We start from the raw sequence: 72,089 nt of genomic DNA, 5'->3' as shown, positions 1-72,089 counted from the left end.
TTTTTTAGAGGAAGAGGGAGAGAACGAAATTCTTTGAAAAAAATTAAAACTGATACAACAATATCCTAACCCCCTATTAACATATCAATCTCAACTATCTCAGAATTCCAATTCCAATGAAACTTTTTCAATTAACCGAGCAAAAATAAACTCCCTTAATCGCTTGGGGATTCGAACACATGACGTCTATCACACCAACTCCTTTACCACTCAAACCAGTAGGCTCATTCTGATATAAATTTACAGATAATTAAATATAAGCCCACTGAACAGAGATATGGCTTAATTCCAAAAATAACAAAATTTGTCCAAGCTAGGGCTTGAACTTAGGACCTCACACACACACACCCAGAACACTTAACCACTAAAGCAGATACACAGTAGTGTAAAAAATTTATAGAAACAAAAATAGATTATTTGGGGCGTTACAAAAATGTTAGGGGCCAAAATGTTCCAAAAAAATATAAAGGGTCAAAGTGACCTAACAACCAAATGTTAGGGGCTATTTTTGGTATTATGCCTATATATAAGCATTTCCATACCTGTAACCATCTTACCCACATATTCATACCCTGTATTTGGTCACATATGCATTTTCATACCATGTACATCGTTCTATCATATAAGAATTATTTTGAAATTTAGTACATATATTGTTTCTCGATCAAATTCACAACCGCAACCCCATTCATCATCAAACACACATATTTCATGTTATAAGACATATTTTCATTTTAGTCGTTTATCTCGGTGTTACATATCAAATTCAATCAAAACATTTCATATTATCAAAATAGCCTCACTTTAATAATTCAACAATCAATAAATATGCATATAAAATCAAATGTTTCTATCCTGAATCATACAATTATAAAACGAGGTTTTGCGCGTCATTTGTCGATGATTTTTGCTTTTCCTTTCCCTCTCGGTTGTTCAATGTTGTCATTAGCTAAAAATAATCGTAAAACATATCACATTATCAATTTCCAACCAAATCAAAATCAAATACCAAATTTCACATGCTTTGCAATTTATTCAATTTAATCCCTTAAAACCGAGACAAGCATAATTTTCAATTTAGGGATTCAGATTAAAATCTGATTTCACCAAAACTCATTAGTCACCCTCTATTTTCTATTCTTACCAACAATTTATGACAATTTTTTATTTTTTTTATTTTGGTCTCTAATGTACAAAACTAACAATTAAGCTTTACAATTTTGTTCATTTTATATACTAAGCTCAATTTCTAACAATTTCGCACCAATTTTATTTATTTCTCAACAATATAAACTTTTAAAAACTTTAAAAGTTTTACAAATTGGTACATGGGCTAGCTAAATCAAACTCTGATGATTAAATTTCCATAAAAATCAAAGAAAAATGGCTAGGGACTTACTTGAAATTGAAAAATCGAATGCATGAAAACCTAAATCTCTCTCCTTTCTTTTATTCTTTGGTTGCTATGATTTGATGAAAAAGGTGACACCAGTTTATCTTTATTTCCACTTTGTTCTTATATTTATACTTAAATTAGCATGTTTAATCATAATTAATTAATGTAAACTTTAATTAATTATTCATTAATCACCATTAGTTAATTCTAATGACATTCCACCATCATCATCCACTAAAATTTAATTTAAATTGGTTTATTAACCATTTAGTCCCTTGGATAATTACTATTTAAGTCCCCAATCATTTTCCTAATTAAAATTTATAGCGATTAAGCTTTTACAATTTAATTATTGAGACTTAATTAACCATATTTTTGGCTAAATTGCTTAACCAAATTTTTATTCATAAATATAATAACTCTATAAATATTTGTAATTATTATTTATGGACTCGGTTTACGAAAACTATGTCCCAAAATTGTATTTTTTGACACTATTAGAAACTGAGTCGTTACAAGATGTATGTCTAATCCTTTGGTGGTTAACTTGCTCACCTATGATCAAGGTAAGTGCTGTAAATTCTGTTTGAACTTAATAAGCATTAAATGCTTATGTAGCACCCCTTTCTTAACTTGACCATCGAGTCCGAGCTACAGCGTGCTACACTCATCGTCGGAGCAACCTCAGATAATTATACATCATACAGTTGTACACATATGCAAATAAGTATATTATTGCATTCATACTATGCAAAATATTCATTTCTGGGTCCCAAGCGAGCTTACGAAAGCTCTTATGCTAACCCAAGATTGAATTAGGATCAATTTGTGAAGTTTTAAAAATTTTGGGTGACGTCATGACTTCATAATTTTCTCGTTATGAAATTGTCAACTAAGTTATGTCACAATAACATGTATATCTACGTCGTGACATCACTCACTGTCAGACGATGTTGCGATGTCAGGGGCTCATAGTCGGACGTTGCCCCTATTTTTGGCAAAATTCATATTTGGTACCTAATTCAAGTGTTTCCAATCACAACATATCATCACAACCATTCATATGTCAATTCTTCCTATGCCAAAATAATACAATTTAAGCTAAAACAAGTCTATATCTCATGGAACCAACCATTGAAAATATTACATTAAAAATATCTTTCATTTAAGCATATTCAATTTCCATTTCAACTATTCATATCTAAATATTTCATTTACTGAATCAAACATGTTTCATTATGCAAACTAAAAACTAAACAATTTAATGAATTAGCTTGACATGAACTAACCAAAGTATTTTGTAACATTTAGATTTTTGATAATTCGAAAACCTGAAATAATAGGAGGACTAAATTGAAAAAACTGCAAGTTAACGGCCTCTATTAGAAGGAACGGGAAAGTTGGAAACTGAATTGGACATGGTTGAGAACCAAACTTGGTTCAGTTAGAATAGAACCAGATGATTCCTTTGTGGGAGACATAATAATTAGTAATGGATAGTTCTCAAAAAGTTAGTAATAGTACGAGAAAGACAATAAATAATTGAGAAATGGCTTCTCAATGATGATTTCCTTCCCGAATTTTTGTTTTATTTTCTTCCGTTCTTCATCTTCTTCGGTAGTTTGAAGAAGGAATGGTCATAGAAGTTCTACATGGAGCGAACTTCATGAGGATTGAGATGCAAAAGTAAGGAAATCAATAAGATGGTAAGGTTTTTAACCTTTCTGTGTACATAAAAGTTAATAAATGAAGTTATGGACTTCGGAACCATTTTAAGGGTTCTACATATTTCTGAAAAATGGGTTTAAGCTAAGAATTTTGAGTATAACCCGTGATTTTGGTTGGAATGTTTAGCTTTCAGAAGAATGGAAGCTCTAGCGTTCAAGAAGGCTATTCTGAGGAGACGATAAAGTATCAGGTGAGTTCCTAAAACTCCAACCTTGGACGTTACAATCTATGTTGTTAGAGTATGCCATGTTTGTATAAGCATGAAATGGTCATAGTATAGCGTACATCGCATAGCCATGAAATATGATGATAATATGTACATGATTGCATGATAAATGTAGGAAAAACCTCTATGGGATAAATAAAGTTAAGAAGGGAAATAAGAGGCGACCTTGTTAGCTACTGCAATGGACGAAGCTTTGGGTTTTACTGAGGGAACACTACGGTGTTCGAACATCAAAGTTAGGTGGTGTAAATGATATAATTGAAGGATGATTCAGGAAATGAAAATCATGGAAAGGTATTTACCGTGATGGCGGTATCGACTGGTCCTTTAGGGCGACATCGTGACGACAGTATATGGCGTAAGACCATAGATGAAAGATGCTATGGCAATCTAGTATGAGGTACGTAGCGTAAGACTATGGATGAAAGATTTCATGACAGCATGTTACAAGGTATAAGGTATATAGTATAAGACCATAGATGAAAAATGCTATAAAGACCAAGTATAATGAGTAAGACCATGGATGAAAAACTCTATGACATCCAAAGAAATAGTCCGCTAGGACAGTAAACACAAAAGAGATAATCTATTGAGACAATAAACACATAATAAAGATAGTTCGTTGGGACAATAAACGCAGAATAGATAGTCTACTAGGACAGTAAACACAGAACAGAGATAGTCTGTTAGGACAGTTAACATATAATAGAGATAGTCCGTTGGGACAGTAAACACAGATAAAGTCCACCAGGACAGTAAACCCCGGTAAGTCTATCAAGACAAGGGAAATAAGGTGAGAAGGGTATAAGACCATAGCTCGGCTATGGTAACCCATAGAATCTGCCAGAAAGCAAACGCGAAAAGTTCCCTAGGACTTCAAGTCAGGGGTACATGTTTAGTGTGCCAAGTATGAGAAACCATGCAGGTGGAAAAGGAGTTAAAATTAGGGGTGAGCAAAATTCGATTCGATTCAAAAAAATCTAAAAAAATTTTGAATTTCGAATTATTCGAATCAAGTTAATCGAATCAACTCGATTTTTTTTCGAATTTTGAGTTCGAGTTGAGTTAAATTTTTGAATTCGAATAACTCGAATAATTCAATAAACCGAATATAAACTATATATATTTTTTTATTTTTTTAAATTTTAGGCTTTTACTTAAACCCAATTTCCCCCAAGCCCAAACATTTTATATTTTCCATTTCCCCAAGCCAGTCTACCCAAGCCCCAAAGATTTATTTTCCCAAATCTCAATTCCTCCCCTAAACCAAATCCCCAGCAAATTCCAAACCCCAAAGTATTTTTCTTCTTTTCTCTATTTCCATTCAATTTAAACTTTAAAACCTTTTTTTCTCAAAAAAACCCTAAAATAAACCCTCTTTCCTTCTTCTTCTTCTTAATTATTTTTAGTTATTTACTCACTTATTTATTCACTTATTTACTTCAATTTTTGTTGTATGAAAAATATTTTTTGAAAAATTACATAAAATAAACAACACTAAAGTCATTTTTTAAAATTTAACTCGAACAAATATATTCGATTTGATTCGAATTCCATCTCACTCAACTCGATTCAAGAAAACTTCAAATTAAGTTAGGATGATAAAATAAGATTCAAAAATTCAATTAACTCAAAAATTTTCGATTCGATTTGATTCGATTTGATCGAATGCTCACCCCTAGTTAAAATAAAGTGGTAAAGACAAATGTGAAAGCCAACAAGGAATGGTTGAAGACCCAACAAGATTTAGAGGAAGATAGGTCATGCGAGAGATGGCCTAATTATGGGAATGAAAATAGGGAAATTATCCAATGATCGTAAGCAATAATTTATAATGAAGAGCCATCAGAGAGTGCTCAAAGAAATTGCACGTGAGAGGGGAAAAACTCATGAAAGGGATGGGAATTCCACCCGTAAGATAAGGATTCTGTCTAGGGGACAACATATTTGTCAAGGTTATTCCTCTTTAAGGAAAGTTTAGTGTGGATACACCGCCACAATGATAGCCTCATACGGAGGAAATAAGCAAGTAATATGGTAGGCTTGTATAGTCACATGGACGATAACATGTTGGTTCAAATACTCAGATTGACCTTCATTTATGGGATGGGCGAGTCCTTAGGAAAGGTCTAGGTTATTGGTGGTTTATTGGATTTAATCCCACCACTGCGAACAATAAGTGGAAGGAGAATGGGTACGTCAGGGTGGCGAGGCTTGTTGAAGGCAAGCACATTACAAAAATGTTAACAAGTTCTTCAAGACTAAGGTGTGGAAATAAATGAGTCTGCCAAGGATTGGTCCGACCATGGAAGTCTACCAAAAAGGGTATGTCCTAATAACACTTGGTCGAAAAGACGAGAAACCCACCATAAAGGTACATGATGTAAACAGGTGCATAACCAAGTTAGATAGAGGACAATGAACACCCCGAAAGAGAGGGAAGTGTAATGGAGGAAGGACAAGAATTAATGATAGGATTTGCTGATATGGTGAAGTATTTGGGGTATAGTTGAGTGGAAACTTAGACCGGAGAGAGGTCTGATAGGAAGCCAAGTAGCTTAGAGGATCAGATGGAGTCTGTCACCCTGATAAAGAATAATCGCCTCGAGTGAGCAATGAGTAAATTTATGTTTAGTTTATTTTACATTGTTACCCTCGTGCGATAAGGTTTAATTATGGTGAAGAGAAGGAACTCAAATGAGGGACCCAACTATACAATGATAAGATCGGGGATCACAATAATTTACAGTCATACACATAGGAAGAGAGTACCTTTGGAGGCTATACCTCAGGATAAATCATAGTGTAACCAGACAACATCCTTAAGGTTTGGATTCCGAATTAGTTAGCAATAAGTTAAAATTTTAAGTGTCTCTTTGTAAGTGAATAGACTAATTAGAGACTGCAATTGTGAAGGCATAAACATTTAGTGGCGTAAGGCCTTTGTAATTGTTATTGATATTATTTTTAGATTATTTTACTATAGTTTTCTTTATATCAGTTAAGTTAGCTTAAATTAATTATGGATAGGAGAACCCGGTCCATTTGTGACGCTCCATACCCAGATCCAACAAACGAGTCAGGTTAGGGTGTTACATGTCAGGCTGGGGTGTTATATATTCACTAAGCTATGTATTATGCTTAGTATTCGAACTTACCATTTCTAAACATCCATTAACCTGGCTATTTCTACTAATTCACTTGCAACCTTTAACATATTAAACCATACAAGACTTATGAGCTTCATTTACAAGGCATCATCCTTAGCCAAATCATGCAACTATAAGTTAAGTACCATGTTAAACATGCAAATTTACCCATTACCACATTTACCATATAACATCTAACTCAAAATGACCATTTACTCAACAAGGTACCCTTATATACACGCCACAATGTCTTAACTTAAAATGAACATATATCTACTGTCGTGTTAATAGTGTGTGCATCATGTTGATCCCGGTCGGCAAGTCTCATAAGGTGACAATCTACGAGGAAAGGAAACAACTAGAGTAAGCATTAAGAATGCTTAGCAAGTTCAAATAGAAATACTAGGCTTACTTTGATTATTTATAAGTGTAACAATTACCAATCATCTTGGCATACAATTTGGATATCCTTGGCGTATAATGTCATAACTAGGCACATGACAACATTAACATTCAAATAAGTTACTCACACAAGCTGGGATTACATCATGTTAACTGTCCGGGGTAAACCTCTATTACATATAACTCGAGAATTTACAACAAATGCTAGATCTCATTATAACCTATAACATCTCTAATCAAGCACGCATATAATGCCAGTCGTATCCTAACTTTTTACTAAGTTCACACGAGCATCATTTTTGTATATGTATAACATTACCAATCCCTATAATTATTCATAATTCATATCGTACCTTATACATGATCACATATTTCATTTATTTGCCCTGTAATCACTCAACTTTCACATTTGCACCCTATACTATTACATAATAACCAATGATCATATAACATTTCAATTCAGTCCATTACATGCCAAATTCACTAATGTTCTAATTATATATAAACATATTTATATATGATAACAAACACAAAATCACACATAACATAAAATAAGAGAGTAAGTTCCATATGAACTTACCTGTTCAAAATGTGAAATGAGTGGATACTTTAGGGACTAATTCGTAATTTTAGATTTTCCCTAATTAACTACACTTTAATCCAAATCTTGATTTAATCAATTATTTTATATAACCAATAAATATCAAACGCTTTCATACTATGCTATGATATGCATGATCCTATATAATTCCATTTTTCAATTTCTCCATATTTTACATTTTATTCAATTTAGTCCCTAAACTCGGTATAAATATAACTTTCGATTCATAGCTTTGGATTAAAATATGATTTTATATATTCTCATATGGACCTTATACTTTCTATTTATAACATAATTTCATAAAAAATTTTACATTTATTCAATTTAGCCCCTAATGTAACAAAGTTAACAATAAGCTAAATTAACTTTACAATCTAGCCCTTTTCACAGTCTAAGCTTAAAATCTATCAATTTCAAGCCTAATGCTTCAAGCATCTAATGTAACAAAGTTAACAATAAGCTAAATTAAACATGTAACGAGTCATAAAATTGATATCAAATAAGGATTGTAATATCAAACAATTGAAGCATTTTCTCATATTGTTTGAATTAGACTGGTCGAATAAAAAATTAATTGAGATATCAATTTGGAAGAGATTTTGGACCAATTGATTGAGTAACTGATACAAACTAATTGAATTGAATAAAAAATCAATTAAATCAATCACATTTATCATTAAAGTTGTCACTACCACGTGAAGAAAATAAGTTTATATCTGAAATGCCGACAAAGTCTAATTTTACATTGATTTTTCTGGTGTAAATTATATTGTTCAAGAGAGCGCAATCCGCCAAAATGGAAATAAAAGAACTCTTTTCTCAAAAATCTTGAACCGGCCTGTTTTAAAAATTTCAAAGTCAAAGCACTAAAAAAAGCACAATCTATGTCACATGTCGTAAAATTGAGTTCAGCCGTCGATGATAATCCTATCAACGGTGTATATGTAATTTACTAAACATAACAGGGATAGATTCTCAAGAGAAAAATGAGATACAAAATTCGAAACTCCTACAATCCCCGAACAAAGACATCGTATTTCTAGTAACCGTTGATTAATTAAGAATCAACAGTGTAGATGTAGCTCATTCTTTTCACGCAGATAGATACTTTGAACCGTCGATTAAAATTTGATCGTGCGACTCAGATTAGCCCCCGCCAAACTTTCAAAAAAGCAACAACACGCAAAACAACAATCATTCTCTCTATAAATACCGACAAAATCCCTATCCATTCCACAGTTGCGATTCAGTATTCTCTATTCTTCTTCGTCCTCTGAAAAATTTTCTTTGAAATTCCAGCTTTTCACTACAATGTCAGGAAGAGGAAAGGGAGGTAAGGGGCTCGGAAAGGGAGGAGCCAAGAGGCATAGGAAGGTCTTAAGGGACAACATTCAGGGCATTACCAAGCCTGCGATTCGCCGTTTGGCTCGTAGGGGAGGTGTGAAGAGAATTAGCGGTTTGATCTACGAAGAAACCCGAGGCGTATTGAAGATCTTCTTGGAGAACGTGATTCGTGATGCAGTGACATACACTGAGCACGCCAGAAGGAAGACTGTTACCGCCATGGATGTTGTTTATGCCTTGAAAAGGCAAGGCAGGACTCTCTATGGTTTTGGAGGTTAAGTTTAGTACCCTATTGTATTTTAGGCTTTGCAGTATTATGCTTATTATGGTAGAATCATGGATCTTGGCTATAGATCCATGGCCTTAATGTAATTGCTGTAGTTCGTTGCTGATGTTACTGTGATTCTTAATATATGAAATGCTCTCAAAGGATTTCAATCAACTATGCTTCTGCGTGTATCCCATTGAATTATTATATGGCTATTTAACGTAGTGTTTTACTTGGAAATTAGTACTTGTGGGTGCCTCTTATCTCAACGCGGGTGGCTTTAGGTTTCTGTTCTCTCTGTCCAAAGTATTGGTTGAATTGTGACACCTAAGCATGACAAAGACATTGGCACACAGCTTTGTACAGTAAGGACGTTATTCTATATGAAGATGTTGCATCGCACACATTGGTTAAGTTCAGAATTATTGCTTAGATTAGTTTGATTGGTGACATAAAATTATGAAAAAAAAAATGGATATTAAATCGAGAGGTAAATATGATAAAATTAATTTTTATGAATTTTAAATAATTATATTATTATTATTAAACAAGCAATAGAACTGTCAAAGTAGAAGTTGATAATTTGTTGAATCAATCATTAGATTATAAACGTTTAATTCGCGTATTATTGTTTTTAATTTTTTTAAATTCTGGTATTTAAAATGTGTTTTTATTATATGTTTTGTTTTTAAAAAATTATAGCCATTTATAAAGGGAAAATTAGGGAAAAAGTCGGAAAATAAAATTTGCAATGTTGGCAATTTTTCCTCCATATTTGAGGAAATAAATTAATTTTGAAGAAAGAAATAAAAATGTTTTGCTTTTAACATATTAGTTTTGAGTTTCGTTCTTCTTCTATTTAAATTTATTTATTTATTATTATATGTTGTTTTAATTTTTTATTTTAATTAATAAATATATTATTATAAAGTTTTTTAGAAAAAATGATATGGAAAGATTGAATTTGAATATGGTCACTAAAAGGGACATGTACAGGTTGAGGTGTTTAATCACAAAGAGTTACTTTAAAAACAAAAGTCAAGGTGTGATTGGCTCAAACAAGGAGACAAGAACACAATTTTTTTCCATAGTTGGACACTACGAAGGAAAGTTAATAGCACTGATGCCTTGTATAACGGTAATGGTGATTGGTTGTATGAACTAAATGAAATTCAATCAGGAGCGATGTCTTATTTTCAATAGCTGTATGGGGAAATGTCAAGTAGGATGGAAGAATTGCCTAGCTATTTTCCTTGATTGGAGCAATGAGAGATTGACTTTTTAGGAAAAGAGGTCTCAAATGAAGAAATTAAAACATCACTTTTTGATATGACCCTACTCAAAGCTCCCGAAAGTGATAGGTTTCATGCTTTACTTTTTCAAAACCAGTGAGATAGCATGGGTCGGGAGGGGGGCAATTTGTGAATGGCTGAAAGAAGTGTTTAAAGGACGGCGTGTTGACCAAGAACTAAATAATAAACTTATCGTTCTTATCCCAAAGAATAGTCGACCTGCTTTATAAATTGGTTATAAAAGTAATAGCTAATAGATTCAAAGTGATGTTCCTTAAAATTATTGCATAAGAATAGGTTGGGTTTATTGCTGGCTGGAATATCTCTGATAATATTCTAATTACCTATGAAGTTATTCATTCCATGTGAGGAAATAGTAACAAGTGGATGGCTATTAAAATTGACTTGGAGAAAGCCTATGATAGGGTTAGTTGGGAATTCATTGATAGATCGATACATGTAGTAGGAATATCGAACCTTTTACGTAAAGTAATTATGTATGCCATTTCGACATCTATTATGCATGTTATGTGGAATAAAGTACCTATAGGAAAACTTTGACCCACAAGAAGAGTACGTCAATGATGCCTTCTGTCACCTTCCTTATTTGTTTTATGTATGGAATGGTTAGGGGACAACATCAAAGCAGCAGAGACTGCTAGTGACTGGAGTCCTATCAAGCTTGCGCAGGCCGGATCAACTTTATCACACTTATTCTTTGCTGATGATTTAGTGATTTTTTCCAAAGCAGATACGAAACATTGCTCATTAATTAAAAGTATTCTTGATTGGTTTTGTAGCATCTCGTGGCACCGGATTAATGCAAAAAAAAAAATCGATATGTTCTTTTCTTGAGGAGTCGATGATAATCTAAGTAACCAACTAAGCAAGTTACTAAGTTTTCAAAAGGTCCAAGAGTTGGGATCATACTTAGGAATTCCGCTATTCCACAAAAGAGTCACTAACGCAACCTTGGCATTTGTGGTTGAGAAGGTCAGAACTAAGCTATGTAACTGGGATGCAAAACAACTTTCTCTGGCAGAAAGATTCACTTTGGCACAATCAGTCCTCTTTACTGTTCCAAATTACTTCATTCAGTCCATGCAAGTCCCGAAAGGGGTATGTGAGGAGATTGAAGCTTGGCAAGACAATTTATCTGGGGATCCAGTACAGGGCTACGAAAAATGGTACTAGTCAACTAGGGTTCAATGTATCAACCTCGAAAATGTGGTGGTTTAGGCATTCACCATTTAGAAGATCAAAATACCTCATTCTTGCTAAAATTAAGATTTGATTTTATCACCAAGGAGAAAGCTTTATAGGTAAGGGTGTTGCGCTCAAAGTATGGGACGAGCAAAAGGATTCCTGAAGACATTATAAGAGGAAGTTGCTCAGCTATTTGGCAAGGGATTGCAAATGTATGGCCTCTGCTAAGGGAGGACTTTGGATCTCAAAAGTAGAGCCTTTAAAAACATTGCCTTCTTCTATTGATATACCAATCACGGACTGTCCTCTCAAAGACATGGTTGCCAAAGATGGAGCTTGGAATCTCCAGGCCTTTAGGGAGAGATTACCAGAAGAAGTTGTTAAAAAAATTGTGAACATTCCTCCTCCACATCCTCTGGTAAGTCTTGATAAAATCTTTTGGATTCATACAGCTAATGAAGGTTTCTTGGCAACAAGCGTATATCGGAAGATTAAAAAAAACACATGGAATGCGCGAGAAGATAGGTAGAAGTTTGTTTGGAAGTATCAAGGACCACACCGGGTTTGCTTTTTCTTATGGCTTGTTTGCAAACAAAGATTGCTTACCAATAAGGAGCGTGTCCGAAGGGGCATTGGGCAAAACATGTCATGTCTAGTTTGTCACAATGAAATTGAAGATATTTTGCACGTTCTTAGGGATTGTTCGGGTGTTGAGAATATTTGGAAGTTTTTTGTGCCAAGAAATTGCTGGGTGCAATTTTTCTTCAAAAACCTTTTATATTGGATAAAAACAAACTTAGGAAATCCTAGATGGATGAAAGGGAGTGGGGCCTCTTGGGCTACTCTTTTTGGGTTGTTAGTATGGCGCATATGATATTTTGATCGTTTATTAGAGACATTTACATCTTGTTTTAGCTCGGCGAAAACAAAACATTTTTCCTAAGGATTTTCCCAAATAAAAATAGAGAACAAAGTAACTAGAAAATTTGTTCTCTTTTAATTCCACTTTTCTAGAAGGATCATTAAAGCGAATTGTTTTGAATGTTTTCGACAGAAAAGCTAACATAGATGTTACGGGCCGAATTCTTATTTCATTTCGTTCTTGCCTTATCTTTATCTTATTTATATTCTATTTTGTTTATTTATTTTTATTTATCCATATTCCATAAAAGAGCCGAATGAAACCAAAATTTCATGTTCGGTTTTGAATTAGAGACGCTAAAAATAATGAATCAATGTCGACTATAACCTCTAGCCCAAACTAATGATGCGGGTTCAATTCCCGCTACCCGCTCGATATTCAAATTCTATCTATTTAAATATTTATTAATTCAATTCAACGATGCATTAGCATCATTGAATTGAATTAATAAATACGCAATTCCTAAAATACAATATTTCACATGTTCTTTAGTTTTTCCAACCAAGAGAAAAGAAAAAACCGAATAAGAGAAAAAAAGTCAAAATGTCAAAAAAGTCGTAATGAAAAGTGTCCATTGTCTAATGGATAGGACAAAGGTCTTCTAAACCTTTGGTATAGGTTCAAATCCTTTTGGATGCAATTTAGAATCGATTTCTCTATATTCCATTAAGTTAGAATTTTCTATTTATAATTGTTTCTGAAGTAAAAAATGTTCCATTTGTTCTTGAAAAGTGTCTTTCAAAAGCATTTCTACTTCCTCAGTAAATGTCTTGGTAGAAGATATGATTTATTCGAATTGAGGTTTATTTGTTTTTAAGTAAGTATGTATCTCAACAAAAAATTTCCTTGTCCAATTTTTAATGAATCAAGGTAGCCATTCGTTCCGGTATAAATAGTACTTATATGTTCTGCCACTATAAGAGGATCTGATTTGGATTGTTTAAGCAACTCATGTAATCGTTTACCTCGTGCCAATTGATTGTGAGTAGCTTTATCGAGATTAGAAGCAAATTGTGCAAAGGCTTCTAATTCAGAAAATTGGGCTAATTCCAATTTTGATTTACCAGTGACTTTTTCATAGCTTTAATTTGAGCCGCGGATCCTACTTTAGAGATGGAAATCCCCACATTAATAGCAGGTTTGATTCCAGCATTGAATAGATCGACAGATAAGAATTTTTGGCCATCTGTAATGGAAATCATATTAGTAGGAATATACGTCGAAACGTCTCCTAACTAGGTCTCAACTAGAGGTGTACAGGGCCGGGTTACAATGGGAGGGTTTGGGTAAAAATATAGGCCTGAATTATGAGTTTGGGCAAAAAATGAGGCCCGTTTAGAAAACGAGCCAGGCCTCGGGTAAAACTTTTTGGCCGGGCCCTACCAATTATATACTAAATATATTTTTTATTTTTAATCATATTTACATTTTATTTTCAATTTTAATATCACCACTTTTTATTATATTTTCAATTTGTGTATTATTTTAATAATTGTTTTAGTCTAATTTTTTATTTGTTTCTTGTTTTAATATTTGTTTTTATGTTTTTCAATGTATTTGATTTATTATATTTTAAAATTTTTTATTTAATGAAATAAGCTAAAATTAATATGGGCAGGGTCGGGCCGGGCTCAGGCTTAACAAGTTTATTTCGGGCATGGCTTGTACAAATTTTTATACCCATATTTCGGGCTGAGCCGGGCTCGGGCCTAGAAACGGGCCTAAAATTTTGTCTGGACTAGGCCGGCCCGGCCTATCCACACTTTTAGTCTCAACTATTGGTAAAGCAGTCATACTTTCTTCACCTAACTAAAAACTTGATTTAGTGACTCTTTCTAAAAGGCGCGAATGCAAATAAAAAACATCTCCTGGATAAGCTTTACAACCCAGCAATCTTCATAATAGAAGAGATATTTGGCAATAAGCTTGTGCTTGCTTGGAAAGATCATGATAAATGATTAAGGTGTGTTGTTCATGACACAAAATATTCAACCAAAGTAGCTCCTGTATAAGGAGCGAGGTATTGTAATGTAGCTGGGGAATCCGCTGTTTCGGCTACCACAATGGTGTACTCCATCGCTCCCCTTTCTTGGAAAATGGTCACTACTTGTGCCACAGAAGATGGTTTTTGACCAATAGCTAAATAAACACATATTACATGTTGCCCTTACTGATTGAGAATCGTATCCGTGGCTACTGCTGTTTTACCGATTTGTCTATCCCCAATAATTAATTATCGTTGACCAAGTCCTATAGGGATCATCGAATCAATAGCAATAAGTCCTTTGTGTTTCAAGGCTTATCTTGGGATTTTGTGGAAACTATCAAGATATAAGTAAGTTGGGCAGAACAATATTGCCCTGCACATGGCTGGGAGTTGCTTAGGAGAAGTAATTTAGATCATGGCCTTTTTTTAGGGAATTATTGGAATGATAGTGTATCGAATTTTTAGGCTTAGGATATTTGTTGAGTTAGGTTTTTTTAACACAAAAAAAATATTAATTAAAAATTTTAAAAAATTAAAACAACATGAAATAAAAAATACAAATGTAAATAGGATATGAATCGAACGTAATACTCAAGGATAAAACCACTGATATGTCAAAAGAAAATGCATTTTGTAGAAAGCGTTTTTTGACATGTCGGCTGAAAACATTTTCTACAGGAAGCATTTTCTATTTCTCTCTCCAAAATCAATTTATTTCTTCAAATTAAAAAGGAAAGGCCTACTTTGCTAAATATGTTTTAAAACCAACATTTTTTTCTATTTTTCCCAATTATAAAGTGCCATATAGCATTTTTATGAAAAAATATATTTTCTTTTATTAAATATATACATATATTAAAAAAGTATATAAATATAAAAAATCAAAAAATATAAATTTTGAAAAAAATATAAATTATAAAATTAAAATTAAAAAATGCGATAATTGAAAAGAAATTAATTAAAATTAATAATTTATTACAAAAATGTAAGAAAATAAAAAGTATAAAAAATTATAAAAGTAAAATATTTTTATAAAATTCTAAAATTTTAAAAGGTATTTGAATTTCAAGTTAATTTCTCAATTACTTGAAATTTAAATACTTTTTTAATTTTTCTATATTATTTAGATTTTTCAATTATATATATATATATATATGATTCTTTTACATTTTATTCAATATAATATATATAATATTAAAAAAGGACGTGTGTTGTAATAGCGCCATTGGTTGACCGAACAACATTAATCAATGTTGATCAATAGTCGCTCAAAGTTAAAAATGTTTTTTGATATCTAAATATTTAATATTATAATTTTTTATTTTAAATAAATTTAATTATCATGTGACATTTTTTCATTGGTCAAAACATGTCATGTGGTGCTTTTTCGTTAGCTAAAGTTGCCAAATAATTTCTTTTTAACATCCGTTATAAAATGGACAAAAATAGAAGAAATTGTACTTTAAGTACCAAGCTAAGACAAAAAAATGTTGATACCAAAATAAAAAATGAGTATACTTCAAAAGGTAATGTGTGAATTAAGTCATTTTTAAACGCTGATCCTATACAATAGAGATTACTTTTCTCATCCCTTCTATATTCTACTAATCTTCGAGTCTAAGGGCCTTTTGGATGAGCGGTACGTTTACCTGCTGTTACTGTAGTAATACTATAGCGTGAGACAAAAAGAAAACTAAACTAATACAAATGATAGTTGCTAATCTATTAACTAAATTTTTAGTGAGTAATGTATGAAATTTTAAGTTGATATGACATTGCATATATGATAATATATTTATTGTATTAGTTTTTAGAAATAATAGAACTTAATAAATTTAACAATTTTTATTTGGTGAGGACCACAATTTTAGAATTTGAAAAATACAATGGTTAAAGAAGAACAAATTGAAATACAAGAACTGAATCCACAAATTTCATAAAGTTTAAGGACTAATAGTAAAATTTAACTTAGCATAACCCTGTGATTAGATGTAATAAGACCTTAGACCTTATGAATGAACGTGAATGATGTTGTTAAATGATTTATTTGTTATGCAATTGATAAATGTGAATTAAACTAAATAAGTTGAATTAGTCTGATTAGATATTGTTGGCAGTGAAGGTGATATTATGTCCTAGGATTGTAACATCCTCCTACCCGAGACCGTTGCCGGAGTCAAGCAGGAGACATTACAAAACTTATCTTAGCACTTAAACAGTTTTCGTAGTAAACTATCCATCTGCGTCACGGTTGTTAAAAAAATCATATCTCGAGTTACGAAACTCAAAATCCAATTCCGTAAATTTTCCCTGAAACTAGACTCATATATCTACTTACTAATTTTTTTCTAGAATTTTTGGTCAGGCCAATTAGTACAGTTTATTAGAAAAAGTCTCCCCTGTTTCAGGGTTCGGCTACTCTGACCCTTGTGCACTACGAATCAAATTTCTTCCTGTACAGAAATCCAATGACTATGCCATTTGTTTCAATTAAAAATAGACTCAATAAGGAATCCATACAAAAAAGTTTGAGTCCTAATTCTTAATACAAAATTTATGGTGAATTTCTAAAGTAAGAACAGGGAATCCAGAAATTGTTCTAACCCTATTTCACCAAAACATAAATATCTCATAAAATACAACTCTTTTACCTATTTTGTTTCTTCCATATAAAAATAGATTAATTAAGCTTCAATTACATATTTTATTCATCATCTAATTCACTTTATACTATTTTTGGTATATTTTCAAAGTTGGACTACTGTTACTGTCCAAATCTATTTTAGTATAAAATGTTAATAACTAAGTTTATAACATCTTCATTTCTTCTCTCTACAACATTTACCAACAATTCCTCTTATTACTCTTCACTAACATATCAAAACATACCATACTTAAGGTTTTGGTAACATTTACAAAATATACCAAAATATCACTTAACAACTTAGATACTTTCAAAATAACCAAAAGACATCCTAGGTACAATGTCATTTTCTAAAAGATAGAAACTTCACCAATTTGAGTTTGGGGATCGGCTTGTATCTTTGAGTCCTTATACTTTCAGACCTAGCCTCAAGACGAAATAAACCGTACGCTGAGAATACTCTCAGTGGTATTTCTATAAACAATAGCTTAATCAACTTTAAAACATGGTAATTCAAACACATTATTGCTATTATTCAATATCAATCAGTACTTTAATAACCTTTACTTTATTTACCCTTATTAACATAACTCGGATACTAACGGATACACGGATCCAACCCACACTCCGGGATAAGCACATAGTGCTTCATCGGAACAAATCCGAAACTTTAACATTGTAACGCCCCCTTTACCCGAGACCGTTGCCGGAGTCGAGCACGAGGCATTACTAAACTTATTTGAGCACTTAAACAAATTCAAACAATTTATATCACACTTTCCAGACAAGCTGTCCAACTGTGTCATAGTTGCTAAATAATTCATATCTTGAGTTATAAAACTCGAAATCCAAATCCGTAAATTTTCTCTGAATTTATACTCATATATCTACTTACCAATTTTTTTCTAGAATTTTTGGTCAAGCCAATTAGTACAGTTTATTATTTAAAATCTCCCCTGTTTCAGGGTTTGACTACTCTAACCTTTGTGTATTACGAATCAGATATCTCTCTGTACAGAGCTTCAATGACTATGCCGTTTGTCTCTAATAAAACTAGACTCAATAAGGAATCTGTACATATAAAGTATGGCTTCTAATTATCTTTGTAAAATTTATGGTGAATTTCCAAAGTCAGAACAGGGGATCCAGAAATCGCTCTGGCCCTGTTTCACAAAAATTTAAACATATCATAAAATATAGCTCATATACCTGTTTTGCTTCTTCCATATGAAAATAGACTCATCGAGATTCGATTCCATAATTTATTCATTATTTAATTCCATTTCTACTATTTTTAGTGATTTTTCAAAGTCAAACTACTGTTACTTACCGAAAACTGTTTTAGTACAAATATTGTTAACTAGTTTATAACATCTTTACTTCAATTCATTCAAACTCTATACATGCCATATAAATCTTCAAACTTAAAACAAAAGCTACCGGAATTGATCTGGATAGTGTGCTTTGTTGTGTTGATCCGATCTACCCACTTCACTTCAAGTCAATCTACATAAAAATATTAAACACACACAAGTAAGCTTATTGAAGCTTAGTAAGTTCATAGGTTAAAAGTAATGCTTACCAAACATAATATTTCCAAACAATACCAAAACACTTACTAAAGTTTCCTGCGATTCACAACCATTGTTATAATAATTCACATAGTTGAGCTCAACAGTAACAACTACTCAATCTCTTCCATTTGGATCACTTCTCTTTTATTTCTTATAATCAAATTAGGAAACGGCTTACGAAATTGAGTACGTCGTTGCTCAATGCCACGATTCACAACTCAGTATGGTTTTCCTCATTGAAATACCATACCTACATTTTTTAACTCGGTATGGGAAATGCCATACCTACATTTCTTAACTCCAGTATGGATTTGATAATACCATACCTACATTTCACACTCAAGATGGATAATACCATACCTACATTTCACAACTCAAGATGGATGATACCATACCTACGTTTCACACTTTGCCATGGAACAACCATGGTCTTATCCGTCAATTCATCACACGCCACGATACTTAACGTACTCAATCCTGCGTTTTTCCTAATTTGCATTTCCACATTTATTCTTTCATTAACAAAATCTACACAATCCCACAACAAATTCGTATATAATAACACATTATATACTTCAATCATTCACAAATAAACATCTAATTTCAACCATATGAACTTACCCGGCTAATTTGTAGAAGATATTGAAATTTTGGGACTATTCGCAACTTTTTCTTTTCCTCGTTCTTCTTTGGATTCTTGATCTATAATATAAAATATTTCTACTCATTAGCATTTATTTGATTTCTATTTCACTTCACAATTTATGCTGTTCAAATTTCGAAATTGCACTTTTACCCCAAAATTTACAATTTTCACAATTTAGTCCCTACTCAATTCACCCATCAATTGAACTAATTTTTCTCAATTAACACTTTATTTTATCATTATAAACTATTTCAAAACCTTTTATATTCTGAATTTCAACAGCAACCTTCAATTCACAACTTTTTCACAATTAGGTCCTAAATATCATTTCCTATCAAAATCACTTAATAAAACCACCTTAATATGAAATTAGAACTTAAATTTCATAATAATTCATCATAAAATTCCTTATCCATCCAGGGTAACTTCCAATTTCACCCATAAAATCAAAAACTAATGAATTCTACAAGTGGACCTAATTGTAAAAGTCATAAAAACATAAAAATTATCAAGAAAAAGCAAGAATTAGACTCACATGATGTAAAAATATGAAAACCAGCTTTCTCCAGACCTTCTATGGCGTTTTGGCTGAGAAATTATGAAGAAAATGTCTAGATTTTTCAATTACATCATTATTTAACTATTAACTTTTATCTATTTCCAATTTTGCCCTTATTCACATTGTTTTCTTGCTTATTTCATACCCAAACCGTCCAGCCATTAACCTTTGGGTCTAATTGCTCTTTAAATCCATCTTTTAAATACTTAAGCTATTTACTCACAATTTAACAAATTTTGTGCTATTTTCAATTTAATCCTTTTCAATTAATTAGCCATCCAAACGTTAAAATTTTCTAACTAAACTTTAATACTAACTCAATGACACTCCATAAATATTTACAAAAATATTTATAGCTCGATTTTCAACTTTGAGGTCTCGATACCCCATTTTTGACCCGTTTGACCTAATAAATTCTTTTAATTCACTAATTTCACCATTTCACAAATTCTTCTAAATTCTTACTTGACTCATAAATATTAAATTACTATCTTGTTCAATCTTATTTGTCAAATTTAGTGATCTCAAATCACCATTTCCGACACCACTGAAAATTAGGCCGTTACAAACATTATAGTACACAAAGTACTTCATCGGAACAAAAAGTACTTCATCGGAACAAATCCGGAACTTTAACAGTAGTCGACACATAGTGTCTCATCGACTCAATGTCGGAATATCCCAATACTTCCAATTCCTATGACATGTCAACTATATCCGACTAGCCCGATTAATCGTTAATAGGGTATTCAAAATCACATTCATTTCAATATGGTAAAATACTTACCTCATTCACATTTTCATACAATATAAATATCAAATATAGCAATAACGATTAAGCTCGGTTTATAGAAATACAAACCACTATTTATCGAATTTAATCGATATCTTCGTTCACTTTCTCTTTTCCCTTCTTTGATGACGTATCCGGTGCTACGTTTGCTACTAATAATCATACAATTAAAAATCATCAATATACTAATTCATAAAACACATTTTTCACTTTCTATCAAACTTTTACAAAAATTCCAATTTCGTCCTTTTTCCATTACTAATCTTTTTTCTTTATCTTAAGCTTCATATTCTCTTTTAATCAACTCATTAACAATTTCTAACTCATAAAATTCATTATAAAACATAAATTTTGAGCTCTATTCAACTTAATCCCTATTTAAACCTAACTTAGAATTCTTTTAATAAATCACTCAATTTTCACTTCTAACTTCAATTCCTATCAATTTAACCCATAAAACCTCAATTTATTCAACTAAATCAATATCTAAAATTTTCTATTTTCTTCATTTTAACCTCATACATGTAGAACTTTGAATTAGGCATCCATAAACATAAAAATCATAAAAAATGAGCTAAAACAACTTACCAATCAAGCTTTAGGGCCTTAATCCTCAAATTTCCTTTTCTATTTCTTTCTTTCTTTCTTTCTTTCTTTCTCACGTTTGCTCTCTGTAACTCTTTCTATGTTTCTTTACTCATTATTCTTTATTCATTATACTATATTATATTATTATTAACCTATAATAAATATAAAATTAACATGTGTAATAGCTATAACATAAAATATCTTATAGCTATTACACATATATACCAACTATTACACATGTTATATCATACATCCCACACATGGCACTTAGGGTCTAATTGCTAGATTAGTCCCTTTTACTTCTTTAATCTATAATTAAACTTTTATTCCTTATGCAATTTAATCCTTTAAACTAAATTCAAGCTACTTTACTTAATTAAACACTAAATAACCATTCAACTATAATTCATAAATATTTCTAATAAATATTCATGAATAAATTTCACGGAAACAGTACTCAAGACTCAATTTCCGATACCGTAACTTTCGATTCATTACAAGGATGAGACATTTTAGGGTGACTAGCGATCAATCGCCTTGGCCTCCATGTGATCCTTATATAGTCTTAATGGAGGTGTCTCTTACCAAAGTTCATTGAGTTGAGGTTCGTGAACTAACTCAGAGTTCGTAGTGTTATTGATTCCATTGGGAGACACATGTCTAGCTCTCTATGGGTACGCTGTCGGGTTCGTAAGGCATGTTGGGAGCTTCATGAGGTATAACGCTCGAATCTTGTTGTTGTGTTTAGCTTTTTGCAGAATTGCAGCACCACCAGAAACAACTCTTAGCCTCATCCAAAGGTTGCATGTTGGTTTTCACTTACAAAGTATTTGGCGTAATGATAAATTTTGCCTTCAACATTTACATTTTGTCAATTTGATTCTTATTGTTTTAATTAAATTTGGCCTTTAACCTTTAAAAAGAAAAAGTCAAGTTGCTTTGTTTTTTAATGAAAATGATGAGTAAAACATCAATTTTTAATGTTGTTGGTGTGACAACTTGCATGGTAATACATGTGCACATCATATTAATATAACATCATTTATCTTATATGTTATGTCAACAAATAATTCAAAATTATAAAAATAAAAATCAAAATCAAAATTAAAAATTATAAAAAATTCATGAAGATTAAAAAATAACATGTAATACATTTAGGTTATCGTAAGTTATCATATTTAAAAATTAACAATTAATATTCTTATGAAAAGAAATATCATTTCTACTTTTTTTTTTCAAAAGATTAATTAAATTTAACTTTTTTTTAAAAGAATGAAGGATAAATTTAGACTTTTGATAGCAATATTAACTCAGAGAGAAATCGGGGAGACTATTTTTTTCCAATACTCAGAGTTTTCTCTCTGAGTTTAGAAAACAATGAGATACTTTTCGTGGCTTCAAATTCGCAAACAAGCTTCAAGCTAAAATTCTCATCTTTTATGCTATCCTTTCCATGTTTAAATCTCATAACATTAACTGTTGTTGATTACAGGATGATAGCAAAAGATGGATTAGCATAATGCAAAGGTGTACTAAACTTATATGGAAGCTTTAACCAGCGTTTGATGATGTCAGAATTCTCCTTTAGACATCAACCATCAAACAATAGAATGCTTAATAAAGAGAACAGACAATGGACTTCCAATGCATCCAGAACCTTCATCAGTTTCTCTTGACCTTAAAAAGAAAAACAAAGGTCAAGATAGAAAGAAAAAAAAACATAAATTGAAAAAACCAGCCATGCTCTAAGCAAAAACGTGAAAAAATTCCAGAAAGTAGTAGGAGTTTAAGCCATCCACATCACAACAGCCGAAGGTAATAGAAAAAGATAGAGGGGATGGGGAGGCATAATCTCAAATGATGGAGGGAAAAAAAGATAAGATGACCAACGAAAGTTAACACAAAAGCTAACTGCGACGATAGTGAAAAGAGAAGTGTTAAAATTTGGAACCTACTGAACCTACTGGAATTTTGAAGATTCGCCGCTCCTCCTATCATATTGTTGTGCATGGGTAAGATGTCATCGTGACATCAATATTATAAAATGGAGTTGGTGAGACCAGCAAATTCTGACTTAATCATCGGACCGTTGATTCAACAATTATAAAATAAAATAAGTGAACAAATTTAAATTTTTTTATAAAAGATTAAATACAAATAAAAATTGAAACATAAACATTTATTTTATTTTAAAATTATTTTTATCGATTCAATTGATTTTTTTTAACTTCAACTCTTTTGATTATAATATCGGTTAACTTCTGGTTGACTTCTTCAATCCACAACCATCGCTGTCTCAATTCTTTATTTACTAAGAATATTTACTTAATTTCTTTTTAGAATTTTATTTAATTAATTTGATAAAAAAAGAGGATATTTACTTAGTTAATTAAATTTAACTATGAAATCAGATTTAATAAATAAAATTTGAATCAATTTCTAATAGCATCCAACATGGGTCCGAAGTCAACTTTTATACTAATTTCAAATTTCTGTCTGGCCTTTGATTTCGTGTCAAATTGGTCACCTTCGTGTTGCCTACTCGTGACTGTAACAAATTTACTGCAAGACGATAAAAGGCAGTGCATCCCAGTCCCACACATGTACAACAAACCATACCCGTCGCACCGTGTTTCATCGGACGGTCCCATTTAAAGCCAGAGTAAATCCGCCACGTGTCTCTAAAACCTCCCACACTATTCTCGACGCTGGGTTGGTCTGTCCCTAAATAGGAACCGTCACACTCACAGGGACCTTCCCCGTTGCCTCCTTACATTTATTTTATTATCCTTCAAAAAAAAAAAAAGAGCAAACAAAAAGGAAAATTGGAAAAGCCTAATAAAAAAAGCAAAGCTCTAACATCGGAGATCGATCTGGCATTGTCGCCGGTATGGGAGTGCCGAGCGACGACGCCGTTTTGATCCAGAAAGGAAACAAGCAAGGAGAGCCTCATGTAATCACCGTTAATTGTCCTGATAAGCACGGCCTAGGATGCGATATTTGCCATATAATTCTCGATTTCGGTCTTTACATCACCAAAGGAGGTGAGTTCTTTTAGATTTGGCGTTGTCTGAAATTATGAATGGTTTTTCACTGGTTTAGTTTTTGAAACTTTGATAAGAACTGAAACCTGATGTTTTCTGATTGAGGTATGTTTTTTAATAGTTAGAATTTTCTGGTCGCAGATGTTTCAACGGATGGAATTTGGTGCTATATGGTGTTTTGGGTGGTTCCTCATTCGAGCTCACCTGTTGTGAGGTGGCCAAGCTTGAAGAACCGCCTTCAATCCTTATGCCCTTCTTGTTCGGTGACATTTTACTTGAATGATCAACCTTCCAACTCCCCGGCTTCTCCGGTTTACTTGTTGAAGTTCTTTTGCCTTGACCGGAAAGGATTGCTACATGGTAAGCATGATTCCAAGTAAATGTTCCTTAATTTATGTTAGGTTGTGAATTAGGCATAGGATTTAGGAAATAAGTCTGAGAATGGATTTGGGTTCTATTACTTTATTAAGTTAAACAAATTATTGTGAGCAAAATTTTAGAAATGAATCAATGTCTAAGAAAGTGTTTTCAATTCGTTTATGTTCATGATCAAGTTTGTTTGTAAGATCGTTTATAGATTAACTAAAAGCTTATTCAACTTTGATTCCTTTACAACCCTGATAAATGTGGATGTGTGTGTTCTTCATGTGTGGTTAGGTGTGCAATGTGCATAGTTCAATCTACTGTGGCTGTTATTTTGCTTTAGTTGAATCTAATTCGGATTCTATTACTTTATTAAGTTAAACTATTAATTTTGAATAAAAATTAGAAATGAATCCATGTTAAAGAAAGTGTGTTTATGCTCACGAACAATTTCATTTATAAGATTGTTTATAGATTAGCTAAAAGCTCATTCTAGATTGATTCCTTTACAGCCCTAATTAATGTGTGGATGTGTGTTCTTTCACGTGTGGGTAGGTGTGTTACATGCATAGTTGAATCTAATGTGGTTGGTACCTTGCTTTAGATGTTACACAGGTTCTCTGTGAGCTTGAGCTCACAATTCAAAAGGTTAAAGTTACAACAACCCCAGATGGCAGAGTCCTCGACCTCTTCTTTATAACTGATAACATGTAAGATTCTTTTTTGATATGCTTGCACCGCTTTTGTCTTTTTCGCTTATAACTGATAACATATAAGGTATATTCACATGTTTAATAGCAGTTTTATGTAGTTCATGAGTTTTTATTGTTTTTTGAATTTTCTTTAAGAAATTTCAGTTCTTTGTTTCTGTTTGATACGTTGACGTATTTAGGGTCTAGCCTTTAAATGTTGTCCTGACGGTATAATTTTGGGGGACCACTTCTCAGTTATCAAGTTGTGCACTTGTAATGAAAATGAAATATTTGTCTTGAAATTCATGGTTTTCTTTGGCTTTAATCATCTTGTTTTACCTTTCTCTATGCTTTTTACTTGCCATGGTAAAGAAAATTATTTGATCCAAACACCTGTTGTTCTTGATCCCCAGTTCTGTGAGATTTGAGTGTATTTCTTCATTGAAGACTGAAAATAACAAAGTATATATTGTCTATTGATGATTGAACTGTTATTTGAGATGTTTAGAACTTATTGACGAGTTGTGATCAGAAACTGTGTAATTGTATTAATTATGACCAAGTGATCAAGGAATAAAGTATTGAATGGCTTGGTTATTGATCTCAATTATCTCTCAACATGGTCAGGGAGCTTTTACACACCGAAGAACGGCAACATCACTTATGTAAACAATTAGATGCCGTGTTGGGTGATTCATGCATCAGTTGTAAACTAAGGTTGGCTGGTCCAGAGTATGACTGTCATCATGGTATCTCATCTCTTTCTCCTGCTGTAGCAGAAGAGTTATTTTGTTTTGTGCTATCCGATAAAGAGACTCGTTTGCAAGCTCTGAGCTCAGATATGACAAAATTGAAGAAAGCAAATGTGGTAGTAGATAATTCATTGAGCCCAGCTCATACATTACTTCAAATACATTGTGTTGATCACAAAAGTCTTTTCTACGATATCTTGAGAACTTTGAAAGACTGCAATATCAAGGTATTCTGTATTCTGCTCATGAAGTTAGTTTCTATTGTATTGCACGAAAATTTGCATGTCCAGTTATGTTGCATAGCTCCTACATCTCACAGGTTGAAGATGTCACATTGCTGAGTTCATATTTTTGCAAAATTTACATGATTGGGGTTTGAAGCAGTTTCACCTCTACCTTTTCAATGCTTGTCCTTAGAACTTTTCATTCTCCAAATTGAAATGGAAAACACCAATGATTTGTCTGTTAAGAGATTGATTGTCAGTAATTCTATATCTTTCCTTAGATTAGACCTGCCATTGAGTTGATGGATTCCCTTGAACCATAATTATGATGTGTGGTGTTAACTGTTTCCGAAGGTTCTCTGTCGGCTTGTTTTCTTTAGCCACTAAATTGCCTCTTCTTGGATCAAGGTGCTCATGATTGAAACGACTTTGAACGTCTGATGCATCTCCTCCTTTCTTCCACTTCTGCATGAATTTTCAACTTTTCTGCTATATGCTACTTTGTTTTGTTTTTATCAGATAGCTTTTGGCCGGTTCTCACCAAATTCCAAAGGCTGCCGTGATTTGGACCTCTTTATTCAGCAAAAGGATGGCAAAAAGTTTGTGGATCCTGAGAAGCAAAATGGACTATGCTCTCGTTTGAAGGTGGAAATGCTTCACCCATTGCGTGTCATCATCGCAAACCGTGGGCCTGATACAGAACTTCTGGTTGCTAATCCAGTTGAGTTATCTGGAAAGGGGAGACCAAGAGTTTTCTATGATGTTACACTAGCTCTAAAGGCTCTTGGAATTTGCATATTCTCGGTAAGCATTCATTTTCGCACCGAAAATGATTTGAAGTCCATAAATAGATTGTAACTTACTGCAAAATTGCTATGATATAACATAACAGACGATAACAATGATACAACAATGCTTGGTATTTCGAACTCAAAGGTTTAGCTTGTATTTCCATCGTTTAATACATAAGAGCATGGTTGGCATCCAAATCATGGCTTTAACCTTCCATTAACCATTTGCTTTGTCGGTTTTTAGGCTGAAATCGGAAGATATTCGAGTTCAGATCGAGAATGGGAAGTCTACAGATTCCTTTTGGACGAGAACTGCGGATTCCAATTATCGAGTACGTTAGCTAGAAATCAGATTGTAGATAGAGTTAGAAGAATGCTGATGGGTTGGTGAGTCCAGTCAATTTCTTTGTACATGTCTTATGAGTCCCTCCATAAAAAATGATATTTTCTCCTGGTTTCTACTTTTGAGCTTTAATAATCTCCGAGTCTTGATTCACCCGGCCTCTCTTGCAATGCACTGAATACTCCAATTAGATCTCAATGCATTCGGCTTGTATTCTTAAAATGAACCTTCGTTTAATAATATTTTTTTACTAAAATATAAACTAAAAATTTTAAAAATTACAATATGATTTTGTACTCTTCATATATTTAGAATTTAATAATTGTACTTTTATTTTTAGGAATTTAATCTCTTTACTTTTCAAATTAAAATTCAAGTTCATCTGTTTACATTGTTAAAATTTTCTATTAAAGTTGTTTGTGTGATGATTTGAAAAAAAAAAACCTTGATATTCATATAACAGAAAAAAAATGACATTGTAATGTATCTAAATTCAACAAAAATTTTAACGGTGTTAGTAATTTTTAAATTCACATTAGCATTTGAGTCAAAATAAAATATTTAGATTAAATAAAGATGTTATAAAATTAAAATATTAAACTATATCAAAATTAAAATATAAAGGTAAAATTTCAAATTTGAATAAAATATAGGGATAAAATTAAAATTTAATTATTTTATATAATCTAAAAATTAGAAGAATTAGAATTGAAATTTAGCCAATATTTATTTGTAAAAAAAAGAAAAAGAAAAACAATGGAATGGACAAGTGTCATGAAGGAAGGGATTAAAATTGTGGGAATTTTGAATTTGTATAACTGTATACATAAGATTTCACTAATATATGTTTTTACTAGAGAGGAAAGTAGTTTAATTAAAATTTTAATATATACAATTAAATCAAATAAAATTAAAATCAAAGTTTTGTACATATAATTGTACAAGATCAAAATTTACTAATCATATTTAATAAAAGTTTATATATAATTTTGAGATTTGAATTTGTTGTCTACTTAATTATCAATTAAATTAATTTAAATTAAGGCAATTCAAGTTTTAAACTCTTCAAGCCTTTCGATTCAAATCAGTTTTGAGGTTGGGTAAACTTTTAATTTGAACCAATTTCAAATAAATTTTCATCATTTTGAATTCATGTTTTTATATTTTTTGAGATTTAAAATTTATCTGGAGAAGATTACAATTATAAATATACAATAATTATAAATACAATACTAATATAAATTTGAATTTGAATTTTTTTAATTTCATCGGTTTAACTCATTTTGGATTATTGTTAATGTTATTTTATTCTAAAAATATTGAAAATTAATTCTTATAATGCCTTAGCATACAAGTAGAAGAAAACTACAGATTTTACACGTATAAAAAAAGGTTTAATTTTATAGCACGTGGCTCAATGGATTAAAAGCAACTGCTTTCCAATTCTCCATTCTCGGGTGACCGTGGTTTGCTCTACCCAGTCCCACACTTAGGCCACTCAAAACTCACATCCTATGAAACAGCCACGTGGAACATGAAATCATACACGTGGAAAATGTTAAAACGTACCAGCAACACCCCATAAAAAATTGTTAATCAATTATAATCAGTCTCTACTCTCTACCACCATTCTCCCCCATTTTGGCTTTCCTCTCAACAAAGCTCTTCCCCTCTAATCTTCCACGCTGTTGCTTCTCTCTCACGCCATATATGCTCATGCTTACCTTCCACATTCCGCCATTAATTTATTTAAAAAGTTATATTTTATAGTAAATAATTATTATGAAATTCACCGCCTTCTGAACTTTTTGATGGTAAAAGGTCAAAACGGCCGCTGCTATTCGTATCGAAGAAAGTACTTCTGTTGGGAGCGAATAGGCCGGAAACGGAAATATAAAAACTATTTGATTGGATCAATTTCAAATTTGATTTCAAAATTCCTCTTTCTCGAATGATAGATTTTAATTTCCTTCTTCTCCTGTTGAGATCTTAACATAAAAGGTAAAATAAAATGCAGCAACAAGAAGCTTCTTCAAGGCCTCAAAGCTCCGCTTATCTCAACAAGCTCTCCCTAGAAATCGAGAAAAAGCTTCAGCGGGTTCGTTTTTCTCTTATTTTTATTTTTGTTTCTCGATATGATAAAAGTAAAAGCGGAATATTTTTTTTTTACGTTTTCAAATCAATCTTTTAATTTGTTTTTTGTTGTTTTTTCTCGAAAAAGGAGTATATTAGGTTTAAGATTTAACGTTTTAGGTAATGATTGAGTATTTACTGGCGTCTGGACTCTGTAAAGTCTTCTAATTTTATTTTATTGTTTCTGCTAAGCACTTGATCTAAAAAGTAATAAAAGCACTTCTTTTTCTGCGTTTAAGAGCCTATTGATCGATGTATGTTCAGATTGATTGCAGGCATTAGCGTCTTCATCTTATATGATGAGAGGAAAACCGAATTTGTTTAAGATTTTTTTTAAAAACAATCTTCTGATTTCTTTTCCTTTTTTTTCTCGCAAAAGGGATATATTAGGTTTAAGGTTTAACATTTTAGGTAATGGTTTGAGTATTTACTGGCGTCTGGACCCTGGGAAGTCTCATATTAATTACATCGTTTCTGCTAATCATTTGATCCAAACTCAAAAGTAATAAAAGCACTTATTCTGCGTTTAGGAATTTCTTGATCGATGTATGTTCAAATTTATTGCAGGCATTAGCGTCTCCATCTCAGAGACGCAACTTATTACAAGAACTATTTGCAGATATAGCTTTGGAAGTCGATGATCGAGCCAAAGGTTAGCTAAGATCTTTAACTCATTCTAATTGTTTGGCTTTTCATATTAAAAATTACATTAATCAAATAGATATTTTTCAAGTTTTCGTGCCTTTGTAATTCTTTTTATCAGATGGAAATTTAATGTTCAGTTATGTGTGATTTTGTTGACTTAAAACAGATATAATCCTAAGTAGAGACGAAGATGCAATAACTCCTGCTGAGTTTGGTGCTAATGGTCGATTATGCTTTTACGATGTCCTTGCGGATTACTATATTCGATCCCCTGATAGTGGAAAGCCGATCCTTGATCTGATTGTGCAACTATGGAGCCAATCATTCGCATCTCACATTTTTTCCCTTTTATTCCATAAATGGGTAAGCGATCTCATGATTAGTTTGTAGTCCTTTTGTCCTTCATCATGAAATTCCTCTTTCCAGATCTTTTTCTTGCTGCAGTAGTAATTCACGTTTATGAGTTCTTCTCTGGAGAAAATCATTTTCTTGTGAACCATTTCTAATCAAGTTAAAAGATATAAAATTCAGCTTAGCTTTCCCCGAATTTTAATCTGATTGCCCTGTGAGTGGAACTCAAATTTCTTGCCTCCTTCCTGACTGCTCTGCTCGAATGATGGTAGTTTAATGGGAATATAAATTTTTTGGCTGTTGCTGCTGTTTATTTCTGGTGCTGTCAACTGTGTGGATGGTTGTTGGCTTGGCAAGGTATAATTTGGAGTCTCCCGAAACTGGATAAAGTAACAAAGAAAAAAAAAGGAAGTGAACTTGATTTTTGCCTTTTAGAATTATAGTCTAGTTCCTGCTGTTTTTCCCTTCTTACACATGGTTCCTCGTTACCGTAGCTATTTTCAATTGGGATTTTGATGCATATTCCTAATATGAAAGTGTATGTATCATGGGTTCTCTACCAAAATAACCACAAATGATCTACATTGGTTCTCTGGATCACAATGACCACAAAAAATCTTTGTATGTATCGTGTCTAGTGATGCTAGGTAATGGATAATTATCGCTTCTACTATCAATTAAGATATCTTGGCATTCTTGACTGAAAAAGTTTTGTTTTGATCGGTGAATAATCTTTTGATTCTCTTTCCATGAAGTTCTTTATATTGAACAATAGATTTTTTCTGCAGTTATTTGAAGTTCAACTGGATAATGCAGAGGTACAACTTCGTTATTCCTCTGCACTTGTTCAGGGTGCAACAAATGTTTTCTGGTATGAACACAAATTGGTAATGCTTGTGTGGGATTTTGTCACGTTGCCAAATGCCAATAGCTTTTGAATTTGGATGACCATATTGCCTTTATGATGGTCATGCTTGTTGAAAAAGTGGCATCACTTACACCCTGGTAAGGTAATAACTTACTTTGTGTTTGTGTGCAGGATGGATATACAGTCAAATACAAGGTGTTTCCAGTCTCTCTTTCAGGTAAAAGCAAAAAGAAGCACATTGCTGTTTGAAATGCATGTTTCTTTCCTTTTTTTTTTTTTTTTTTTGGAGAATCCATCTATTAATACTTCTCTTCTTCTGTGAACTCAGTACCTCCTTGATGAAGTCACATTGGAATCGACACGGTTAAATAAAATTCCAATACAGGTCAAATATTTTTGCTTTATCTCGTGTTTTGGTATATCTGAAAGAAGATAGTACCAAGTTCTGGATCTTTGTGTAATTGCCCTTTTCCGATCAGGATTCCTTAGTGGCATTTATCTTCTAAAACTATATTTTGTGATTTCAGGCCCAGCGAGATCTTTATCTTCTACTTTCAAGGTTCATATTCTTTTACAACTCAGGTTGGATTATTCCTCCCTTTGGATCCTTATTTTGAAAAATAATTTGCATGTAGGGATGTTCCTTTTATGATGTTTTATTATATGCAGTTGAAAAAATTGAAAGCTTCCTAAAGCAATGCCCCATGTTTCCAAATTCTTTCCTGATTGGTGGACCAGCAGATATACTTGTTATTGAACTAGCCGACCAGGTAACTTTATGTTTCGATGATAAGTATACATATTAATGATCTTGTTTAACATTATCACCTTAACTGAAAGCCATTGCTATGATCCACACGTTGACATATCAGAAAATTTCTTTTGCCAGCTTCAAAAATTAAAGGTTGAGCCGGTCTTACTGCATTATCTTTCGCAGGTTAAGATTCTCCGAGGTATTAGTTATTACCATCAACTTCTTCTAAGGTTAGGGGGGTATTTGGTTACTCAAATATGACCTTAGTTTTTAATACCTGCAGGCATGGAACTGAGAATGGCCACAAGTACAAGGCTGAAGACCTGTCTGTATAGCTTTACCTCACCTGGTGGTCCAATGTATCCTACAAGGGCTGTCCGTCATGCAGCTTGGGATGCCTTAGATTTCCTTTTTCCTGTAAGTACCTTACTATCTCAAGTGACTGTCTTTTTGAAAGAACATGAATCAAGCATCGCTTTCTCTATTCTGAAATAGATTTTGTCATGAGTGTACAAGGGTGTTTCCATGACTTGAATGGATGATCTTCGGGTCACAAGGAAGCAACCTTGTGATTGTGCAAGGCTCACGCTCTGTGATTGAGAGACATAAATGAACTATGATAACTCTTCATGTTGCATTTTGGGTTCATTTATGTGCTCATTGGTTGTTAATGTCTGAGTTAACCCTTAACAGTAAGACACCTGATAAGACCAACCCAAAAATGGTCCTTTTGGTTCAGTGAAAGGATGAAAAGAAGCGGAAAAGTGGAAAAGAAAGAAAATATGAGATGACTATTTTCCATTGTAATGCATAAAAACACAGTATTTCAAATAGAAAAGGAAATAATAGAGATGTAAGTTCGTTTAAAATTATGTATTTTTCGAAAACTATATTTTTTTCCATCCATCTTATTCTAGCAATGATTAGAAAGAAAATTACTAATATTTTTCAAAATTTCATCTTTTTACTAAAGACACCAATGGTAAGAAAATTTATTTTTCTAGCTTTTTATTTTTTTACTTCTTCAATTTTCTGCAGAAGGTTCAGAATGATAGTTTTAAAAAACATATAAAATTGTAAATGTACACGCCTAACTTACATCTTTCTCATTTTCTTTTCTCTGTTAATGTATTATGATGGAAGATGATGGCTTTGCCTCGCACGCACACTCTAATTCCTTCCTTTAATTCCTTCCCAACTTTCCCCTCCTTGCATCCTCTGCAAGTTGAAAATTCTTCCATACAAGTATCCAGTCACTTGCACCTAATTTGCTATGACGCATTCTTCACATATAGAAGCTTAGAATGGATTGTTTCCAAGAGATATACCTCTATGGAGTTGAATTTTGAAAGTGATGCAATTATTTGTGGGTGATTATTCATGTATTTTGCAGGTAGGACGTTACCCACGACATCTAATAAGTTTGTTCTTTAGACTGTTATATCCCTGGTATTGGCCGTCTTCATGTTGGAACTTTATAGTGTCATGCATAAAGGCTGTGTTCTATTCCCTGTTGAGGGTGATCCATTCCAGGTGGGGGAAGCTTAGAGAGCCTAAAACGGCTTAGACCCATCCTTTCGTCCTCTCCGTTTCAATAAATTTAGGTTTGTATGATTTCATGTATTAGGTATATTGTTTTCCTTTTCTCTTGTATGTGTTTGCCTTTTAGATAGAGTCCTGATCCTCATGTAAACTCAAAAAGGGTTTTTTGGTAATTGAGTGTGTTTTGAGATTAGTTACTTTTTTGTGTTTAATGACGACTCAAATTCAAAACCGAATTTTATTTTCCTATTAGAATTGATAGGATTAGTGTGATTTCCCTCCTCAACCTTTTCTAGTTGAACTTGATTGTCCTTTTTGGTCCTTGGAACTTAGATTTCGTAATTATATTTTGAGATTATACATCATTACATCAATTTCAATTTTTAAAATTTTTAGGTAACGTAACTAACACAATTTTTATCATGCCAGGTCGGGTACTAAAATGAATTTGATACTAAATTTTAGTTGCAAATTTAGCTAAAAAATTTATTCACTCTAAACAATACTAGATGTGAATGAAAATAAAATATATTATTAAAAATGTGGAAGTACAAATGATAAAGAACATGACAGAGAAGAATTATTTTAGCTAAAATTAAAAGCTCGAGTAATATTTAAATAAATTATATTTAAGGATTTGTATATCTTCTCAAATTGAATCGCTAATACGGACAATTTTAATATACGATTCCACAATGCAAAGGATAACAGATCACCCTTTGTGCAGAAGTGAGAAAATTGAAAATGGGAGTGATAGAACAGTATTTTCTGGATAACTGGAGACAATCGAAATGAGAGTGGACTTCTTAAAGAAATAAATTTAGTGATAGAACAGTATTTTTTGGATAACTGGAGACAATCGAAATGAGAGTGGACTTCTTAAAGAAATAAATTTAAATAATTTTAAATGAGAATTTTTTAACATAATGTTTAAAATTTTTATAATTTTTTCCAATCATTATACTCAAACTCGCATGTATTCATATTCTGTTTTATTTTTTATAAAATGATCAATTTATTAAAGAAAAGAAAATAAGAGTATCATGGAGCCAAATTGTAATTTTATTAAAGTATAATATTACTGTTTGCTCTTTTATTTTTTAAAAATTTTAAGGTGCTAAAACTTGTGACATCAGTCATTTTATAGGCAAGCGGAATCAATCTAGGAACCCCGACCAGACAAGCTTACCTCAACTGATATGAATAATAAAAAGGCGAGAGCTAGGACAGCTCATTATTCATTTTGTTTCCGTAAAACGCAATTGGAACATTTAAGAAGTATCATAAAGATCAGCGGAATAACTAGAAGGAAGCAGATGCTACTAGATCTATCAGAACTTTTGTACTCAAGACTCAATTTAATTTCCTAAAAGTATTTTTGAACTAAAAAACGCTTTGAAACAAAAACTAAATTTTGTATTTACACTTTTGACTTAAAAATGTATTTTTACAACTGTATTTTTTATCTCAAAAACACATTTTAATTTGAGAAAATCTCAAAAATATTGTTTAATAGTACTTTGCTCCAAAAATGTTTTTAAAAACAATGTTAAACTGATACCCACCCAATTTATGCATGAATGTTCCCTCAATTGATTTTTGTAAAATTGATTCATATTTTTAAAAGCAAACAAATAGTTCGCTTGTTTTTGTTATTTTTAGTAGTACATTATTTCATACTTAATTTGACGCTTCATATGGCCTGATAACTGTTAAGGCAAAAGCTCTAAAATCAAATTGAAGCACTAAATTACGACGAAAATAACTCGAACCAAGTTCAACATCTAATTAGAACTCTATGTTAAACATAATCCTTGAAAACACTACTCGTGACAGACGATTCTCATATTTATTTTTTGTTTAAAAAAAAGCCCATTAAAACTGTTCGTCCCATTGCACATCCGCTATCCATAACACACAAACGGTCCTCATCCAAAGCAAATTGATTCAATTCCAGCAGTTCGTACTCTAGTATTTCAAATTTCTTTTTGATACCATTTAAGTTAAAAACAGTATAAACCGGCCCACACGCTCAGACTTAGCTGTACTAACGTAAACACTGTCCAGCAAGAAAAAACAAATTCTAAACGTACTTTAATATACTTGAATTAGAAGATGCAGCATGGTCTTCAAAATTGGGAGAAAAAGATCAACATAAAGACTCAGTTGAACATCCCACCACATAAACTAACCAGGAATTGCTAGATTGAAAGAAGCACCCCTTGGATCAATTCAATGAATAAACACAACATTCCTTGAGAGGCAATTTTTATTAAAATAACTGAAATTCAAGAATCAGAAAAACTATATATAGATGTTAATCATGAGCAAAATAAGACTCATTGGTCAATAACTATGCATATATGTAAATAGGAAAACCAGCACTCACCAACTTTCATTGTCTGAAGGTTGGGGCAAGCTTCCAAAGTGAAGACCCGATACTACTACGGCAAATAAGCATCGTCCACTTTGAATTTCCTAACCTTGAATCAGGGGAAGCAGTGACAAAAGCCGTTTGCTCCAAGCATTAGCATAGCAGCTCACAGAATGACAAAAAAAAATTAAGCAATTTCCCGCTATTTAAATCTTAGCTTTTGTTAAAGTATATTCATGCCGTAACTATACTCTTATTCAACTTCCTCAAGCCCCAAAATGAAATGGAGGCATATATGCGGAGGCAGAGGGGGTTCATTCACTTTATATGGAAACTGAAAGAGCAAACTTCAGAATCTTATTGTACTTCAACAGATTTCTATAATCATTTGAACTCCAGAACAAGCTCCTATAAGCCAACTGTACTGGAGCCGTCAACAGATTTTCTCCGGCAAGAAACCAACTGGTTGAAACCAAAGCGGGGAGATTCTACAATAGTTTACTACAATAAGCCATATCAGCATAATTCATAGATAATAGGGGCAAAGATTAATCCCCTGGCAATAATACAATAGAGTGAAGGAACATACGCAACCTAAAAGCCTAAATAGGAAAACCAGTTGCATCACCAATAATACAAAGGACAAAATTCTGAAAAGCTAGAAAAGAACATAAAGAAATCTACCTCAGATTGCAGTCTCCCTAGTTCCAAAATGCAGGAGCAACCTAAAGGCAATGCAGCTTTGGGCAGCGGCAAGATTACTCCTCCCACAGCATGCAGCCAAAGTTCCCTTAGCATATGGAAAACCAAGAGAAAGAGTTTCCGCTTTGTTACTGAGTGGTGGAATGAGCCCAATTTCAATGGAACTAAAAGCATAATTCAAGATTACAAAATGATAGCTTTTTTTGTTCCCCACTAACCCACATTCTTTATACCCAAGTAAAAGGTCAACAGTAAAAGCTCAAACTCCATAAAACTTTAGACACTAATAGTTCTCTCCATATGACTAGTTCCTCTAAAGAGTGAATTTGGTAGTGATACACAATATAGTTGAGCATCAAGCACATAATGTCCATAGTAGAAAAGAAGACTTAAAACCCAACCAACAGAACATGAGAAATGCTTCAATTTGTCTGCATTGCTTCAGTGTGATACTTCTCTAGATCAGCGTCAAGATCTTCTGCCGAAACCTTTTCTCCACGGCCCCTTCCCTGTCCACGGCCTCTTCCAAAGCCACGGCCTCCAGCAACACCACGTTGCCTACGGAATCCTCCACCCCTGCCACGGCCACTGTAAAATAACCACATAAAGATCAGATAAGTAAATTCTGTCTATCAATAACCAAAAATTGTTTATTAATAGTAGAAAATATATGGATAAACTGTTCACGCAAATTCCCTAACATAAATGTCAGTGCGGTTCAAATTTTCCATACAGTAAAAGCTAATAGACTATTACAAATATGGATTGCTGTCTGCCACATGAAAAAAAAAAAAAAAAAAGAACATGAACTCCCTCTAGCTATCACCCTATTGTAAACCGAAAACTAGAAAGCTCAAATAAACTGATACTTAAGATGAAATTTCGGCAAAAATTAGCACTGAGATTCATTTCAGCTTTTGAAAATTTCAGGAACAAAAGATAACTGAAAATATAGGCAAAATATTTTAGCAACAGTAACATCTCAACAGAGCCAGCTTAAGAAATGATGGAATCTGAGCTATTGAATAAAAGGGCCGTGCAATAAATAAAAAACCATACCCTCTAGGGGCTCCATTTGAACTTCCAAAAGCAACATTGGCAACTGTTGGTGCAGCAGGGGTAGCAATGTTTGTTCCCACAATCTCGATTTTCATCGGCTTTCCATCAAGTTGAACATTATTGTATCTCTTGACTGCAGCCATAGCATCTGCTTTCCGTGAAAAGACAACTTCGGCGGTTCCCTAAGAGAAAGATTTTTTTGTTCTAAACTTCAGTGCTATACAAATAATTCAATTTGAAGGACCGATCAATACCAAACTCGATTCAATACCTTCGATCTACCGGTCCAATCATAATGAATTGCATATCGTTTCAGGTCACCAACCTCAGAAAATAACTCCTGTATATTAAAACACAAACGTTAGAAAGATACAAAAAAATAAAAACCCTAAAAACAACAAAATATCAACTTTGAACGAAATTTCTTTGAAAGTATTTCTAAGCATAGTAGACTTTTTCTTAACCCTAACTAATCTCAAATATATGTATATCTCAAATTAATCAATTATTTAACTATAAGAAAAAATGAAAATTGAATAGCCAAGCCTGGGAATCAAGAATATAAGTACATAGAGAAAAAAAATCAAATCAATATCGCCGGTAACATAATAACACGAATAAAATTTTGAGGAAAAAAAACATAATAACAAATTGAAACAGAAGAGAAACACTGAATTTACTACTAACTTAAAAAATAGCAAAAGACAACTACTAAAAAAAATACCTTTATGTCGTCGTTAGATACTCCATAATCTAAATTAGAGACGTAGAGCTTCGTTCCGGTTTCTATTGCAGCGGCCCGAACGGCTTGACCTTGGAACGCTCCTCCCTTATCCGAATACATATCGTGCTGCCACGTCGTCTCCGGCGCCTAACAAAATTGAACGAACTTAGCTGATTTAAAATTTTTGAATCAAGAACTTTATTTTGGCCAGAATCAAGAAGAAAATTCAAAAGAAAAAAAACACAAAGAAAAGCGTAATCAGATCTAAAACCCTAGGATATGTACCGTAGCAGCAGTATACGGTGCCGAGCGGTTTGTTCCGCGGTTAGGAAAGCGGCGGGCGGGTCCCGGTCCTGATCCACGGCCTCGACCGCGGGGATTTCCGGATCCGGACTTACGGTTACGCTTGATCAGGTCGTCTAGCGACATCTCTAATGCACTTGACATTTTTTTTTGTTCGTCTTTAGTTAGAAATTCACAAAAAAAAAAAAAAAGAGCTTGAGAAATATAAATTGAAGTACAGGGTAGAAGTAAGAGATGTAAGGAGCAGAGATAGGGTTCCGCCACGAGAATAACGAAGAACAGAAATCGTATTGAATTGAAAATTAATAAAGAAAAGCAGCGGAGCTTGAGTCGGTAACTGAACGTGGTAGGGTTATATTTATTCATTTATAAAAAATTATTTTTTTAAGCGAACTATAAGCACGGTGTCGTGGTGTAGTTGGTTATCACGTCAGTCTAACACACTGAAGGTCTCCGGTTCGAGTCCGGGCGACGCCACCTTTTTTCTATTTTTCATTTCCCGTTTGGCGTTGTTTTTACTGACCCAAAAGAAAAAACATTATACATATATATTTTTAATATTTATTATTTTAGGGCTTTTATATATATATTTAAGAGGATAGGTTTTTTAGAGAAAATTGAAAATGTGTATTATAAGATGCTGTTTTACTTAAAATTGATAAATTAGTTCTTTTGGTCAAATAGTTTAATATTAATATTTTGTCTTTTAGTCTCAAGTTTAATTCTTCCCTTACTCAGATTTGTATTTTTTATTTCATATTATTTCAAGTTTTTTTATTCATAATTAACATTTTTAACATATTAGCTTTTTGGTTTGATGATTATATAATTATGGTTTCATTTTTAAGTTCTAGTTTTGATTTCTCTTATAAGCATTTTTTATTTCATGTTGTTTAAAGCATTTTTAAAAAAAATTAAATGATATTTATAATTAATAAATATATTTTTTTAGAGTTTTTATTATTTTTAATTAATAATTTTTTATTTATAAAATCAAATAATAAAGATTTAATTATTGCTTAAAAACATCAACAATTTCTTTTGATATATTTTTCTTTAAATATAATATTTATATGTCAAATACCTATTTTCTCTACCTATATTGTGGGTATGATGATTTCTAATATAATAAAATCAAATAATTATTTGAAATATTATTATTATTTCAAATATGTAAATTATTTTTAATAAAAATATGTAAAATATTTTAAATATCATTGTATTTTAATCTACATTGTGGGTATGACATTTCAAATATTTTTATATATGAAATATTTCAATTAATTATTTCAAATATCATTATGTTTATAAGTGAAATATTTCAGATAATTATTTCAATTACACGTATAAAATATATAATACTAAAATTTACTACACTCATGATATGGATTGAAAAATAAATATTATACATGTAAAAGTTGTAATTACTAAAAATAATTATATTTGAAATAATTATTTGATTTTATAAATAAAAGAGTTATTAATTAAAAAAGTTTTAAACAACATGAAATAATATATATATTAAACATATAACAACTCGTTTTTCAGTGGTATTAGAAATGATGGTTTCGGGATCACAAATCTGACGAATGAGTTCGTAAATATTATTATTTAATATTTATGAGTTAAATATAGAACTACGTTAAATTTTGATTTAATGATTTTTGTTAATTGAACGAATAATTAGGTTCAAGTGGTAACCCCTTAAAGTCAAGTGGTTTTAGAAAATGAGGTATCGAAACCTTGTTTCTATAAATCAAACTCATAGATATTTTTATTAAATAATTACATATTTATTATTTTGTTACGTGAAGGTTCAGTTCATAAATTTTAATGGTTGGATAGTTAATTAATTGAAAAGGATTAAATCGTAAAATTTATAAAAATTAATCGCTATTAAATTATTTAGGCTTAATAGCCATAACATCATTATTGGAAGGTCTTATGTTGCAATAAGTCCATGATTCATTTTAGTGGACGATTTTTTGTTTTGTTAATTATTAAATAAAATAAAGTAACTAAAGCGGAAGGAAGGAGAATGAAAATTCGTTCTCAGCTTCCTCCACCTTACGAACGCCATCGGAGGAGAAAAATGAAAGAGTCAAGTTCTTCAATAATCGGCCCCTTTGCATGTAAGTGTAATTGTTACCCGTTTTTCGTAAGTTTTATATTTTTAAGATTATTGCAATTAGGTTTAACTGACTCGTACCTCTGTTTTTAAAATTGCTAAAGATTTTAAAACTTGTCATTGATGAATCTTATATGTCTTGATAGAAATTGTTAGATTTGGAAACTATGATATGCTTAAAGATTATTTGATTAAGTAAATTTTGTATTTAGGGATTGAGTTGTTAAAATAGTAAAATTATATGAAATTCCTATGAAAATGTATTAAATATGGGCTTTGGTCAACAGGATTTGAGTTTAATTAGATTAAATTTGAAGTTTGAGTTTAAGGACTAAATTGAATAAAAGCTAAAAGTTTAAAGTAAAAGTGTAAAATATGGATAAATTGTTAATTGTATGAAATTAATTGTTTTAGAAGTAAATGAATTGAATAATTGAATTAAATTATTACATATACATTAATAAATGTTTCAACCGATACCCAAAATTAAATGTTTGGGTAAGTTCATATTGATATCCTTGATTATAATTCAATATTAATTGTGGTTATTGACATATATATATATATTTTGTTGAAATGGAATTAATCTATGTGTAATAAAATAAATCCCTAGAACGATTTCGATAGATTGAGTAAAAGTTTCATACATGAGATTTTCGTTTGAATTTCTAATCTGGACTAAGTAATTGCACGTGTTGCAGACTCGAATTTAGCATAGACTAATAATTCGTTGTTGTAGAAGCCCAAATTACCCAAACCCCATTTATAACCAACAACCCCAAACCCAATTTCCAAACAAACAACCCAAAATAAACCCACACAAAGACCCATTAAACCCCAACATAACCCACAACCCAAACCCATCAACTAACAACCCAAATTCCACCAAACCCCAGGCCATCCCAATCAAATCAGCAACCAAACCCTAGGTGCGGGTCTTCAGCCTTTTGACCTCTGCCACCACCCATCGCCACTCCTCTGTCAGCCACCTGCTCCACCATCCCTCTGCACCTGCAAGGAATTAAAAGGAAAGGACAGCAAACAAAAAATAATAAAAAGGAAAGCATTTGTAAAAGGCTATAAAAGCCATCAAAAGACAGTGTAGTGGGGGGGACGAATTTTTGGATGAATGAAAACAGTAGATTCGGCCATTTTAATACCAAGCAATAGACTTCAGATCACCAAAAGCAGAGAATAACACCAAAACGGAAGATAACCAAAAGCAAGAATAAAAATACAGAAACAACAGAAGGTGATTGGCATCATTTTCTTTTTTTCTTTCTTCTTTCGAAATTTCTTTTTTTCTTTCTTTTTATGTACATACACATATATATTATTAAAAATAAAAAAATAATAAAAAAATAAAAAAAGGTTACCTCGCGGTGGCCGGTGATGGTGGCGCACGGCTGAGGTACGGCATCGGAGTCTCACCGGAAATCCCCAGGTTGAAAGAGGGCTGAGAGAGAAAGAGAGCTTTTTTGAAGAGAAAGAAAGAAAAAATGATTTTTTTACAAATTTTTTACTTTTTATAATAATATAAAACGACGCCGTTTTGCATTAAAGACCCAGGGCATAAAACAACGTCGTTTTGCCCTGGGTCGGACCGACCCGATCCATACCGGTTAGAGGATCCGCGTGTTTTTGATTAATGGGTTATTTATTCGCGCGGTCCTTCCTCTTTTTCACTCTTTTACAATTAAGTCATTTTTTATTTTCAATTTGGCCCCATTTTGTTTTGCGCTTTTCAATTAGTCCCCTATGAAACGCGCGTTTTTGGGGTTTGGGGAAAATTTCTCATTTGATCCCCCTATACCTCACGCGCATTCAAATAAGCCCTTACTTTTTATTTTTATTTCGAATTCGCCTCAAAATTTTATTTTTCTATTCAATTTCGTCCTTTTTTTACTTTTCTCATTATTTTATCTTAATTTAAATATCAATTACATTATTGTCACTGTAATGATTATTATAGTTTTACTTATTAGCATTTCATTATCATTATTTCTACTTAATAGTTATACGCATATATATTATATATTATTATTAATAGTTTTTATTATTATTTGTTATACTCTTTTAATATATTAGGCATATTCCAAATTCTATATTACGATTATATATATATATATATATATATATTTGTAACTATATTGTGTATATATTTTATATATATTATTATGCATATATTTTAGCATCATTAGTTATACATCTTTTATACCATTGTATGTATATTTCTAATACTATTATTATATATATATATATATATATATATTTGTAACTATATTGTGTATATATTTTATATATATTATTATGCATATATTTTAGCATCATTAGTTATACATCTTTTATACCATTGTATGTATATTTCTAATACTATTATTATATATATATATGTTTTATTATCCTTATTATTATTAATATTAGTATATGTTTTATTATATAGGTATATATATGTATATTTATACATGGTATTATTTTTAATTACCTTATTTTAATATTCTTATTATATTATATTTGCTTTTTTGTTATTAATATTATTACTATATTTATTATTACTATTAATAATAGTGTATATTTTTATTTTACATATATATGTATATATTTTTGTACATAGTATTATTTTCTAATTACTTTATTTTAATATTTTTATATTATGTTTACGTATATATAGCGTTACTATTTTTTTTTATTTTCCCTGTACATATTGCCGTTTATACGTTCTTATTATTACTATATCTATTATTTATTAGTATTTTATTATTACTATTATTAGTATTTTTTAAGTCAATACTTATATGTATATATTATGTTTTTTAATACTATATTTTTAATACCATATGTATTGTGTATATTCTTAATACTATATATTATATGTATTTTCTTAATAACTATATTATGTGTATATATATACTATGTACGTATTTTTAATATTATTATGTTTTTAATATATATATATATGTGTATATTTATGTAATATTATTAATAGTTGTTTTTAACATTATTATTATTTCTCACATGTGTATACTACGTAAATATTGTAATACTATATTATATATTTCTATTATTATATATATATTATGTATATGTATCTTTTAATATTATATGTTTATATACCATATATATACTTGAATACTATATTATATTTTTTACATATTATCTTATGTATATGTTTTTAATACTATGTTATGTATGTATTTTTCAACGCCATATTATGTACATATTTTTAATGCTATGTATACACTTTGTAATACTATTATTATGTTTATATTTTAAATATATATACGTATGTACATAGGTAACATTATTAGTGTTTTTAATATCATGTTTCCATCACTTTACTAACTATTATTTTATGTTTATATATATTCATGATTTTATTTCGTGTTTAATGCTATTACTATCATGTTTAATACCATATGCATTATTATTGTTTTATACTATTACTATCATATGTATATTGTTAATGTTTTAAATATTATCTGTTTAGTATATTCTTAACTTTTTATTTGTCTGTCCCAAATTTAGCATAGTATTTCATACCATAGTGCAACATCAATTTTAGTTTTCTTTTACTTTTATTTGTTCTGTCTAGAAATATTTTCGTTCATGCCTTTAAATTAATTTCAATAAATAAGGTAATGCACCGATTTAACATTAAGTCGTCGATTTCATTGATATGTTGGGTGAATATTAATCGGCTCGTGTTAAAAACGGAACATCCTTCTCAAAAGAAACCAAAAAAAACTTGAAATTTTTTGTGTTTTAATCGGATCACGATTAAATGTTGTATTGAACTCGCATTTTCGAAAATTAAGACAATACATGTTTAATAAAGATACCAATTTTGGGCGTCGCAAGGGTGCTAATACCTTCCTTGTGCGTAACAGACTCCCGAACCCTATTTTTTCTCTGGCTTTTAATGTAGACCTAGACTCGGCCTTCTTTTTGTTAAAATAAAATAAAATTAGTAGGTGTCCGATCACACTTAGAAAAAAGATCGGTGGCGACCCCTTTTTTAAATAAAACCGAAAGCCAGTTTTCAAATTTCTAATAAGTCACCTCAATTAGCAATAGAAAGCAAAAATTTTTACGTCGCTACAGTTGTCTTTTTATAGGTCTACCTAGCTTTGGCCAAGCTAGTTTATCTATGTTGTCATTGGTTTAGCTCGGACAGGTAACCTGACACATTTATTTTGTATCTAATTAGCTCTTAAGAGCATTATCTGTTTCTGGACTTATGTATTGAATACTTTTACAAAGATCCATCGAAAAAATAAGGGTTATTTGATACAGAACTATTTTATTGGAATAAGCATATTACGAATTCTGAATATCTGTATGTTTAAATGTTTAATGACCTGGAAATTGTCGAATCATGTTGGGATAAGGGCAATAATTGAAATAGTTATATGGTATCAAGCTCTGAATGAAATGTGTCACATATTATAAATTGAGAAGGGTAATTGAATTGCACTTATTATTTATGAACATTATATGATATGATATGTTTTAAGTTCTTATTTGTGAAAAATGAAAAGAATATATGCATTAGCTAAATGGAACCAATCACTGAAAGGAGAAATTGAACATGGTATAATAAAATAGAATGTGATTTACCACTTGAATATGAGTTTAATGAATTGATTGGCTAATATGTTATCTGAATGTTTTTGCTATAGTATGCTCAAGTTTCGTATATATATATATATATATATATATATATATATATATATATATATATATATATATATATGAACTCACTAATTTGTGAGATTTTTTGTGTATAGGAAATGAATGAATTCATAAGCTTGTTAATGAGGTTATGCATGAAATGTACAAAATAATTCAAATTTGGTAAGTTTAGTTTCAGTTATATACAAGCTTACAAAGCATTGATTTGCTTACATTCGTTTTTTTCTTTCTTTGTAGATCATTGGAAAGCTTGATCAGTTAGAATTTCGTTGGAGCACAATCACACTATCCAATCATCACTTTTGTAGTTTTTGGTTACTTTGGTATAAGGTTATGAATGGTATGTAATAGGTGAATTGTAATTATGTTGGCTATTTGTTAGTTGTAAAGTTTGTTAAACTTGAATGATGCTTGTCTTTGGATGGATTTTAGAACATGTGAATATGTTTTTGGTTTGGTATATATATGTTTTGAGGAATGTTTGGTATATTTGGTATAAGTCTTATGAAAGTGTTTGAATGTGGCAACTTGTATTATGGATTGAAAGTAATTGTGGTTTTGGTAAGAGTTATTAAAGGCGTTTGAGTATTTTGAATGCAATCAGTTTGATTTGAAATGTGACTTTGGGTTGGTTATTGAATTGTGGTGTCAAATAGGGCACATTGGTTAGGCACTTAAGATGGATGTTTTGACATCTTTTGAGCTTTTTTTAATTGTGTTTTGAGTAGGTTTAATTTATGGAAATTGGGTTACTTGATGTCCAAGTAAGCATGTTTTGGTAAACTTGAATTTGAAGGTGCAAATAGGAGTACATGGCCTGGGACATGGGCTGTCACACGACAGTGTATGGCACACAGCCACCCTACACGGCCATGTGTCATTATTTTTTAAAATATAGGTTTCATACGATATGAGACACGACCTGCGACATGGTCGTGTGTCTTAAGTCAGCATGTAACACGATTTGACATACGACCTGCAACACGACTGTGTGACCCAATATCGCATGCACACACGGTCTGGGCATTGTCATATGGCCGTGTGACTCTTGTTTTCAAAATTTTCATGTTTTACTAAAATTTTCTGTTTTGTTTCAAATTGATCCCAAATTGCTTTCAAACTATTTTTAGGGTCTCGTAAGCTCAATTTAAAGTCTGTAAGTATATTTGTGCTATAAATGTAATGTGTGTTTCAATGTTAGTAATTAATCTAAATAATAGTTTCTATTTGAAGTTAAATGTTCTGAATTGTACTGTAATGCTTCGTAACCCTAATCCAGCAATGGAGACGGGTGTTACAAAACGTTTATAAGAGGAATTAAACCTAAGACTCAAAGATGAAATAACAATTATCTAACTATCTAACCAGAAGAGCTAATGTGTTAAAATGTTAATTAAAAATTAAAAATTTAAAACAACATGAGATAAAAAAATACAAATATAAGTAGGAGAGGAATCAAACTCGGAACTCAAGTACAAAAGCACTAATATTTAACCATCTGACCAAAAAAGTTAGATTATCAAATTTTAATAAAAACATGTTCTGTAAGACGTATTTTCACTAACACAACATATTGAATATGAGCTCAGTTAATAAAAATTAATTATTGATATTATGTTAGGAAGAGATAGCTAGAACCTTTGTGTTGATTCTTAAATATCTTGGTTTGATCTCCTTCATTGATGATTGGTGATGATGTTTAATGTATGCCTTATTAACATATTCACTTCATGAATATGATTTAAATTTAAGAAAAAACATTTTAACTATTATTTCAAATATTTCAATTAAATATATTTAATTTTTATAAGTTTTTCTTTTGTAATATGTATTTTATTTAATTTTTAAAACTATGCAATATCACAGGACGAGTCAAGTTGGAGTTTAAAAACTTTTATAAATTAAAATTGAAGTACAGAGTGGAAAAGAGAGATGAAAGGGGCAACGTTAGGGTTACGCAAAACCAAAAGAGAAGAACGAAGAAGGGACCCTGTGAAGATTAACAAAGACAAGCAGTGGAGCCTAACTTTTTAATCAATTAGTAAATCTAATTAATAAAAATGTCAATATGGTGTCATGGTGTAGTTGATTATCACGTTAGTCTAACACACTGCAGGCCTCCGGTTCGAGTCCGGGCGACGCCATCATAGTTTTTGTTCTTTTTAATTTCCTTTTTCGCTTTGTATTTCTTACACCGACGCATCCAAATTTCCAAAAGTAAAGCATTACACAAGCGTTTAATTATGGTTTAACTCCATAATATTATGTAAGGTTGAATTTGATAAAATCATTATTTGTTTTTAAAATAATGATATGTAATTTATTTTAAAATGTTATAAAATATTCGATTGTGATATAAATTTATCAGTAATTAAATATATTTGACTAAAATTTTTAATATTTTTGAAATTAAAGTAGAATAGATCAAGTAATCAGTTTTTATTCAATCAATATCATCAGTTCAAATTAAATAAATTATTAAAAATACATAAAATAAAAATCATAAAATTATTAAAATTTATAAAAATCTGATTCAACTGGATGGTGAATAATTTAGATTTTTGCTTTGCTCCCGACATATGTAAGAATAGGTTCCTAGTCAAACTGATCAATTAGTCCATTACAGTTTCAACAATCTTGGAATTTTCACTTGCTCTTATTGTAAAAAATATATATATCACTTAATTCATGATAAATAATTGTATGAAACAATTATGCTAGATTAAAATATAAAATTTCCATTTAACTCTTGTCACATCATCACATTTATATATAAAAATCAATTATCCATTAATTTGTTTATCAATGAATTGCTAAATTAATTTTTACCATTTAATTATCAAATGATTAGTTGACTTATTTTATGATTTTAATTCAAATGGAAATGAAATATATTGATATAGTGTAACTGTTCCATACAGTAATCTTTCATTTTTCCTTAATTGATGTCGGCTATCAATGCGGGTTTAGGAAAATAATTTGGGTTCAAATTTGGAGATATGATTGTTAAGAGTGGTAGTTAAAAATTCTTAAAAAATTAATTTTCATTAATAGTAAAATGGATAAAATTAGAAGATTGAATTATGTCAAATTAAGGATTAGATCACAATTTTAGATAACATACAAGGACTGAAATTAAATTAAATCATTCCAGAAATTCATTGCAAAATTTAATTAAAATTGCAGCAAATGAAAAAAAAAAAAAAAAACCATGATCCTCAACCCTCGTAGACATAACAAGTCCTTGATAAAGTATTTATATTTTCACAGTTTTTGTTGGGGATGCAATGAAACCCCTGTAGATATAATCAGCAAAAAAGTAACTAGTCTGCTAACGATTAACCAATCTCAATCACTGTCCCACAGTCCCAGAGATCGAACCACACAGGCGGAACCAGCAACGACGAGGCCAGCGAAGACGGTGGGCACGAAAAAGTCCACCTTGGATCGCTTCATCAAATGAGCAGGCAAGCAAATTTTATCTCTTTGGAAGTCTAAAGGAATCCTGACGAGCCCTTCAACACTGCAGGATTTAGAGAAGGAGGATGTCGGAGATATTGCTGAAACAAAGGCCATCTCCGAAGCAAACGATACTATGCTTACCACTGACGCCAACAGTGCTGTCCATGTTAGAGCGTGGAGTATTTGAGGCCATCGGGCCGTGATTTGTCGACGTATTAAGTTTAGAGAAGGGAACATGTTTGCTTGTTTTCTTGTTTTTGAAGGGAAGTTTTTTAGTTTGGAAGAGAACGTGATGAGAGATGATGATTTGGGGCTTCTTTTGCTGTTATAGATTTTGAGAGGGGAATGAGACTTGAGAGCACGTTTAATTTACTTCTTATCATGTCAGGTAGTGACACCACATCAAAATAAACCCATTGGAAATGAGAGAGCCCTTTATTATAAAAATTTCATCAAATTATTTTATCTATTATTAAATTAATTGATTTAGTCCTTATATTATAAAAGAATCAATTAGAATTAAATTGAAATAAAGCTAATATTTATTGTTTAGAATTGAATTGCCATTGAAATAAATAAATTTCAAAATATTGTTTATACAGTAAATGTTAACTGTGTTACAATGTAGCCTTAATTAGTTGATTCTTTTTAATAATAAAAGGACTAAATTGATCCATTTAATAACAGAGGAACTAATTTGATTCAATCCATATAATAAAGGGACCTACTATGTAGCACCCCAAACCCGGCCCAGACGTTATGGCCGGATTCGACATGCCACATCGAAGCGTTCAAAACATTTTATATTGTTGATCCAGAAAAACCTACTTAGTGTTTTAAAAGATAATTTCATTATAGGTTAAAGTGAATGGAAGCTGTGCACCAGGTAAGAAACCGGAAAAGAGGAGGTGAGTCTATCGGACTACTTAAGTACCAAGCTCCCTTTGGATCCAATCCTAGACATGCACACCACCATTGCCACACCTTAACGTCATATATATTTCTAGGAAACCGATTTAATTAAGTCATTTTTAGGAAAAGTGATTAATTTTGGAAAATACTTTCGTTGCGGAAGCTTTATTTGTTGTCGTGTTATTTTGAAATCAATTATTGTTTTTGAAAACGCGCCCTAAAGCTATCCAATTTCAACAGTTAAAATAAGTAATACCTATCTTAGTAATACATATTAAAACCATAAAAATAATTAAGCGGCCTTATTACATTTAAAACCCAAAACTTCAAACGTAAATAAAAGGATGTCCAGTTCACGAAGAAAATCAAACTTTCAGAGCGGTGGCCACTCAATTCCCTCACGACTCCAAGCCCACTATGGTTGGGAATTTCTGCGTGGATGAAAATAAAAGGTGAGTTTGGGGAAACTCGGTTTGTAAGGAAAACCCATTCAAAGCCCAAGTCAACTCAAGCCTATTGGGCCTAAGCCCATTCAGTAATGATGATCTTGGGCGAGCCCTTTCAGATTATAATAACGGGCCTTAGCCCCTTATTCAGATAATAAGATGGCCCATAGGCCCATTTTAAAATACATGCAACATCAATGACATATGCAAGCCCATTTGGGAGACTACTCAACCCACCAACCACTACACTCCACCCGTACCAGCCATACACTCCATGTGGGAATAGCTCAATCCACCCATTAACACTCCACGATTGCAACCTTTGCCGCTCGGTTATCGATAAATTGAGGCAAAGCCTCCGAAGACGTGGACAAGCCACTTTCAGTACTTCCTCCGTCAATATCCCGGTCCATGCATCGATAATAACAACATGACATGCAATAAATAACAACGATCAAACATGCATTTAGATCAATTTAACCTTAGGGGTATTTCGGTAATTTATCTCCTAGGGGTAAAACTGTAAATTTTCCACTTTTAAAGGTATTTCAGTAATTTATCTATTTTAGGGTTTTTCATGGATATTCTTACCTTTCATGTACTAACAGAATCACTACCGAGGGTTTTTACCGAATTGGGCCCGTTGGCCCATCATTTCAATTTTGGCCCATTAAGCCCAAAAATATCGAGGGCACAGAAATCATGCACTTTGCAGTCCAAACATTGCAGCTTACCAAAAACATTAATCGATTTACCTCACGAGCATTCGCACACTCGCAAATCTACAAAATATCAGTTTTCGGCATTTCGGCTTTTGCCGATCTAGACTAAGAAAGAGGGTGTTAGTTACACACCTGTTTGCGGCGATATGCTGACGAGATCCACACACGAACCGCCTAGAATTGGATTACTAACACGTTAATCTAACTATTCAAATACAAACTACGTATTAACCCCTTACAATATTCGGCCAACCACACCTACAGATCATAGTAAGCTTATAAGAAATCAATAAGCAACTCATTAACAAATTTTTGTCAATGTTTACCACATAATCATAATTTTACTGCAAGCTGTCTTCCTGAGCAACAGTCACTAAATCATTTATAATTGGAGCTACGAAACTCCAAATCAAGTGCCGTTAATTTTCCCTGAAAATAGACTCATATATCTTATATCCATAAAATTTTCAGAATTTTTAGTTTGGCCAATAAATACCAGATTTTTCTCAAAGTTTCACATGTTTCACTGTTTGACTAATCTGACCACTCTTTATTACGAATCAAATTTCTCATTGTACAGAATTCAAAATATGTTCTCATTTATTCCATTTGAAACTAGGCTCATTAAGCTTTAATTACATAATTTATGCAGCTTCTAACTCATCTCCCACAATTTATGGTGATTTTCCAAAGTCACGTTACTGCTGCTGTCCCAAGCAGATTTATTACCAAATCACTCTTTCACACATAACTTGCATGCATGTTTTTTTTTTAAACATGTATATCACCAATCAATCATCACATATCTATGATTTTACTTAAGTATAATCTCCATTTCATCATTTTAAAGCACAACATATTAGCCGATTTTTCCCCTTAGCATCTAAGGCACATGCATGCTCATTTGTTTGGCTCAACTTCACCTATCTTCCATTTTTCATCAAAAGAACATGAAACAACAACCATTTCCTTCATTTTAATTCATGACTAAATGTTCACAACACAACTAAAAACCAAAATATGCTTCAAGAGTTAAGGTAGAATCAAGAAGAACTCATGAACATCAAGATAGAAGCAAACTACCATGAACTTACCTTCAATTTTCTTCCCCAAGTGACCGAACATTCAAGAGCTTTCTCCTCTCCTTTCTTTTCTCTAACTTTCGGTTATGATGAACAAAGATGGACAAAACTTTGTTCTTTTCACCCCTTTTTCTTTTAATAAAATTTCATATTTCATCCATTTAATTCTTTAATACAAAAGACATGAAATGCCCATCATGGAACATTTACCTAAACTATTATTATGGAACATTTACCTAACCCATTATCATGGAATATTTACCTAATCCATTATCATGGAACATTTACCTAACCCATTATCAATTTGTACCATGAATTATGGATATCAAGTGCTCATATTGTCTACAACAACATGATGGCTGGCCACTTCATGTAAAATGGGAGGTTTGACATGCAAATCCTCCTATTTTGCACTACTATTTATTTGGCCACTATAAATTAGCCTATAGCATTTTCAAACATTTTCACATAGGTCCTATTTCATAATTTCACTCACAAATGACAAAATCAAAGCATGAAATTTTGCCAACATTCATAGAATTCTCGAAAATTGGGGCGTTACAACTCTACCCCCCTTAAAGAAATTTCGACCTCGAAATTTACCTGATCCAAATAGTTGAGGGTATTGTTGATGCATAGTCTCTTCTGATTCCTAAGTAGCTTCTTCCCTTCCATGATTACGCCAAAGTACTTTCACTAACGGGACAGATTTCCTTCTGGGAACCTTAACATCTCGAGCCAATATTTGCACAGGCTCCTCCTCAAAGGTCAAATCAGTCTGGACTTCAATTTCTGCAACTGGCAGGACATGAACAGGGTCAGAACGATAACGCCTTAACATGAAGACGTGAAAAACATCGTGTATCCTCTCTAATTCTGGAGGTAATTCCAACTGATAAGCCACTGGGCCTACTCGCTTCAAAACCCAATAAGGCCCAATGAACCACGGAGTCAACTTACCCTTCTTACCGAACCTTAATATCTTCTTCTAAGGAGAAACTTTACGAAGACCATATCACCTACTGAGTACTCAATCTTCTTATGCTTCAAATCTGCATACGACTTTTGCCTATCAGATGCTTCTTTTAACCGGTCCCTAATTATTCTGACCTTATCCTCAGTATCAGCTACCAAGTCTGGTCCAAGAACTTGTCGCTCTCCTAGTTCGGTCGAACAACTAGGTGTACGACACTTTCGTCCATACAGTACTTCATACGGTGCCATTCGAATACTCGCCTGGTAACTGTTATTGTACGCACATTCTGCCAACTGCAAGTAATCCTCCCAATTACCTCGAAAGTCAATCACGCATCCCCTCAACATTTCCTCCAGAATCTGAATAACCCTTTCCGATTGACCATCAGTCTGGGGATGGAAAGCCGTACTAAAATTCAATCGCGTCCGCAACGCCTCATGCAACTTTTGCCAAAATTGAGATGTAAATCTGGGATCCCGATCAGAAATAATTGAAACTGGGACTCCATGAAGTCGCACAATCTCCGCAACATACAACTTGGCTAACTTTTGAAGTGAAAAGTCAGTACGAACAGGTATGAAATGGGCCGATTTGGTCAACCTATCCACAATCACCCACACCGAGTCTTTCTTTGATGGTGTCAAGGGCAGCCCACTCACAAAGTCCATGGTTACCCTCTCCTACTTCCAAAGTGGTATCTTCACTGACTGTAACAGTCCAGAGGGTAATTGATGCTCAGCTTTCACTTACTGGGTCAGACATTTCCCTACAAACTCCGTTACTTCTCGTTTAAGTCTAGGCCACCAGTACAATTCTCGTAAGTCGTGATACAACTTGTTCCCTCCAGGGTGCATGACACAAAGTCCTCCATGAGCTTCCTTCAATATTGTCTGCCTTAAATCAGAGTCCTTCGGAACACAAATTCTTCCTCGGAAACACAGAACTCCTTTGCCATTTAACCCAAACTCATAAGTTTCCCCTTCCTTAACTTGTTGAAAACGAGCAACCAAAGACTCATCTTCCAACTGCTTTTCCTTAATCTGGTCCACCCAGGTTGGCCTTACTTGCAATTCAGCCAACAAACTGCCATCATCATCTGAGACTCAAACGAGCAAACATTGCTCTCGGATCGAATCTGTTCTACGACTTAAAGTATCGGCTACCACATTAGCCTTGCCTGGGTGATACTCGATCGAATAGTCATAATCCTTAAGCAACTCAATCCATCTCCTTTGCCTAAGGTTCAACTCCTTCTGAATCAACAAATATTTAAGACCCTTGTGGTCTGTGTATATAATACACCTCTCCCCGTACAAGTAATGTCTCCAAATCTTATGTGCAAATATCACTGTCGCCAACTCCAAATCATGAGTAAGATAGTTCCCTTCGTGAGGTTTAAGCTGTCGTGATGCATATGCAACCACCTTACCCTCCTACATTAACAAGCAGCCCAAACCCACGTGTGATGCGTCACTGTACACACTAAAATCCTTTCCAGACTCCGGCTGAATCAATACAGGTGCTTCAGTCAGAACTTTCTTCAACTTCTCAAAAGCTTCCTACTGCTTCTCAGTCCATACAAACGGTACTCCTTTCCTTATGAGTTTTGTTAGAGGTGCTGCCATCACAGAAAAACCTTCCACAAACCTTCTGTAGTATCCTGCCAATCCTAGGAAACTCCGTATTTTCGACACTGACCTAGGCGGCTTCCACTCCAAAATTGCTTCAATTTTCCAAGGGTCCACCTTAATCCCCTCAGCAGAGACCGCATGTCCTAAGAAGGTTTCCTCCCTCATCTAAAGTTCAGACTTGCTGAACTTCACAAAGAGTTCCTTCTCCCTTAACTGATGATATCCAGATCGAAGGTCGATCTTGGAAAATACAGAAGCTCCTCTAAGCTGGTCGAACAGATCGTCAATCCTTGGCAGTGGATACTTATTCTTAATCGTTAGTTTGTTCAACTGGCGATAATCAATGCACATCCGCATTACCATCCTTCTTTTTCACGAATAGCACTGGTGCTCCCCATGGAGACACGCTTGGCCTAATGAAGCCCTTATCCAACAACTCTTGAATTTGAGCCTTTAACTCCACTAACTCCTTCGGTGCCATTCTATACGATGCGATGGACACGGGCGCCGTTCCAGGCAACAAATCTATTCCAAACTCAACTTCTCGGTTCGGAGGCAATCTTGGAAGCTCTTCCGGAAAAACATCTTGGAACTCCTTTACGGTCCTAACCTTATCCACTGTCAGTCCCTCCTCTTCCGACTGACTTACAAATGCCAAATAGGCCTCACAATCTTTCCGAATCCACTTCTCGGCTTTTAATGCCGACACCACATTGGACAAATAATCCCTTCGCTCACCTATCACCATAACCTCCTCATCCTTTGTGGTCCTTAACATCATTCATTTAGCAGCACAATCCAGGGTCGCCTTATGCTTAACAAGCCAGTCTATTCCCAAAATGAGATCAAACTCTCCGAACAATAACTCCATCAGATCTCCAGGGAAAATCTTACCTTGAGTTTCTAAGGGTACATCCCTATACAGTTTGTCTACCCTAACCGAGTGACCCAAAGGACTTAGTACAGATATCCCACTCACAATCTCCTCAGAGTAGTCCAAGTTGTCCATAATCTGTTCTGTGGCCTCCAACTAATATTCTGCCACATTCGAGGCTATACCAGACACGCCCCTAAAGATCTCCGTTCCGTTAGCCTGAAGTCGTTCAAAAATAGATCCCCGAACTCCATTGCCCGCACTTGCCCCAGCAACCCTTTCCAGAATACGAAGCATTGCCTGTGACAAGGCATCATCCTTGGCACCGCGGTCATGAGACTCTACCTCTGTTGCCGGTGGTACCGGTGCATCCACCGCCGGCATATGTTTCGGAGACGAAGATCTCGCTCGAGCACTTCCTCAGCTCCATCCACGGCCTCTTGTACTCATATCGTATTATCTTGATTACGAATTTTTATGCATCAATTAATATTCCAGTGTTTATTACAGATGTTTTATGAATCGACGAAGAGTTCGAGTTTGTTTTCGCAGAATCAAGTCTAGCTACGATTTGATCTCTTATCGATTTTCCTATGGTTTCAGTATCATCTTATCTAGAGTATCCTAGCAGGATTTGAGATGCACAGATAAGTCAGAAAAATATTCAGAAGAGTTCAGAGTAATACTTACAGACTTGAGCCGGAGATTCGGAATGCCACCTTCTAAAGATCTAAATTTTGAAAATCGCGTTTTTCGCAAAAAAAAATTGTTTTTGAAAATCTTTTTTTTTGTAAACCCATTCCACAGCCGAGTTGTTGCAACCTAGGCTCTGATACCACTAAATATAGCACCCTAAACCCAGCCTAGACGTTATGGCCGGATCCGACATGCCACATCGAAGCGTTCAAAACATTTTATATTGTTGATCCAGAAAAACCTACTTAGTGTTTTAAAAGATAATTTCATTATAGGTTCAAATGAATGGAAGTCATGCACTGTGCTGAAACCGAAAAGAGGAGGTGAGTCTATCGGACTACTTAAGTACCAAGCTCCCTTTGGATCCAATCCTAGACATGCACACCACCATTGCCACACCTTAACGTCATGTATATTTCTAGGAAACCGATTTGATTAAGTCATTTTTAGGAAAAGTGATTAATTTTGGAAAATACTTTCATTGCGGAAGCTTTATTTGTTGTCGTGTTATTTTGAAATCAATTGTTGTTTTTGAAAACGCGCCTTAAAGCTATCCAATTTCAACAGTTAAAATAAGTAATACCTATCTTAGTAATACATATTAAAACCATCAAAAATAATTATGCGGCCTTATTACATTTAAAAACCCAAAACTTCAAACATAAATAAAAGGATGTCCAGTTCACCGGAAGAAAATCAAACTTTCAGAACGGGTGGCCACTCCGAATTCCCTCACAGCTCCAAGCCCACTATGGTTGGGGATTTCCTACGTGGATGAAAATAAAAGGGTGAGTTTGGGGAAACTCAGTGTGTAAAGAAAACCTATTCAAAGCCCAAGTTAGCTCAAGCCCATTGGGCCTAAGCCCATTCAGGTAAAGTGATACTGGGCCAGAGCCCTTTTCAGATTACAATAAACTGGGCCTTAGCCCCTTATTCAGATAACAGTATGGCCCATAGGCCCATTTTAAAATACATGCAACATCAATGACATATGCAAGCCCATTTGGGGAGACTACTCAACCCACCAACCACTACACTCCACCCGTACCAGCCATACACTCCATGTAGGGAATAGCTCAATCCACCCAACCCAACAACTCCAGATTGCGACCTTGCCGCTCGATTAACGATAGAATTGAGGCAAAGCCTCCAGTACGTGGACAAGCCACTTTCAGTACTTCCTCCGTCAATATCCCAGTCCCATGCATCAGATAATAACAACATGGTATGCAGTAAATAACAATAGTCAAACATGCATTTAGATCAATTTAACCTTAGGGGTATTTCGGTAATTTATCTCCTAGGGGTAAAATTGTAAATTTTCCACTTTTAAAGGTATTTCAGTAATTTATCTATTTTAGGGTTTTTCATGGATATTCTTACCTTTCATGTACTAATAGAATCACTACCGAGGGTTTTTACCGAATTGGGCCCGTTGGCCCATCATTCCAATTTTGGCCCATTAAGCCCAAAAATATCGAGGGCACAGAAATCATGCACTTTGCAGTCCAAACATTGCAGCTTACCAAAAACATTAATCGATTTACCTCACGAGCATTCGCTTTTCGCAAATCTACAAAATATCGGTTTTGGCATTTCGCTTTTGCCGATCTAGACTAAGAAAGAGGGTGTTAGTTACACACCATTTGCGGCGATATCTTGTGAGATCCACACACGAACCGCCTACAATTGGATTACTAACACGTTAATCTAACTATTCAAATACAAACTACGTATTAACCCCTTACAATATTCGGCCAACCACACCTACAGATCATAGTAAGCTTATAAGAAATCAATAAGCAACTCATTAACAAATTTTTGTCAATGTTTACCACATAATCATAATTTCACTGCAAGCTATCTTCCTGAGCAACAGTCACTAAATCATTTATAACTGGAGCTACGAAACTCCAAATCAAGTGCCGTTAATTTTCCCTGAAAATAGACTCATATATCTTATATCCATAAAATTTTCAGAATTTTTGGTTTGGTCAATCAATACCAGATTTTTCTCAAATTTTCGCTTGTTTCACTGTTTGACTAATCTGACCACTCTTCATTACGAATCAAATTTCTCATTGTATAGAATTCAAAATATGTTCTCGTTTATTCCATTTGAAACTAGGCTCATTAAGATTTAATTACATAATTTATGAAGCTTCTAACTCATCTCCCACAATTTATGGTGATTTTCCAAAGTCATGTTACTGCTGCTGTCCCAAGCAGATTTATTACCAAATCACTCTTTCACACATAACTTGCATGCATGTTTTTTTTTAAACATGTATATTACCAATCAATCATCACATATCTATGATTTTACTTAAGTATAATCTCCATTTCATCATTTTAAAGCACAACATATTAGCCGATTTTTCCCCTTAGCATCTAAGGCACATGCATGCTCATTTGTTTGGCTCAACTTCACCTATCTTCCATTTTTCATCAAAAGAACATGAAACAACAACCATTTCCTTCATTTTAATTCATGACTAAATGTTCACAACACAACTAAAAACCAAAATATGCTTCAAGAGTTAAGGTAGAATCAAGAAGAACTCATGAACATCAAGATAGAAGCAAAATACCATGAACTTACCTTCAATTTTCTTCCCCAAGTGACCGAACATTCAAGAGCTTTCTCCTCTCCTTTCTTTTCTCTAACTTTCGGCTATGATGAACAAAGATGGACAAAACTTTGTTCTTTTCACCCCTTTTTCTTTTAATAAAATTTCATATTTCATCCATTTAATTCTTTAATACAAAAGACATGAAATGCCCATCATGGAACATTTACCTAAACCATTATCATGGAACATTTACCTAACCCATTATCATGGAATATTTACCTAATCCATTATCATGGAACATTTACCTAACCTATTATCAATTTGTACCATGAATTATGGATATCAAGTGCTCATATTGTCTACAACAACATGATGGCTGGCCATTTCATGTAAAATGGGAGGTTTGACATGCAAATCCTCCTATTTTGCACTACTATTTATTTGGCCACTACAAATTAGCCTATAGCATTTTCAAATATTTTCACATAGGTCCTATTTCATAATTTCACTCACAAATGACAAAATCAAAGCATGAAATTTTGCCAACATTCACAGAATTCTCGAAAATTGGGGCGTTACATACTAAATATTTTAACCTTTTTTTTCTTGAAAAGAAAAATTAGCTAGAGTTTTGTTTGATAAATTGAAGAATTAAGTGGTAAAAAATAAGTGTTGAAAAATTAAGTATTGCAAATTTAAGTGCTCAATTTAAGTTACAAAATATGTTTGATATATTACTTAAAATTAATTACAGAATATAATTAAATTTTGATAAATATAGGTTTTAAATTATAAAAATTATATTTTATATTTTATCCTAAATTTTTAAACGTTTCATCTTATTTTAAGCAAAAATCAAATTTTAAACGTAAAGTTTTTATTGGATAATATAATATTAAAATAAATAAAATAAAAATGAATTAATTGAAAATATTATCCATTAAGTGCTAAATAGTTCTTATCTACTTATCATGTTTCATACTTTTTATATAAAATTCTATGATAGTATTTTTATTTTAGATTATCATGTAAAAATTAATTTTCAATGGATTTAAATTTTAATAGTTTAATATATATATATATATATATATATATATATATATATATATATATTAGATAAACTTTTAGTTAAAATGGCAAAATTAAATCTTTAAGTTCAAAATCCATCATTTCTCATTTGTAAATTTACTTGGATTTTAAATTGTATTTTTTAACAATTTCATTATAAATTATGATCATATCTGCTCTTTTTGACACAATGCTTAAAATTACCTATAGCCTCTCCCTAATCCATAAATAGGAGAATAATGCGTTTTTGCGCACTTAAACCTACGTCCTCTTGCATTGGCAACAATATCCATACCAATCGAGCTAAGATTCCATCGGCAAATTATCTTGTAAAGATATAAAAAACACAAAATACTTTCATAAAAATACAAATATAGATTTTAAATATAAAAATTTAAATTATTTTTAATTAAATTAATGTTCAATTAACTGGTAACCTACTCTCAATCAATAATTTAAATATAATATAGATATTTCTTATTTGAGTTGAGGGCATAGCCATGTAGAGCTATTTTTACAAATATTTTCACATTTTTTATTTTTAACTATTTATTATGTTATAACATTTTAACTTTTTATACGCATTTTAATCAAATATTTTTAATGTATTTATAATATATATAAAATTACAAGTTTAAATTTTTTTAAATTAACGAGAATATCTTTTATTTTTCATCATATTACAAAATTTACATTTAAAAAAAGTTGAAGTAAATAATTATAGAAATTGTGATAATTATACATTTAAAAATAATTATAATTTAATAGAAATTGTGATAATTATGCATCTAAAATAATTATAATTTCATTTACAATTATTAGTGAAATAAGTTGTGCTAAGTTTTAAAATAGAGTTATTACTTGTATAGAAATTTAAACATAAAATATAGAGAAATCTTATTATAATTATAATTACTACTAAAATTTATATAAAAATAAATTGTGCTAATTTTATTGATGTGAAATAGAGTTATTACTTGAATAGAATTTTAACTATCTTAATTATCACTTAATTAATATGATTGGATTAATCACCTAAAGGAAAACTATATTGTAGGTTGAATATGTTAAAAATGTTTTAATTATGATTTAAAAATTTTCTATTATAATATTTGAACTGATAAATTAATATATATTAATTAGATTCAATAATTCAAATAAGAAATAGTATTTTATGTTAATTATTGCAATTAAAAATATAATATTTAAAATGATTAAGTATTAAATGCATAAAATCATATGCTACACTTGTAAAATTAGAAGCTAGTACTATTATTTAAGTCTCGATTGAATCGGTGTCACGAGTCAATCGATCACCAACATAGTTAGCGAAATTAAAAAGTATCCTTTGATATTTAAAATTTATATTATTCAATGATACTTTAGACTTTTTATTCATAAAACAATAAAACAATGTATATTATAGGATTTGAACATACACCAATTGTATTAGTAAATTATTAAATTTACCACTTAATTAAAGATTTATTTTAATTTTATTATGTACATTTTATTACCTCCATCAACCTCATATATTAATAATATTTTTTATTGAGTTAGGGTTACAAATTAACTTGAAAGCAACTTAGGACTAATGTATTCATTTAGTATTATTAATTTAATGTATTTATGTGTTTAACTTACAATTTAGTCTATTTTTTATTTTAATATAATACATATATCATATGTTTTATTCAAATAATATATTTCATTATTTATTATATATTATTTTAAATATATATCTATATTCCAAATACATTATTTCCACAGACATACACATGTGATAGAATTTTTAATTTTTATAAAATTTTATAATATATATTTCTTTTAGTCCTTTAAATTTTGGTATGATATAAAATTAGGTAATATTTAACGATACGTCGAATTGGAGTGGATTTAAAAAAAAAAAGAATTTAAATAAATTGGGATCCGAGTGAAAAAAAAAATCACCCTACCTCGTCTTATTACCATTCTTAAAGACCAGGTCGTAGAGTTGGTCCTAAATCGGCTTTGATCGTTCATTAATGAATTTTTTTAATTTTGGATTATAATGATTGATTTTGATCAATAATTTAAAATTAATTTTTTCTGTAAAAAATTAAAGAAAAATTAAGTAATATTTTAATTTAACAAATATTCGGTTAATCAATTGAATTTATGATTACATCAACTATTCAAATTAACTTCACTTAATTAATTAAAATAAATATATAGAATATCTCAAAAAAATAAATATATAGAAAAAATCTAGACATGAATTACAAATTATGTAATTGAAACTTAAGCGAAGGATGTCCAAAACTTGAACTTTTCATTACAATCAAGACCCCATTTAGCTAATGTACGTTTAATTTAGTACATCAAACTCAATAAAGAGGTTTATACTAGTATTATTAGATACAAAATAGATTTGAATTTATACTAAAAAAATAAAAATTCAAGATTATATATATTATCTAGAAATAAACATTTTATACCAGCATAAAATTTTATTAAATTCTAAATTTTAAAAATTATAACATACAAGTTATATAAAATAAAAACATTTCAAAAAGAAGAAAAAAACCTTATGTTCTAAAACTTTTAAATATGCATTAAACCTTCAATGATAAATAGCCAATGATCAACAATCATATTCTCAATGACATAAGAAAAAAAATAGACACACGAAGCATTTTCATTGACTAGGTATCACGTATCAATTACGATAATAATTTCACTCTAAACTTTAAATGAGAGGAAAAATTACTAAATGTTCTCAAACTTTCATCCTCCGCTAACTTAGTTAAGTCCTAATAAGTAGATTTATTAATTAAATTAATTTTGAGTAAATTGCACAAATGGTCGTTCTAAAATAAGATTTGTCCTATTTTAATTACTTTAAATTTTTTCTCAATTTAATTACTCTAAATAAAATAATTGTTATATGCTAATTATTCTACGTCGAATGAAATATTCTTAAGATACGGACAAATCAAAAATTGATTGTCTAATTAGTTTAACTATTAATGCAATTTACATAAAACAAGACTCAAACTTTACATTAAAGTTCCAACCTTTAAAACTAATACAATTAATAACCATATTTTGTTTTCTTTTACTTTTTCTTTTTAATAATTTTATGTAAATAAATGTTACTTATTTGAATTTAATTTAATTACATATATTTACTTTGCTATGAATTATTACTAAAAATATTTGAATTTAATTTAATATCCAACTAATTCGATGAAGCTTATTATTAAAAATATGTTTTATATACAAAATAGCTTATATTATTATAAAAATATTTTTAGATTTATACTTTCCATATAAAATCTAAAAAAGTCAATTATATTCTCAAAATATAAAAATTTAATCATAATAAAATATTTGAACCAATGACAATGAAATTTAGTCATCTATCTTTACCATTTTAATAAAAATCTTTTTTTTAACTTTCAATAATTATATTTATGAATTATTCTTTCACATAATTTAGATAATGATATTTTCATAACACAATTAAGGTTTTCTTTGGATTGTCCCAAAACCACATTTCAGTGTGTTTGCACAGAATCTAATAGTAAACTCACCATAGTTATGCCTTGGGATGACGATGCTTTTATTCAACTGAGACCCTCCAATCGCACTAGAGCACTAAATTGTCATTGACGATGAAATAAGCAGTGGGATGAGCTGGGCAACCAGTGGAAGGGATAATCCCCTTTTTCCCTGTACTTTTAGAATTAGATCTCTACTTTTTTTATATTTTTAATGCTTATAAATAGAGACTTTGATGAAGTATTATAATCACCGCTTTTGATTAATAAAGTACGTTCTCTATTGCTTCCATTTTTTTTTGTTCTTTATTCTCCCCATTTCTCTTTATATTATAACACGTTATCAACACGATCTTGCTCAAAGTGATAGTTTGTCAATCAAATTTTTCCTTCATGATTTTCAATATCTTTGATGGCAATATGCAAAGTTTCTACAGGAAGTTTCTTTTATTTAATATTTCATACCTGATTATCATTTTTTATTCTTCTCTCATTATACGTTGTCATTTTTTAATTAATTTATTTTACTTTTTGTTCTTAAGGATGGTGAAATGTTTGATATCGTTATCTATATGAAATCGAGAAATTCAATCTCATAATGGATCATGGTGATGACGATGATGTTAAAGATCTTTAGGTATATTTTACTATGTTTTATTTATTATAATTAGAGAATAATAATAACAACATGAATGGATAGATTCTGATTTAAAATCCACGTATGTTTACGATGATGATTATGAAATTAAAAATCAATAGAAGTATTCAGGGGCGAAGCTAAGGGGGCTGGCGTGGGCCCAGACCACCCCTAAAATGTAAAATTATTTTTTAGGCCCTTAAATTTTTTTAAAAATTTTAAATTAGTAAAGGTAAAATTGCACTTTGGCCCCCTAAAATTATAAAAATTCGATTTAATCCTTTACAAATTATAAAGATATAAACTATGAAAAAATAAAATTTCATCCGGCCTCCCCTAAAAAAATTTTCTGGCTTCGCCTTTGGAGGTATTTAGAAGTCTGGCCTACCAGATTTGTTACATTCCCTGAAATGAATGCAAATATAAATAAAATAAAAGATATAATCATGGACCACTAAAAGTGGGAACATAGTAATAAATAAGAGAATAATGAGAGTTCTCAAGATAACTCTTCAAAGGGTAAAGATAATTTATGTTATCAATGTGATATGAAAGATTATTGGCCATATATGTAGTGTTTGCCCAAATATTTTGTTTCTATTAATATTTTTTGAGGAAGGATTTGAGAATGTAGTAATGAATTCTATCATTACAGATAGAAAATATTTATCTTATTTGGTACTGAAAAAATAAATATTATTCCAATATTTGGTAGTACAAAATTAGTTTAAAGCTCGAATAGCTAATATATTAATATCTTGTGATGGTTAATCCATTAATTTTAAAAGATATTTATAATGGATATTATATTGAGATTGTGAATGAAGATAAATATCTATTTTGAAAGGATGAGAAAAGGGAGGATTGAGTTATTAATTACTCTTGTTATTAAATTGAATTGATTGTAATTATCTTTGTGATATTCTTTTGTCATCATCCTCATTAAGGAGTTCGAAGCAAAATATTTGATTGTGAAAGATTTATTTATGAGAAATAAAATATGATAATTCTATCTAAAACTCGTTATGGTTGGATGCACCTGAAATTGCTATCTTTTTTTTTTAGATATTTAAAGATTTTGGCATATTCCCTGAAGCGAATATTGTATATAATTGTTTAGAAATTATATTTATTTTGTTTGACTTAGTGAAATTATAATATTCACATTGATTTAGACATTTTCAGTAGTAAATGTCACAATAGCATTTATATGTGGATACAAAGTAAGAAGAATGATAGTAAAATTATCAATTTGTTACAATTTAGTACAATTGAAATGCATGTTAAAGCAAACCAGAAGTTTACTAATACAAATGCATTTACCACTTGGTGTGACCAATTAGACCATCCTGGATCATATATGATGCAAAATTAATTGAGAATTCATATGGATATTCATTAAAAAACCAGAAGATTCTTTAATTTAAAGAATTCTCTTATGTTGCTTGTTCTCAATGACAATTGATTATTAGAAACTCATTAGCTAAAGTTGAGATTTAATGTCTTGCATTTCTAAAACGAATATGGGCCCATTCATCCACCATGTGGATGGTTTTGATATTATATGATTTTGGTAGATGCATCTACAAAATAATCACATATGTGTTATCAATTTGTAACCTTTCGTTTGTAAGATTGCTTGTTTAAATGATTAATTTCAGATTATACAATTAAAACAATTCATCTTACTAATGTTGGTGAGTTTACATCCCAAGTTTTCAATGATTATTGCATGTCAATTGAGATAAAAGTTGAACATCCTATAGCTTATGTTTACACACAAAATGATTACTTATGAGAGCTAAACTTACTATTTCAACATGATGTTGATTTACGCGTTCTATGCATCAAGCCAATAAGTTATAAATACTACCCATTACAATTATTTTTTAGTCAAGATGTAACACCCCCTAACCCTAAACCGAGCAGGAACAGGGTTACGGGGCATTACCGAACATTACGGACAACTTATAAATATTATACAATTAATTAACATTTATAATATAATGCATTCATTAAGACCTTTTCATGGACCCTCAAGGCCCAAAATACGAATTAGAAATGAATCGAGACTTGATCGGTGTAATAGCCAATTTCAGCCTAGGTCCATAAAATAATAAAACCCCAAATAGAAAAAGGGTCCAATGTCCATTTACATAATAATCCCAGGCCTAAAACTATCTGAGCCCAAATTTTAAAACCCTAATAGCCCATTTGCTTAAAAGATTTCAGCAGTAAACCCTAGCTCCCATCTTGTCTGCCGCCGCTTCTCACCAGTGGCCAACCATTGGCCACCTTGCGCACTACCACCACCACTCCCCACGCACGTCACATGCCTCCACGCACGCGTCTGGTCCTCCATGCCCTGCAAAAACAACAGACAAGCAAAGCAGAAGCAAGAATAACAAAAAATAATAACAAAGTGTAACAAAATAGGCTATAAAAAGCCGAATGAAACATTGTAAAGGGGTTCTTTTTAGATTTTTATCAATACAGACATATATTTCAAAAAAGAAACAAAAGCCAGTAGACAGAGCAGGAATATCATCCGAAACAGATATCAACACACAAAAAAAACCAAATCAGCGCACCAAACACAAAATCACAAATCGAAAATAGAAGGTGATTTTATATTTATTGTCATTTTTATTTATTTTCTCACAAATACATATATCAAAAAATACGACAAATATACGAAAATATAATATAAAATATAAGAAATAAAAAAAATTTGGAGTTTTTACCTCTCTACCATCAGACGGTGGCCAAGTAGCGCCCATGAGGCTCGATGGCCGTCCGGTGACCGGCCCCCTGCCGGAGCTCCCTCCTTTCCCCTCTCTCCTTCCTCTCTTCTCTCTTTTCTCCCTTCTCTTTCTTTTTTTCTTCTCTGCTATGCCCAAATGATTTTTTTTAAAAATTTTTTGTCTTATATAGGGGACCAAAACGCACCGTTTTGGTCCCCCCCTTAACCCTTAAAACGGCGCCGTTTAGGCCCAGGGTCGGGTCGACCCGACCCGCACCAGGGAGGATCCGCGTGTTTTTCTTTAGAAGGGCTAATTGCACTTTTAGCCCTTCCGCTTTTCTGGGAGTTTACAATCAAGGTTTTTTTATTTTTAATTTGGCCCCCATGGTTTTGCCCCGAATTCATCCTGGTCCCCCACGTTGCGCAGCGTTTTAATACCCGAATTTATTGCGCTTTTGACCCTCCAAGTTATGCGCGTGTTACAATTAAGTCCCTTTTCTTTGTTTTTATTTTAAATTGGCCCCATAACTTGTTTTTATTTTAATTTCAGTCCTTTTTCCGTTTATTTTCATATATTTATTAAATGTCCTTGTTATTTTTATAATTAGTATTGTTATTATTATTATTATTATCGTTGTTACTATATATATTGGCATATACTCTTATTGTATGCGTATGTATGTATGTATTCATATTTAGTTTTTTCTAGTTATTTTATTTTAGTATTTTAATGCTCTACTTGTTTTCATATTTCAATACTATTATTATACTTATTATTAATATTGTTATTATTATATGTATGCTTAAATATATATATATATACTCTTACATGTAGGTTTATTCCCATTATTTTATTACTTTTATTGTATATGGTGTTTTAATTATATCATATTGTTCTCTTTGTGTCTCAATACTATCACTATTGTAATATCTGAGTGTGTGTTTTGTTATATATGTATATATTATGTGTATTCTATATTTATACTACGTACATTACTATTTTTGTATTATGTATATATTAAATATTGTGTTATTTATGTATTTTATTCTATAGGTATATATCTCTTATGTATATATATAAGTACATCTTTATGTAATATTATTACTGCTAATATTAATATGTTTTGAACATTGAAATTATGTATACATATATATATTAATTATTTATTACTATGTATATACTTCAATATTATTAATTATTTATTTTATCACTACTAGCTCAAATAATATATGTAGTACATTTCCAACATTATTATTACTTATATATGTGTGTGCAAAATATATTATGTATATATATATTCATTGTTTTCTCGTATTCAATATTATTATTACATTTAGTCTTGCATGCACGGTTATTGTTTTAATATTTTTGTTATGTTTGTCATTTGCTTCAATATGTATACCTAGTCCTTTCATTTGTTTATTTATTTCTGTATTCATTATGTCTTACACGTTTTAAAAATCACGTTCTTGTTTCTAAATTAATTTCAATAATCAAAGGCAACATATCGGTTTAATACCAAGTCGACGGCTCCATTGCTATGTTGAGTGGAATTTGTCGGGTCGTGTTTAATCGGTATACCCTTCTAAAAAAAGGAAATCAAAAATTGAAAGTTTTCGTCTTTTGAATCGGATCACGATTGAATATTACTTTAAACTCATATTTTTGAAAATCAAGACAACACTTGTCTATGAGATACCAATTTTTGGGCGTCGCGAGGGTGCTAATACCTTCCTCGCGCGTAACCGACTCCCGAACCCTAATTTTTCTCTGGCTTTTAACGTAGACCTTAACTCGGCCTTTTTCTCATTTTTAAAAAAGGAAATTTAATGGGTGTCCGATCACACCTAGAAAAAGGATCGGTGGCGACTCTCGGTTTATTCTAAATCAAATTTCAATTTCCAAGTTTTTAATTGCCACAATTAGCGACCCCAAACCAAAATTTTTACGTCGCTACAGTTGGCGACTCCACTGGGGACCAAACTTGTGAGTCGAGTCGAATTAAACACGTTTTGTCAAAATTTTCAAATTTCTTTGTTCAAAGTAAATATTTGGTTGTGATCCGAAAATCTCGTTTTCAAAATTCATGCATTTGTATCGTGTTGTAAATATTTCTTCTAACTTGTTATTTGGTTGTTTTTCAGTTTTCAATTTTTATGGCTTTAATTTTGGTTTAGTTTCTTTAAGTAAAACGTAAAGGTTTATGAGTTTTTCCCCACACCGCACACTTGCATTTTCGCATAACATGAGTTCTCTACCCGGCTCCGTCCGCTTAAGTGAAAGTAAACGCTACGCCTTCGTGAGTTAACTCGTCCCTCCACAAAGCTAGTGAATACTTTCGGTTACATATGACTTATGCTTTCGTGAGTTAACTTGTCCCTCCGCATAGGCATAAGTAAATGTAATCCTCGAATTGAACTCGTGAGCTGTGATAGGTTATGACCGAGGCTTCGTCTTGATCTTAGCAGATGATAGTACAAGCAATTCGAGTACTGTCTAGAACCGAGACGCATATAACGAACCATACGAGCTATCCAATTAGAGCCATGCCGAACCTCCGTCCGCTTACATCACCACCAAAATAAGTACACGGAAAATGCCTTTTGCCTTTCATTTACACTGTTTATGCAAAATAATTGGATTGGGTAGTTTAATTTGTTTTTCAAATTATATTTGTTGTGTTTACTAACCAAGTTTGTTTGTTTTGATTTTTATTTTCATCATGCATTATAGGCATCATATTAGGAAAGTGTTGATTAAAGGTTGGTTGCCAAAAAACGGGTTTCTGATGGAGGAGTCAATTACACAAATAACCGAGAAGAATGCCGTGGTTCGGATCGGTCTCTAAAACTCGAGAGAAAAGGGGATAGTCTAGTGGAAGGGTGTGTTGCCAATTCGCCGAACATATAACTGTAAATGTTCGCCAAAATAACCTTGAGGATTTGGTTGAATTTGGAATCAGTGGGATTCAGACACTAGAGACATTTTCACTGAGAGGTATGGAGATATAGCTCACCGATCACCATCCGTGTAGACGAACAGTTGATTCAAGCCATGGTTCGGTTCGGGACCCAACTTATCGTTGTTTCACCTTCAATCGGAAGACATGACTCCAACTATAGAAGAGTATGTCGCTTTACTCAAGATCGACAATGTACCATTCGCAAAATATATGTGAAGGAGCCTAAGCCGATGACCTTTAAGAAAAAGTTAGTGAGACCGATGACATGGTGATGCATGGGTTGAAAACAGATAAGGAAGAAGAATGAAACCATTTGCATTCCATGGTCCTCCCTACGAGATTTGGCTCGAACCATCCCGACATGCTGAAAAGGGTAAATCTATTCGCTTTGGCCATTTATGGTTTGGTCATTTTCCCAAAAGCTCTCGGACATCTCGAAGTTGCAGTAGTTGATTTCTTCGAAAGGTTAAAACAAGGAATCAACCCTGTCCCGACCATCCTAGCCGAGACCTTCAGGTCCGTGAGTAGTTGTCGAAGAAAAGGGGAGGGACGATTTATCGGATGCGCGCAGTTGCTCAATGTTTGGATTTTGAGTCACTTCTGGAAGGTAGAGCGCACTCCATTCCATATGTTTTCTAAAACATTCTCCCTGCTAGAAGCTTACCTCAAGAAATAATGGCCGAAGGAAGTCACCGAGCAACATTGGGTATCGGTTTTTCAAAATCTTCGCGCCGAGAATATAACATGGAGAGCACCCTGGATCCGTCCTTCAGTTTTGCTATACAAATGTGGAAGCCAAGATTGGGTACCTTTACTTGGGTTATGGGGAGGAGTTGGATATGCTCCGCTATTGGTCCAAAGGCAATTTTCTTGCGACAATTCCTCCCATAGCAATGGAGGATTAGCACGATTCGAGTTCGCCATGGGTGAAGGATATATGAAGAGAGTCCGAGACACTGCAAAGTCTTGGAAGGAAATTTATTTCATGAAATTAGCTTTGTATGCTGATACCCTTACCCAAGATTACGACATATGGAGGAAGCAATGGGTAAATAGTCAGCAAATCTCGTCAACAAACTACACCATCCAGAATCCTTTCTCGGAGAAAACGCCGTCTGAGCTAGAAATGGCAAGACAAGAATTCGAACGAGAAAAGGCCAAGATGTCTCGGGACCTTAGTGCCCTTCAAGAAGAAAACTATCAACTGAAGATTGAAGTTCAGGTTGAAAGGTCCAGAACTGAAAAAGTACAAAGAGAAGCCGAGATTGTGAGAAACGACTTAAGGGACCTTCATTTGGAAAACAAGAAATTAAGAAACACTATAAAGAATAGAGGGTTGGGCAAGTCGACAGCAGAATGGAAGGAAGAAATTAGCAATATCAAGGGAGGAATGGAGTTTTGGAAGGGAAAAGCAAAGAAAGAGGAGGAAAAGGCTGCGCGCGCTGTGATAGAGTTAAGAAGGATGAACGCCGAGTATGAAATAGTGACTGCAGAATTGGCGAATAGTCAGTCTGAACATCAAGAATTAAAAAGGAAAACACAAGATCTAGAAAATATGTTGCAATTTCATCAACAACAATTAGATAACCTCCTGAAGGCTCTAGAAGAAAAGAGTGAGCAGTACGATAGGGACATTCACGCGTATGAAGGAACTCTCAAAGAAAAAGAAATGCAACTCGACTTCTTGATCAATGAAATTCACAAAGCGGCTATGCAAGTCGTTCAATTATCAGATGAAGCCGAAGTTCTCAGTTGCCAATTCCCTCCGAGCCAAAGATCGAGCATATCTGAGTTTTTAGAGCAAGTGAATAAACAAGGCAATGTGGCTAGGAAATTTGTGTAACCGTTGGAAAAATGGAAACTTTGTGTAATAGACTATGTTGATAAATGAAATGCCTAAATATGGGGCTATCTTGAAATTAACACCAATTTTTTGCATTCCTTGCATAACTA

At 32.1% G+C, this 72,089-nt stretch overlaps 4 protein-coding genes, 2 long non-coding RNA genes, 1 other non-coding gene and 1 pseudogene across 9 annotated transcripts; 4 read left to right on the top strand and 4 right to left on the bottom strand.

The window, feature by feature from the left end:
• The first annotated feature begins 8,705 nt into the window (after positions 1–8,705).
• LOC108480129 (histone H4) lies at positions 8,706–9,288 on the top strand. The gene has a single exon (XM_017783010.2). The coding sequence runs from the start codon at positions 8,814–8,816 to the stop codon at positions 9,123–9,125; it is 312 nt and encodes a 103-aa protein (XP_017638499.1). The 5' UTR covers positions 8,706–8,813; the 3' UTR covers positions 9,126–9,288.
• A 4,059-nt stretch (positions 9,289–13,347) lies between these two features.
• Positions 13,348–14,611, bottom strand: LOC128279391 (ATP synthase subunit alpha, chloroplastic-like; annotated as a pseudogene).
• Positions 14,612–18,491: 3,880 nt separating this feature from the next.
• LOC128291737 (uncharacterized) lies at positions 18,492–20,857 on the bottom strand. Its single transcript, XR_008281561.1, has 3 exons — positions 20,807–20,857; positions 19,361–19,441; positions 18,492–18,671 (listed from the first exon to the last, which is right to left on the bottom strand). It is a non-coding gene; the product is annotated as an uncharacterized LOC128291737 (long non-coding RNA).
• A 2,973-nt stretch (positions 20,858–23,830) lies between these two features.
• On the top strand, positions 23,831–27,818 carry LOC108480425 (ACT domain-containing protein ACR9-like). The gene is made up of 6 exons (XM_017783424.2): positions 23,831–24,369; positions 24,511–24,729; positions 25,337–25,442; positions 26,052–26,403; positions 26,920–27,204; positions 27,436–27,818. The coding sequence occupies exons 1-6, from the start codon at positions 24,216–24,218 to the stop codon at positions 27,580–27,582; spliced, it is 1,263 nt and encodes a 420-aa protein (XP_017638913.1). The 5' UTR covers positions 23,831–24,215; the 3' UTR covers positions 27,583–27,818.
• Positions 27,819–29,120: 1,302 nt separating this feature from the next.
• Positions 29,121–34,082, top strand: LOC108480565 (uncharacterized). The gene is made up of 11 exons (XM_017783602.2): positions 29,121–29,632; positions 30,235–30,319; positions 30,479–30,675; positions 31,452–31,534; positions 31,703–31,748; positions 31,860–31,916; positions 32,059–32,113; positions 32,201–32,301; positions 32,421–32,484; positions 32,569–32,702; positions 33,679–34,082. The coding sequence occupies exons 1-11, from the start codon at positions 29,546–29,548 to the stop codon at positions 33,850–33,852; spliced, it is 1,083 nt and encodes a 360-aa protein (XP_017639091.1). The 5' UTR covers positions 29,121–29,545; the 3' UTR covers positions 33,853–34,082.
• A 2,011-nt stretch (positions 34,083–36,093) lies between these two features.
• On the bottom strand, positions 36,094–39,311 carry LOC108483602 (THO complex subunit 4A-like). 3 transcript variants are annotated; one of them, XR_001871114.2, is made up of 6 exons: positions 38,972–39,311; positions 38,687–38,833; positions 38,234–38,302; positions 37,963–38,144; positions 36,886–37,491; positions 36,094–36,702 (listed from the first exon to the last, which is right to left on the bottom strand). XR_001871114.2 is itself a non-coding variant. In XM_017787084.2 (5 exons), exons 1-5 carry the CDS (start codon positions 39,131–39,133, stop codon positions 37,326–37,328), a joined length of 726 nt encoding a protein of 241 aa, XP_017642573.1. In that variant the 5' UTR covers positions 39,134–39,310; the 3' UTR covers positions 36,094–37,325. The 3 variants fall into 3 exon arrangements, 1 of the variants encoding a protein (XP_017642573.1); XR_001871115.2 differs by having other exon boundaries at positions 36,094–36,689; positions 38,972–39,310; XM_017787084.2 differs by having other exon boundaries at positions 36,094–37,491; positions 38,972–39,310.
• An 81-nt stretch (positions 39,312–39,392) lies between these two features.
• TRNAV-AAC (transfer RNA valine (anticodon AAC)) lies at positions 39,393–39,466 on the top strand. Its single transcript has one exon. It is a non-coding gene; the product is annotated as a tRNA-Val (tRNA).
• Positions 39,467–57,211: 17,745 nt separating this feature from the next.
• LOC128293736 (uncharacterized) lies at positions 57,212–58,166 on the bottom strand. The gene is made up of 2 exons (XR_008283926.1): positions 58,033–58,166; positions 57,212–57,376 (listed from the first exon to the last, which is right to left on the bottom strand). It is a non-coding gene; the product is annotated as an uncharacterized LOC128293736 (long non-coding RNA).
• Positions 58,167–72,089: the final 13,923 nt, after the last annotated feature.

The sequence above is a fragment of the Gossypium arboreum genome, chromosome 1 (assembly GCF_025698485.1).
Source record: "Gossypium arboreum isolate Shixiya-1 chromosome 1, ASM2569848v2, whole genome shotgun sequence".
NCBI lineage: Eukaryota > Viridiplantae > Streptophyta > Magnoliopsida > Malvales > Malvaceae > Gossypium > Gossypium arboreum.
The sequence above is the reverse complement of the archived record's forward strand: the minus strand, read 5'-3'. Positions and strand labels throughout refer to the sequence as shown.

What these genes read in the sequence shown, in the direction of transcription:
- LOC108480129 (XM_017783010.2), top strand. Translation starts at nt 8,814, where the DNA reads ATGTCAGGAAGAGGAAAGGGAGGTAAGGGGCTCGGAAAGGGAGGAGCC.
- LOC108480425 (XM_017783424.2), top strand. Translation starts at nt 24,216, where the DNA reads ATGGGAGTGCCGAGCGACGACGCCGTTTTGATCCAGAAAGGAAACAAG. An exon ending in TTCTTTATAACTGATAACAT is followed by an intron (nt 25,443 to 26,051) that starts GTAAGATTCTTT and finishes CAACATGGTCAG; the next exon opens with GGAGCTTTTACACACCGAAG. An exon ending in TGAAAGACTGCAATATCAAG is followed by an intron (nt 26,404 to 26,919) that starts GTATTCTGTATT and finishes TGTTTTTATCAG; the next exon opens with ATAGCTTTTGGCCGGTTCTC.
- LOC108480565 (XM_017783602.2), top strand. Translation starts at nt 29,546, where the DNA reads ATGCAGCAACAAGAAGCTTCTTCAAGGCCTCAAAGCTCCGCTTATCTC. An exon ending in GCAGGTTAAGATTCTCCGAG is followed by an intron (nt 32,485 to 32,568) that starts GTATTAGTTATT and finishes TAATACCTGCAG; the next exon opens with GCATGGAACTGAGAATGGCC. An exon ending in CCTTAGATTTCCTTTTTCCT is followed by an intron (nt 32,703 to 33,678) that starts GTAAGTACCTTA and finishes TGTATTTTGCAG; the next exon opens with GTAGGACGTTACCCACGACA.
- LOC108483602 (XM_017787084.2), bottom strand. Translation starts at nt 39,133, where the DNA reads ATGTCAAGTGCATTAGAGATGTCGCTAGACGACCTGATCAAGCGTAAC. An exon ending in TATCTAACGACGACATAAAG is followed by an intron (nt 38,303 to 38,686) that starts GTATTTTTTTTA and finishes TTTAATATACAG; the next exon opens with GAGTTATTTTCTGAGGTTGG. An exon ending in TCAAATGGAGCCCCTAGAGG is followed by an intron (nt 37,492 to 37,962) that starts GTATGGTTTTTT and finishes GTTATTTTACAG; the next exon opens with TGGCCGTGGCAGGGGTGGAG.